The sequence below is a fragment of the Dipodomys ordii genome, unplaced genomic scaffold, assembly GCF_000151885.1.
Source record: "Dipodomys ordii isolate 6190 unplaced genomic scaffold, Dord_2.0 Scaffold12, whole genome shotgun sequence".
Lineage (NCBI taxonomy): Eukaryota > Metazoa > Chordata > Mammalia > Rodentia > Heteromyidae > Dipodomys > Dipodomys ordii.
The window spans coordinates 24520727-24571530 of NW_012267228.1; the positions used below are offsets into that span (position 1 = coordinate 24520727).

The window sequence follows — 50804 nt, forward strand, 5'->3', positions numbered from 1 at the left end:
TTTTGAGTTCCAAGTATATTTTAGATATGAGACCCTTGTCCGTTGTATGGCTAGTGAAGATCTTCTCCCAATCCGTGGGCTTTCTATTGATCTTGCTATCTATAAGGAGTTTTTATAAGGAGTTCTATAAGGGGATTCTGAGATATACAGCTGCCTTTCCCTATTTTGATACTGAGCTTCCTTTGAACATTGTCCAGAGGTACAAATAAACCTAGCACCAAGTGCAACTAGTAACTAGCATTTTTACCCTATAAGAAACTCTTAGACCTCAGAGCTACCAGGAGCCCCAAGGAATAGATATCAGTTTTACCCCCTTGGAAAGGTCACGTGTTCCTTCCATAATCATTTTCTACAAGTCTGAAAAAAGGAAGTTTATTCACTTGTTTTTTTCTAATTAATTAACTAAATGATGCTGGAGATTGAATCTTTGCACATATTAGGAAAGTGATTTAGCATCAAAGTATAGCCCTCGTCCTAATTTTCTTATTCTGTGTAATTTTTTTGAGGGAGGGTAGATTACTGGGATTTGAACTTAGGGCTTGTGCTTGCTAGGCAAGATGCCACTGAGTACTACTCCAGTACATACATAATTTTCTTACTCTCAAGTAACAGTGAATAAAAAATATTTGCAATCACTCATAATCACAACCCAACCTACCAAATATTTTCTTTATTAAAGTGTTCAATTACAAGAAGGGCGACCTGCTGAGAAAGGTTCCTAATATCTCATATTTGATTTTCAGAACTTGTACCTAGATTTTGAGTTGGCAAGAGTTGGAGTCTGTTTCTTACTAATAGCCTGTTAAAAACAAATAGAAATGCCAGGTTCCCTCCTCCCTTCTCCTCCCCTCCTTCACCTTTTCTTTCATAACTGGTATTCTACCACTTGAACCATGCTTTCAGTTTGGGATTTTTGTTGGTGCTCAATGAAGATAATCTGGAGGATTTGTCTGGCTGGGCTAGCTCTGAACAGACATTCTCAGATTTCAGTCTCCGGAGTAGCTAGGATTTTAAGTGCGAGCCACTAGCACTCAGCTTGAGTTTCTTAGAGCTCTAAGCAGTTGTAATTCTCTTTAATTTCCTCAATTCCCACACATTATTTTATTCTTCTTCCTATCTTGTCCTCTTACTTTTTCCCTCCCAAAACCTCTAGAGAGTTTTCATGCCTAATGTTATCAAAACTTTGAAATTAATTCCTGATTTCTAGACTTAGAGTCATGTACCTTATGAAATAAATTTGCCTTCTTTCCCAACAATAACAATATACTCGCTGTAAAAACAAACAAAAAATCCCACACTTTAAAATCTTCAAATATGGGGCTGGGAAGGTAGCTCAGTGGTAGAGCGCTTTCCTTGCATGCATGAGGCCCTGGGTTTGATTCCTCAGCACCACATAAGGAAAAAGAAAAGCCAGAAGTGGTGCTATGGCTCAAGTGGTAGAGCGCTAGCCTTGAGCTGAAGAGCTGAGGGACAGTGCCCAGGCCCAGAGTTCAAGCCACACAAATGACAAAAAAAAATCTAAAATCTTCAAATATGGTAATCAAGATCTTCACTATTTTATTACAAGATAGTTGTTCTAATACTGTACTAGTAGTGGATGTTTTCATCATAGTAAGTGGATATATTTCTCTTTTTTTAAGCTGAAAAATCTAACATTGTGAAGTCAAATGCCTATGTTTGTCCTCTCTACAAGACAAGTGAACGTAAAGGAGTTCTTTCTACCACAGGACACTCTACTAACTTTGTTATTGCAATGTTGCTAAAAACAGACCAACCTCCTCAACATTGGGTTAAGCGTGGTGTTGCTTTGCTTTGTCAGTTGGATGACTAAATTGGGCAAACTTAAAAAACCTTGTTTTCACATAAAAATGTTATAATAAAATCAAGTATCTTAGTGTCATTCTTTGAAATTCTTTGTACTGTTCTCTTCTATAACACTCTTTCTTTTCCTCCCTCCCTCCCTCCCTCCCTCCCTCCCTCCCTCCCTTCCTTCCTCCCTTCCTCCCTTCCTTCCTTCCTTGTCGGTCCTGGGGCTTGAGCTCTGAGCCAGGACGTTGTCCCTGGGTTCTTCAGCTCCAGACAAGCGCTCTACCACTGGAGCCACAGCGCCACTTTCAGTTTTCAGGTGGTTAATTGGAGATAAGAATCTCAAGGCCTGAGCTAGTTTTGAACCAAGATCATTAGATCTCAACCTCCTGAGTATCTAGGATTACAGGTGTGAGCCACCAGCATTTGCCTGCTATATCACTTTTGAGATTATACACTTTGGGGATTAGACCCAAACACCTAAGGAAGAAAATTTGAGAGAGGACGGAATAAGATGACAGAGATGTAGCTGGACTATATGTGAGCTCTCCCCAAGAAACCAATTTTCGCAGTTCAGTGCATTAACTCACCACGGGAAAATCACACCTAGTGAGCCACCATAGTACAGAGATTCTGCCTGGTGAGGAAGTACAAGAAGGCAGATTTGAGCACAAGCGGCTGCTGCAGCCACCAGAGGCTGCTGTGGGACCCGCCAGAGACCAAGGGTGCGCATCTCTTCACCCACCTCCAGTGTGGTCAGTTCAATCAGGACGGGAATTCCACATCCTGCTGGCTACTGTCGGGTGCAGATTGGGACAGGCCGAAAAACCAAAGGAAACTGTGAGTATTCCCAATCCTTCCCACAGAACAGCTCAAGGAAGGCAGCCACACCCTCTCCTCCACCAGAGAAGTACGCCATATTTGATACTGGCATAGACCCTGCCACAAGAGCTAGCAGATACCTCAGGACACAAAAGCAGCAGGCAGCACCATTTTTGTCCAGGGCAACGATTTGGACCAGTGAGAGTCTATTCCGCCCAGGGGAAGGCTGCCGGGCCCAGGGCCCAGGAGGAGGAAACTCCTCCTTGGGCTGATCAACCTTCACTACCAGTTGAGCCCCCAGAGGCAGCCACGCCCACCTACAGGCCAAACCGGCAGCCCAGGCTGCACGGATCTCACTAAAATTCATTTTTAAAAATAAATAAAAACTGGACAGGCTATAAAAGCCAAAAGAGGATCCAGGTTAGAGGCCCAAAAGGGGGTCCCCAATTTGGGAAAGACCACTGACTCCAACGATGCCCAAGCTTAGTCCCAGTAGCAACGAACTACAGTCTCCCGCCACCTCCTCCCAGCAGCACAAAGGAAAAATAAAAGCAGATCATGCTTTTCAGTCGGGGAAGAAGGTCGCAAAGTCCCCAAGCCTGTAAAGCAGAACTATTTCTGCATACCCGAAGAAGCTGGTTTGGGAAACCAACCAAGCAACAGGGAAAACTGACCTCTACAAGCAAATCAAAAACACCATCAAGGGACTGGAAAGCAGATTTAAGGGAGACATCAAAGCCCCCCAAATAAATAGAAGATACTTTTTTTTCTTTCCTTTTCCCCCAATTATAATTTTTTAAATTTTCTTTATTCTTAAGCTCTTGTAAAAAGTTTTTTTTGCTCCTTCTTATTTTTTGCAACTAGTTTAACTCTGCTGCCTTTTTTTCCCTGTCAGTTTTTTTTATGTGTTTTTCTAGTTTTGTTTTCTTGTTTTTTCTTTTTGCAACAATCCTATTTTTTTCCCTTCCTCATTGCTGTTCTGTTCACAACTGGATACACAGCCTATGTTGACCACTAGCCTTCCTCCGTAACTGTGTATAGACTTAATCCAAAGTATAAATTGATCACCCAATTCCCTACTGCACAATATTAGTATTCCTAATTTTAGTATTATTACTTCATACATACATAATGGTTCTAATTATTTTTATGTATATATTTTTTCTTCTTTCCTTTTTGTTTGTTTTAATCTTTCTTCTCTCTTTCTTACTTAGAAGTTAGGTCATAACTTTCTTCTCTCTGTTCCTTTTCTTTCCTACATCCCTCTAATATGATCTTTCTCCTCCTACATTTCATTGTATATATTAATCTTTCCTCTAACTACACCTCAACCCATTTACAATTATTTCTATTCTTCATTCCCTATTCAATTTCTTTACTCTATTGATTCCCAAGTGTGAAACATTGAGCTAGACTATATCAGTAGTCAGTCAGATAGTGCCAAAGTGGCTCAGGGTGTTATCCTTTTAGCCCAAACCATTCTAAACCTCATAAAATAGCTACTCACTGATTACAACTGTTCATAATCCCTACTTCTGAAACACAATACCCCTCCCTGACAAAGATAAGCAGAGATAAATAAGGGAACACTTATCTATGATTGGGAACTTACAAAATCAGTGCAAAGATACTGCCTAGGTATGGATTTTGTCTTAAAACTGCTCAGTGCTGGTATTGGGCCTACTTACATATCCAACGGAGGAGAAATAGAGTGAAATACCTATTTGGATTGTGTACCTCTAAAGCCTGCACAACCTTAGGGCTCTGAGTACTTTCATTCCCCCAAAAGGAAAGATATAGTGAAAACCCTTAACTTGGAGTGAGAACCTCCGAAGTCTGGGCAGCTGTAGATCTTTGGGTTCAGGCTAGCCATAAAATTGTGTTCTGAGATGGGCACTGGTGGCTCATGCCTGCAATCCTAGCTACTCAGGAGGCTGAGATATGAGGATTGTGGTTCAAAGGCAGCCTGGGCAAAAAGTTCGTGAAACTCTTATCTTCAAAAAACCAGAAGTAGCACTGTGGCTCAAGTGGTAAAGCACTTGCCTTGAGCTGAAGAGCTGATGGACAGAGCCCTGGCCCAGAGTTCAAGCCCCAGGACTGACAAAAAAATATTGTGTTCTGGTGGAGAAGTGGAGATATTTTCAATTCCAAAAAGGAGAAATAGAGTAAAATACTCATTTTTGAATGTGAACCTCCAATTCCTGTGTAACTACAGGACTCTGGGTGGGGGCTTGTCTTAGAACTGTGATTTAGTGTGCAATTGATACACTCCCCAAAAGGTGTGGTACTGTGGAAACTCCCATTTTTTTTTTGTCAGTCATGGGGCTTGAACTCTGGGCTTGGGTGCTTTCCCTGCACTCTTCAGCTCAAGGTGAGCACTCTACCACTTAAGCCACAATGCGAATTCTAGTTTTCTAGTGGTTTATTGGAGATAACAGTCTCACGGACTTTCCAGCCTGGGCTGGCTTTGAACCATGATCCTCAGATCTCAGCATCTTGAGTAGCTAGCATTACAGGTGTGAACCACGGGAACCCGGCTGAAACTCCTGTTCTCGATTGTAAAACCCCGAAGTCTGTGCTACTACAGTGCTCTGGGTAAGTGCTAGTCTTAGATGTGTGTTCTTGCATGTAATAGGATATAATCTCAAAGTCTGTGCAGCTACATGGCTTTGGGTAGGTGCTTGTCTTAGAATTCTGTTCTGGTGTGTAATTGGATATACATTCACAAAAAAAGGTGAGATAGAGTGAAAACACCCATTGTTAATTGTAAATCTCCAGAATCTGTGCAATCATGGAGCTCTGGGTTGGTACTTGTGTTCTAGTGAGGAATTGGGTTTGCTTTCATTCCCAAATGGGCAGAAAAAGCCACAAAAACACAAGAAAAATGTCAAGTCAAGGAATTTCAACTCCCACCCAGGACAAACAGGCAACAGAACATTTAATAAAAAATCCAGCAGATACCTCACAAAAGCTTGACAAACACTACTGGTAAACATGCTGAATGAAAAAATTGAAAGCCTACATGAGGCCATGCATGAGCGTGATGAAGCAAAAAAAGATTAATAGAGGAATTCATGGAATCAACAACCAGAAAGCTGAATGAATTCCAACAAAAGGAAAGAGAGTCCAGTGAAAGTATAGCCACTCAACTAAAGGAAATGAGAATGAACACAGAAAGCCAAATCAAGGAGGCAAGGAAATCCATACAAGCTCTAAAACAAAGCTTCAACAAAGAAATTGAAGCCATTAAAACTGAACAACTAAAAAGAAGGGAAATAAAAAGCAAAGTAGAAAGTTTGGACAGTAGGCTAGACCATGCAGAAGACTGTGTCTCTGGGATAGAAGACAGCCTAGACATTATAGAGAAAGAGCATAAAAGTATTCAAAACAAAAAAAATATGATAGATCTATTCAGCATATAAAAAACACCATCAGAAGGCCTAATTTAAGGCTAATGCATGTAGGAGAGGGCCTAGAAACAGACGCCAAAGGTCTAGGAAATTTATTTAACAGAATCCTAGCAGAGAACTTCCCAAACATGCAAAAAGATAGGCCTATTCAGATACAAGAAGCCTTTAGAACAGAACAGAACAGAATATCCCACGGCCACATTGTAATCTGCACAGGATCAATAGAAACCAAGGAAAGGATCCTTAAAGCTGTCAGGGAGAAAAGGTCAAGCACCTATAAAGGAAAACCAATCAGGATAACTACATATTTCTCATCAGAGTCCATGAAAGCAAGAAGAGCCTGGAATGAAGTATGCTACGCCCTAAAGACAAACAATTATAAACCAAGAATAGTGTACCCAGCTAAACGCTCCTTCATAACTGAGGGAAAAATTAAAACCTTTCACAGCAGAGAAAAACAATATGTCTCCATCAAACCAGCACTGCAAAAGATATTTAAATATGTCCTACATGTAGAGAACCAACTAGAACATGATGAAGAGAAGCAGCCCCCAAACAAAGAATTAGAACCAAGGTGACACAGCCCCTAAGAAGGTGAATAACATGACAGGAACTACCAAATACCTCTCAATCCTACCTCTCAATATTAATGGACTTAACTCTTCAATCAAATGACAGAATCTCTAGTTGAATCTACATAATCCATCTATCTGCTGTCTTCAAGAGATGCACCTTCCCTACAAAAACAAACATATTCTGAAAGTGAAAGGCTGGAATACAATCTACCAAGCAAACGGCCCCCACAAACAGGCTGGAGTAACAATTCTAATATCAGATAAAACAGACTTCAAATTAAAATTAGTGAGAAGAGATAAAGACGATACTACATACTAATAAAAGGATCTCTCCTACAAGAGGATATAACAATTCTAAATATCTATTCATCAAATACCAGAGCTCCCAAATTTATCCAAAAAACAGTGCGTTCCCTAAAATCACACATAGATCCAAAGACATTGATTGACTTTAACACACCACTTTCCCCGCTAGATAGGTCAACTCAGCAAAAACTCAACAGAGAAACAGCACATCTAAACAACTGCATAAACCAACTAGACTTAACAGACATCTATAGACTATTTCACCCATCAGCAACAGAATACACATTCTTAGCATCACATGGAACATTCTCCAAAGTAGACCATATTTTAGGCCACAAAGCAAATCTGTCCAAACACAGAAACATTGAAATTATGCCCTGCATTATCTCAGACAACAAGGGAATAAAATTAGAATTCAATACTAAATGCCACCAAAGAAAATCCTGTAACACATGGAGGTTGAACAACACACTGTTGAACCACAAGTGGGTCATGAAAGAGATTAGAAAGGAAATTCAAATGTTCATGATATTTAGCAAAAATGAACATACAAATTACCAGCTTCTCTGGGACAGAGCAAAGGAAGTACTCAGAGGAAAATTCATAACTCTGAGTTCTGAGATCTCAAACCAACAATTTAATGAAAAGCTCCTTGAAAAAGAGCAACAAGCCAAACCCCAATCCAGTAGATGGAAGCAATTAACATTAAATCAGAATTAAATGAATCAGGGTTAAAAAACCATAGAAAGAATCAACAAAACAAACAGTTGGTTCTTCCAAAAAAATCACAAAATTGACAGACCCTTAGCAAATCTTACCAGAAAAAGAAGAGAACGTGCCCAAATAAATAAACTCAGAGATGAGAATGGAAACATCACCACAGAAAAAACTAAGATTCAGAACATTATAAGGGAATACTTCTCAAACCTTTATGCTAACAAGTTTGAGAATCTGAATGAAATGGAAGAATTTCTAACAAATATTGATATGCCCAAATTAAACCAAGATGAGCTAAACTGACTTAATAGACCCATATCAAGCATTGAAATAGAAACAGCAATAAGAGACCTTCCACTCAAGAAAAGCCAGGACCGGATTTACAGCTGAAATCTACAAGGCCCTCAAAGCAGAACTCACACCAATACTCCTCCAACTCTTCAAGGAAATTGAAAATGAAAGTTCACTACCAAACTCCTTCAATGAAGCCATCATAACCCTCATCCCAAAACCAGGCAGGGATCCATTTCTTTGATGAACGTCAATGCAAAATTTCTCAACAAAATTCTGGCCAATCGACTAAAACAAGTCATCAAAAAAATCATACACCCTCTCTGTTCGTTTCTAGCTCTCTGCTCTCTCACTGCTCTATTCTAGCTCTCTCTGCTACCTATCTCCCTCGCTGTTCTTTTCTAGCTCTCTCTCTGCTTTCTCTCTGCTCTAGCTCTTTCCTCTCTTTCCCTTCTCTCTCTCTTTCCCAGGCCTTTCCCAGCCACATGGAGTGCCAGCCTTGCCTGGTCCCAGCAGGTCTACTGAATAAACCTACCCCTTACTTGAATACCACGTGCTGGTGCTGTTCTTACTCTGCTACCTCTTTTTAAAAACCTAACACAAATGGTGCCGTGACTCGGATAAAGGGCTTAAAGTCAGGATAGCTGGGATTTCTCTCTGTTTTTTTCCCCTCTTTTTTCTTTTTTTGTTCTTCCCTTTTTGCTCTGAGGAATACCCACAGTTCTGATGTCCTTTTGCGAACCAGTCTGTCTGCAGCAGAATCAGCCCATCGATACCATTGCTGCCTTCACATCCACGTCCACACCACTTCTCTACTCTGGTGAGTGAAACTACTCTCTACGGCTCTCTGTCACTCAGTCTCTGTCCAGACATGGTGCCATGCCAGAGAGCTCCTACGGCCTTTAGCTGAAAGGCCAGTCACCTCTAAAGCTAAGGACGCTTGGCTTTGGGGGCTTGGCCATTTCTCTCTAGAGGGCTCTGGGGGAAGTCGGGACGCCACTTCTGCCTGGTCAGCTCTCCTTCACTCACCAGACTGACTCTACTCATTTAAAGGGGTGCTACGAATCACGCCTGAGCCATGAAACCCCTTTGAAATGTCTCCTGCGCTCCCTGGAAAGCCTGAGAGCCTCATTTTTATGCCATTCTCAGATGTACACAGTTTTTGTCACTGCAATGGTAAATGGTCGGAAGTCTGTTTACTTTCAGGCTCTCTTTGCTCTCTCTCTCTGCCATTCATGTCCAACTTTCCCTATTCTCCCTTTCTCTTTTCTACATTTTGGCTTGTGCCCTGAAGAGTGCGACGCAGGCTGGGTCCCAGGGACCCCCCCTCTAGGTTCCCTCTCAAAGGCTAGCCAATGTAGGCTTGATCTGTTTGTTCAGGGTTTCTTTGCATTCTTTCAGAAATTCGCCATCTTGAATTCGCCATCTTGGCCACGTGGTGGTGGGTTAAGGGTTTGGCTCCAGCTGATCCTTAACCTTCCACTAAGTTTACTACTCCATCCATCTATTCTAAGGTGCCTTGCTAACAAGTTGCTCTTTTCGCAGGCCCTGGTAACTGAGGCCCAACCATCTGATGTGCTTTGTTAGCAAAGATGTCTAAATGTTGTCAAAATTTTAGGTTTTGAGTTTTTCCTTTTTTGTTTTGTGTTGTGTATTCTACTACTGACTACACGGTTCTAAAATACTGGGCATATCTGTGCTAAAATTCTCATCACATCTAATGAGTTTTGTCATTTCAGAATATTTGTTGGTCAATTCTTGATAAGAACCAGGTAAGCTCTACTTATTCTACTTGATCTCCTTGTTGCTTTAATTGGAAATAATAAAGGGCTTTTGTGGCAAAGATTGCAGTTCAAAGCCAGCCCGGGCTGAAAAATCCCTAAGACTCCATCTCCCAACTAACCTGCAAAGAGCCAGGCTGGAAGCATGGCTCAAGACTCTCATCTCTAACCAGCCAAACTCTGCAAGTGGTACTATAACCCAAAGTGGCCCAGTGCTAGCCTTGAGCAGAATTGCTCAGGGACAATGCCAGGCCTTGAGTTCAAACCTCCTTGAATACCAACTGGGACAAGCCATCCCAGCAATGAGCACCTAGACTCAGCCAGTCTGGGGAACAGGGAACATGGAGAGGAGTAAGAGGAGATGTCACATCAGCTACTTTGTGCCTGCCCTTTCAAAATTAACCAGAGCCAGGAGGTCAGTGGAAGTAAGAAGCCTGCCCATCTAGTGTCCATACCTGTCTACCTATTAACGGAACAGGAATTTATATTCTTGCCTTTGTCACCTGACTTCTCTACTTAGTCGCCAGATGTCAGAAGAGGTCAGTGGAAGTAAGAAGCCTGCTCATCCAATGTCTATACCTGTCTACCTATTAACTGAACAGGAATTTATATTCTTGCCTTTGTCACTTAACTTCTCTACCTCGTCGCCAGATGTCAGAAGTAACTAGGGACATTTCTACCAACATTTTCAGCCCCAGGTCCTTCCTCTTGCCATTTATTTGCTCTATAGTATTTTTTTTCCAGCCCCTCAATGCTCATGAGACTTCTCCAGACTTCATCTAAGGACTCACGCCACCAAGGGAGAGCTGCTGCTCACTGCCTAATCTGGGAGGGGACCAAATTCCAGCCTTTTACCCCTATTGTCCATGCCCCTTGTCAGCAGGAAGTAGCCAGAGAGAATCCTCGCCCTATTTCATGATTATTAAAAGGCTGGGATGTAAGGTCCGCTCCTGGATGGCTAGCAGACTCCACCCTCCTCGCAGCAAAGTCTCCACCCAGTACCTGCATTACCTAGGCAACTGGGACACCTGGAAGAGATCACATCTGCATCCACTGAGGTCACATCTGAATTTGATGTGGCCACACCTTTCCCCGCCCATACCCTAGATAAGGCCTTAGCCCAGGCCCAGAGGCTCTCTCTTGCTCTTCTTTTCTAGCTTTCTCTGCTCTCTCTCTGCTCTAGCTCTTTCCTCTCTCTTTCCCAGCTCTCTCTCATTCCCAGGCTCTCTCTCTCTGTTCTATTCTAGCTCTCTCTCTGTTCATTTCTAGCTCTCTGCTCTCTCACTGCTCTATTCTAGCTTTCTCTGCTACCTATCTCCCTCACTGTTCTTTTCTAGCTCTCTCTGCTTTCTCTCTGCTCTAGCTCTTTCCTCTCTCTCTTTCCTCTCTCTTTCCCTTCTCTCTCTCTTTCCCAGCCACGTGTAGTGCCAACCTTGCCTGGTCCCAGCAGGTCTACTGAATAAACCTACCCCTTACCTGAAAAAAAAATCATACACCATGATCAAACAGGATTCATTCCAGGGATCCAAACCTGGCTCAATATATGCAAATCAATTAATGTAATATGTCACATCCATAAGAGCAAGGGTAAGAACCACATGATTATCTCAATAGATACAGAAAAAGCATTTGACAAGAGCCAACATCTCCTTATGATGAAAGCTCTGGAGAAGCTAGGAATCCAGGAATCATTTCTCAATACAATAAAGGCCACGTATGACAAACCTACGGCCAGCATTATACTTAGTGGCAAAAAACTAAAGCCATTTCCTCGAAACTCAGGAACAAGACAAGAATGCCTACTCTTTCCATTCCTCTTTTTGCTCTAGAGCAATAAGACAAGTTGCAAACATAAAGGGTCTAAATAGGGAAATATGAAATAAAACTCACCCTCTTTGCAGATTACATGATCTTGTATTTAAAGTACCCCATGGACTCCATTCCTAAGTTACTAGAGCTGATTTGAAACTTTGGCAAAGTAGCAGGGTAAAAATTAACCCTCAAAAATCAATGGCTTTTCTGTATGCCAATAATGAGAAGACACAACTGAAATCAGGAAAGCAACTCTGTAATAGCCCCACAAAAAAAATTAACTAAAGAAGTGAAGGACCTCTATGACTTAAAAACCTGAAAAAGGGAATTAAAGCATAACTAAGGAAGTGGAAAAACCTCCCATGTTCCTGGATTGGAAGGATTAACATTGTGAAAAACGGCAATACTTCCAAAGGCTATCTACAAATTCAATGTAATATCCATCAATAACCCAACCTTATTCTTCAATGAAATAGAAGTAATCCAAAAATTCATATGGAACAAATAAAAGACCCTGAATAGCAAAAAATAATCCTTAGCAGAAAGAATAGTGCTGGAGGAATAACAATACCAGGCTTCAAACTCTACTACAAGGCCATAGTAATCAGAATAGCTTGGTAATGGCACAAGAACAGACCTGAAGACCAATGGAATAGAACTGAAGACCCCCAGAAATGAACCGACAGACCTATGGCCACCTAATCTTCGATAAGGGAGCCAAAAAAATAGAATGGAAGAAAGACAGCCTCTTCAGTAAATGGTGCTGGTAAAATTGGTTAAACACCTGTAGAAAACTAAAGCTAGATCTGTATATATCACCCTGTACCAGAATCAACTCCAAATGGATCAAAGACCTCAAAATAAAAGCAGAAACCCTGAACACATTACAGGAAGGAATAGGAGAAACTCTAGGGCTCCTTGGCACAGGCTGAAATTTTCTTAATAAAGACTCAAACACAACAAATTAAAGAAAGGTTGGACAAATGGGATTGCATGAAACTGCAGAGTTTCTGCATGGCAAAGGACATAGCTATTAAGAGCAATAGAAATTCTATGGACTGGAAGAAAATCTTCACTAGCTATATAACAGACAAGGACCTCATATCTAAAATATACTTAGAACTCAAAAAACTAATTCCCTCAACAACAAATCCTCAAAGAAACAACCACCCCATTAATAAGTATGCTAAAGACTTAAAGAGAGACTTCTCTGAAGAGGAAATAAGAATGGCCAATAGACGCATGAAGAAATGCTCAATATCTCTGGCCATAAAAGAAATGCAAATCAAAACAACATTGAGATTCCACCTCACCCCAGTTAGAATGGCTATAATCAAGAAATCTAATAACAACAGATGCTGGAGGGAATGTGGCCAAAAGGGAACCTTACTGCACTGTTGGTGGGAGTGTAAACTTGTTCAACCACTCTGGAAAGCAGTATGGAGGTTCCTCAAAAGACTCCACATAGAGCTCCCCTATGGCCCACTAATCCCACTTTTGGGCATTTACCCAAATGATCGCAAACAAGGCCATATTGAAGCTACTAGCACAAGTATGTTTATCATAGCATTATTCACCATAGCTAAGATATGGAACCAACCCAGATGCCCCTCAGTAGATGAGTGGATCAAGAAAATGTGGTACACACACACACACACACACACACACACACACACAATGGAATTCTATGCTTCAGAAAGAAAGACACCTCCCTAAGACTTGGAAAAATTATATTAAGTGAAGTAAGTCAGTCCCAAAGAAAGTTAGGTTCTACGGTTTTCCTTATTTGCAATAATTAGTATATGTATAGGCTAATCTTATCAGATGAACTGAACAGCTCAAATGCTACATATAAGATGGTTACAGGTGGCTTTACACCTGTAATCCTAGCTACTCAGGAGGCTGAGATTTGAGGATCACAGTTCAAAACCAACCCAGGCGGAAAAGTCTGTTAGACTCTTTAAAAAAAATAGGTTTTTTATTGTGAAAATGCTGTACAGAGGGGTTACAATCACATGAGCAAGGTAATGAGTACATTTCTTATCAAGCATTGTTGCCTCTTATTTCCGATAAACCACCAGAAAACCAGAAATGGCGCTGTGGCTCAAGCAATAGACGGCTCACCTTGAGCTGAAGAGTACAGGGACAGTGCCAAGGCCCAGACTCAAGCCCCATGACCAACCAAAAAAAAAAAAAAAAGAAAGAAAAAAAATGATGCTACGTGAAAGGAATCCCAAGATATGGACACAAGAGGTCTGTCTTTGTTGTTATTGTTTTAAATGTGCTATGTGATTTGTTTTTTGTTTCCTTTGTATGTTCTTCCTCCTATTATATATCTCCTGTTGTCACTGTACTTGATTTTGGTACCCTGAATCTTGTATATACATTTGTCTAATCTGGGGAGGGGAAGGGGAATAACAAAACAGTGAAACAAGGACACAAGATGACCCATTGCAACAATGATACCCACAGGACAGTATATTGGAAATGAACTGTAAAACTGCAGGCAGGTTGGGGGGATGTGGTGGGGAGGAGTGTGGGAGGTGGGGGAAGGATAATGGGACAACAACAAGGGAAGGGGTAACAATGATCAGCAAGTAATGTATTCATTGCCTTACTCATGTAACTGTATCCCCTCTGTACAGCATCTTTACAATAAAATTTAAAAAATATATTGTTTGATGTGTATGTGGAACATGGATTAGGGAAATTAAATGAATCGAATTTAACAGAGAATATTTTTCTCAGTATTGCTATAATTTCTTCAGCTTCAATAGTAGTTTGCTTTCTGTTCACTTTCCTGAAATCATTATGCATAAACATTTTAATGCTTAGATATTTGAAGTAAGGAAATTTTGATAAACAATATTGAACAATTAAAGTGCCTAACTTTTTGCTGTATACATTAAAAATATTTGGCTTATTACTCAAAATAGCTCAAAGAAGTGAAGTTAATATGTAAAGGCACTAACATGGCTGGCAGGCAGCCCCAGATCTCCTACTTCAAGTGGCTTTTTTACCGTTTGGTGTCTGCTTTATATTTAACTAGACATATCAAGTATTCCTTTTGTTATTTTTGAATTCTTATTACCTAATGCACACCAATTATGTAATATATATGAGTCAGCAACTCACAACAAAAATCTCAAAATTTTACTACTTTTTGTGGAGTTAACTCCTTCTTTAGGATTCCAAGGGTGTTTAAGGCTGCAGTTCTGTAACCTAAGGAAATATGGGTATAGCTACCCAGTGACTCTGGACCATTGGGACAGCCAACTTGATAATTTAGGCAGAGCAAAATGTTTGGCCTCTTTTAAATAGGTCATACTTGTTTTCATTGCTTGTGTTTAGGTTTCTTAAGAAAATATATTAGCTGCATGAACAATCCCCTGCAAAGGTTTTTTATTCCAGTAACAAAATGGAATCCTTTGAATCTGATGAATATAGCAGTGAAGAGAAGAGATCATATTTGCAAACAGAACTAAATCACATGTGAAAAACAAGGAGAACATGCCAGACTGTCTTATGATCAAGTATTTATAGTAAAGCTATTTATATCATTCACTACAGGGAAAAGGGGATCCTAAATATAAATGAAAATTCTGAGGTTAGCATACTAATCCTTAACAGTGAAAACTCCAGGCTGTCCTACAGGTAGAACAAAAGGTAAGAAAGTTTAGTAAGTGATCAAACCTATATTAAAACAGTAATGTTCTTTTAAACCTATTTAGATATTGCCTAATGAAACACATAGTTAATACTATTCCTACCGTATATTAAGAAAATACATCTGCTTCTGTAACATGCTTATTTCAATGCTTACTAATAAAATATTTAGTAAAGTAAAACAATAAACATAAAATTATATATCCTTTTATTATAATACTGTGTAATAGGAAAGATTTTTTGGGGGGTGTACCAAAGCAACTCAAAACTTAAAAGGTAAGTCCAAAATAGTTCAATATAAATATGCATTTTACTTAAGTCTTATGTGAAAAGTTACTTTCCTGAATAAGCTTTAATTAAATGGTTACTCATTTAAGCTTCTATTTTATATTTAATTTGCAGCAGTCTAGAAAACTTTTAAATTTATTGGGAAAAATGAAATGAGTATTTTTATGGAACATTAACTTGTCTTATGCAAATAAAAATTTGTATTTTCAATTCTCAGTAGTATCACCTTTGCAATTACCTGAATTTCATAATTTTAAGAAGTTGATCATCTTTTCACAGGAAAAATATTTTGAATTTATTACCATCTTAAAGTAAACCTGCCAGTGATTTACATGGATAATTACGACAGTGATGAAGACACAGACACTGACTTTGACACCCAGCTGGTAATTCATCAGAGTTTACTTAGGGATATTTACAAGTTGGGAGCAACAGAACATGCACCTGATGATAACAGGTAATGGCTTTCTCCTTATCAATTTAGTATTAAGTATTCAACTGTTGAGACTCATTGTTAGCCTAACTCTAGAGTCCTGACAAAAACAAGAGAGAAGGTCAGAATAGAGGAAGTTGTCCCTCCTCCCTACCTTCCCCTCCCACCTTCTACTGCCACTGTTGTAGATAGAACGCAGGGCCTTGTGTATTTCAGCAGAACTCAGGTCCTCGTGTATTTCATGCATACTAGATGAGTGCTGTGCCACTGAGCTACACCCCAAGCCAGGAACTGTCATATGTAAATGTGTATAAGATGTCTCACTAGGCTGGGGATGTGGCTTAGTGGTAGAGTGCTTGCCTAGCATGCATGAAGCCCTGGGTTTGATTCCTTAGTACCACACAAACAGAAAAAGCCAGAAATCATGCTGGCTCAAGTGGTAGAGTGCTAGCCTTGAGCAAAAGAAGCTCAGGGACAGTACCCAAGCCCTGAGTTCAAGTATCAGGATTGAAAAAAAAGATGCCTCACTGGAAAGAAAACACTTGGAAAGACTTCATTTAATCAGTAAAGAAAATAATTGAAGGAAGTTAGTGGCAAATATGGGTGAGAGATGCAAACTAGAAATCAGAAGGAAAAGAATAAAGGAGGTTTATGAGTGGCTAGAGGAAAATAGCGAACACACCTTGTCTTTATGGAGATAAAAACATAAAGACACATAAAAAGTTACTGAGGTAGGTGAGGAGAGGGTCCAGTCTTTTATCTAATCAAGTCAAGGGGAGGAATTATGTAAATTTAATCACAGAAGACGCTAACTAGATTCTGAAGGTGTGAATTCAGAAAAATCACCCTGAATGTGAGCAGTATAGTTAGGCTTAGCAGCAACCTCAGTTCCATAAAGTAGGAGCCATTGTTTTCTTCACATGGAGTTTGTCTCTGTTACCTACTATTTTACTATTTCCTTTTGGTTCATATCAGATACTGTAGTTTTCTCTCCCTTTTGGAATTACCTATTTTTTTTCTATGCAGCTTCCATTCCTTTTTGAGCGCTGACTATAAGAAGATACTTAAAGCAATAGAGGCAGTTAAGTACTCTTCCTATTCTCCCTACAACTTGTGGTAAGATGTCCTGGTGACAGCTGGCAGAGGATGGAGGGCACAGTTTCTCATCAAGAGTCTAATTGGCCTTTTCTGGGAATACTTAGATGCAATTCAGAAAAGAGCTCCTGAATTCCTCTGTAGGCAGAACTATTCTTTTCTGTATGAGAGAAGACACTATGGGTATTTGTTCTCAGGCCAAAGTGGTATGGAAGGTTAGAGGACCAGACTTATTGCTTGTCCTATGCCATTTAACAGTTGCATTTCATCTAAGGTGATGCTCTCCTTCTGTTGTCTGTGTACTAACTTTGGTGGCAGAATTCAGCAGCAGTATGGGCTGCCTTGTATTTGTGCCAAATGTGATTTGGTTCTCGTTTTCCTTGCTAATAGGTGAGGAAGAGGCATTGTCACACTTAACCACGTGCCATTCTGCTTTTGATGAAGCAGATGGGATAGGCTGGATTCCTCTTCATAAGGCTGCAGTGCAGTTAAATAAGAACATTTTAGAAATGACACTGAGAGGTAAACTCCCTTTTATTCCTCTTGAAGCTTAGAAAGGAAATCTAAAATGTATTTGTACACCTTAACTTGTGTGGTATGATGAATTTATTACAGCTTCAAAACCCAGTATGTGGGAGCAAACAACCCACAATGGAGAAACACCACTGTTTTTGGCTGTCAGCAATTGCCTCTTGGAAAATGCCAGTTTTCTTCTTCTCAATGGTTGCAATCCAAATGCTAAGAATGTTGAAGGCAATTCTCCTCTTCTAACAGGTAAAGAAGCATCTTGTCTCTGGAGGAGAGTCTGTAGCTCTGATTCCTTCATATTCACAGGTTTCAAAAGCAGGTTTTGGTGCATAGCTGTAGCCCTGTCCCTTTGGTCCTAATTGGTCAGCTATAGGAAGCTTAGGCATAGTGGGACACACCAGTCATGCCAATATCTGGAGTCTGAATGAGGAGGCTTGTTAGTAAGAGGCCATAGGGCTGTATAGTAAGATCCCATTGCCTCTCCTACAGCCCTCCAAAGAAGACGTTTGCTATAGATTGTTTTGTGAGTTAGCTTGATGCAAAAATCTCTGCCCAATAAGAAGCAGCTATTTTGCATGGTGCCTCAACCATTGGATTCTAGAGTAAAACTTGTAAGAGAGAAGCAGAGTCTTAAGAGCACAGGTGAAGTCAGGCAGCCGAAATATTTAAGAAGTGGGCAGGCAGATCTCTATATTGCTTTTCCCTTTTTTTGGGGGGGGGTCCGGTAGTGGGGCCTGAACTCTGGGCCTAGGCGCTGTCCCTCAGCTTTTCAGCTCAAGGCTAGCATCTACCACTTGAGCCACAGCGCCACTTCCAGCTTTTTTCTTTTTGCTTATGTGGTGCTGAGGAATCGAACCCAGGGCCTCGAGCATGCAAGACAAGCACTCTATCACTGAGCCACCTTCCCAGCCCCATCCCACCTACTGGGACAAATTCTTCCCCAACCCCAGGAATTTTGTGGAGATTTATTCTCTAGATAGCTTACACAGAAGGTCTCTGGAAAGAAGTTTGTTTTTGTTGTTGTTGGTTTTGTTGTTCGTTTTTTGTCAGTCATGGGGCTTGAACTCAGTGCCTAGGCAAAGATCCTGAGCTTTTTTGTTTAGGGCCAGCACTCTATCACTTTGAGCCACAGCTGCACTTCCAGTTTTGGGGTGGTTAATTGAAGATAAGAATCTCATGGACAGCCAGATGCCGGTGGTTTATAGGCTCATGCCTGTAATCCTAGCTACTCAGGAGGCTGAGATCTGAGGATCCAGCCAGGCAGGAAAGTCCCTGAGACTCTTATCTCCAATAAACCACCAGAAAACCACAAGTGGCTCTGTGGCTCAAGTGATAGAATGCTAGCCTAGAGCTGAATAGCTGAGGGACAATACCCTGGCCCAGAATTCAAGACCCACAACCGACTAAATAAATAAATAAATATCACATGAACTTTTCTGCCCAGGCTGGCTTTGAACCATAAGTCTCTGAGTAGCTAGGATTACAGGTGTGAACCATGAGTGCCCAGCCGGATAGAGAGTTCGGACTACTAGCTTGAAAACAGTGGAGACATTATGAAACATAGACTGAGACCACCCAGGATCTCAGAAAGCTGATAGCCAGACCTTTATTCTCCAGAAAGAGGCTTCTCTGGAGAATCTGACTAGTAAGGAGAAAGTTCTAAAGGTACTGACGCTTCCCCCAAAATAGCCTAAACACACCATCCTATAGCCAAACTCATATAAGTCCCAATCACTGTTTAGAATTTCAGCCAGCTTTGTAGTCCGCAGATCCTATTTATGAGTAGACAGATAGCAAGGTATTATCTCAGGAAAATCTTCAATGGAAACAAATAACTTGGAGGAAACAGATTATTTAAGGGGAAGTAATGTAAAAGGAAGTTATCATTAATTACCCCCAGAGAAATTAGTGAAATAAGAATAGGATAGTAGGCTGAACACTCATGGCTCATGCCTTTCATCCTAGCTGAGATCTGAGGATCATGATTTGAAGCCATCCCAGGGAAGGAAAGTCCATGAGACTTTCCAATTAACCACTAAAAAGCCAAAAGTGGATATATGGTTCAAGTGGTTGAGCACTAGCCTTGAGCAAAAAAGTTCAGGACCAGACTTCAAGCCTCAGGACTGGTGCGTGCATGCACACACACACACACACACACACACACACACACACACACACACCCCTATTCTACAAATTGAAACATTTGGGAAGTTGGGAAAACCCAAGATTAAACCCCAAATCACAATTTTCAGAAGTGTTTTGTACTGTTTTCTTTTTTATCTTTCATTTTTTACTGTTTTACACATACAGGTTTTAAAGAGCCAGTTATTTTCCCAGCCTTCTTCCAAAGAGGCATCTGTTAGTTGATTATTTGCCATTAATGATTATATTTCTAAATAACCTGGAGCATTGCTGCTTTTTTTTAAACTTTTTGGTTTTGGTATAATGACATCCATAATGAAAATGAAGATTTAATTTTTTCTCCTCCAGTGCCTACCACACATTTCTATCATCCTCCAATACTTTTACCACATTTTGCTAGATGGATATCCAGTGTTTATCTTATTTTATGTTTGCTATTTAAAACAGGATCATAGCTATACTTCCTTGCCTAGCATCTTTTTATTTTTCCTTGGCTTTAATTTACTTGGCTTTCAATCTACTGATCATGAATTTAACCCCACCCTCTTTCCAAGTGCTCAAATCTCAAGACATTCCTTCCAATCTTATTTTTAAATTATCTTTAAGTAGTTGCACAAAGGGGTTTCAATATAACATGTCAGCTTGTGAGAGCAATGCATTTTGATTAATGTCTCTCATGATTTTCTCCTATCTCTTCTAAACCTACTCATTCAAATCTTAAAGAAGCTTTAACCTGGGGCTTCCTATCCTGTTCCAGTTTGGAACTCATAACATGTTCCAGTCTGGACCTAGTAACCTGTTGTCATCCTAAGATTGTGATTCCCCATCATTTGGGGCTCTTATTTAACTATCAACTGGTTGCCGGGCACCCGTGGCTCATGCCTGTAATCCTAGCTACTTAGGAGGATCTCGGTTCAAAGCCAGCCTGAGCAGGAAAGGCTGGGAGACTCATCTCCAATAAACCACTCAGAAAACCAGAAGTGGCACTGTGGCACAAGTGGTAGAGTGCTAACCTTAAGCTGAAGAGCTGAGGGACAGCCCCAAGGCCCAGAATTCAAACCTCATGACCGATAACCAAAAACAAAACAAAAAGAATCACTATCACCTGGTTGAATATCATGTTTCTTGGATCCCTACCATGTATACTTCTAATTTACTGCCTCATTGGTACAACATTTGCTCTATCAGCTAGATAGATAAAGTTTTTGAGGTCTTCCAAGTCTGAAAATAAATATCATATGTCTTCAGATTTAATAGTTTGGCTAAATATAGAATGTTAAGTTGAAAATAATTTGTAAAACTATTCTTCAGCATTTCATCAAGCATCTAGTTACTGGTGAGAAGTCTGAACCCTTTTGATTGGTCATCTTTTGTATGCGTTTCCCTTTTTCCTCTCACAGAAAATGTATGGAAGCTTCTGCTCCCTGGCAACTCTCTCTCTCTCTCTCTCTTTAAATAATTTCATTTATTACAGAAGAGTTTGTGCTTAGTGAATTTAAACTATATGATTAAAATATAAACATATGACTCATAACCCCAATTCTTTGAGATGCTCTTTGTTAACATTTTCATATCTATCCTTGCATTACTTAGAGATACAAGATTGAATCTTCATTGTAAGATTTCTAGAGGGTTTAATATACCAATATGCGGAGTAGATTTTGAAGAGAGTGATAGAATGTATAGCTTTCCCAAGCATTCTTATAGTGCATGTGTACATTCATGTATATGTGTGTGTCTGTTTTGTTGGATATTGGATTACAACCCAGGTTCTTGCACATGCTAAGCAAGCACTGTACCAGAGCTATACCCCAAAGTCTTGTTTCTGTTGTTTTTGTTTGTTTGTCTGTTTGCCATTTTTATTAGTTTGTTAGTTGTACAGGGAATATTTCAGTGTTTATTTCTGTAATTGTTGTTAACTAACTATAGAATTGTTTTCTAAACAAAGAACCTCAAGATGTTGCCTGCACAGCACATTTTGGAAACATAAGCCAAAATTATCATTTTCTTCAAGCTCAGTCATTTACCCAAACATACATACTTAAATTGCATTTTAGGCATTTATTTGCTGAGGTAGTTCCATTGCTATTGTGTTTTTTCTTCTTTTAAAACAACTACAAACATTTCTAAGAATGCATAGAGCTCCTAGGTTCTCATTTTCTTGAGAAAATAAACATAGTGCAGATTTTTTTCAACTATGTAATCTTGGCCAATAGATGATGAATAATTGGTTGTGGCTTGCAGAAAAACAAATAGCCATTTATAGAAAACACTACTAATACTATTTGCAATATGCCTTATTTTATAATGTGTTTCCCAAACACAGAATGGTAGGGTATGGGAGTCGGTGGGAAGAGCTCCTTATAAGCCTGAAGGACACTAGCCAACAAGACAACACTTTGGTCCCCTGCTGAACATAATGCTAACCTCACTTATAATTTTCCAGCTGTTCTGCGTGACTCCTATGACATGGCCGCTTTGCTGATCAGCCGTGGAGCAGATGTCAATCTGCGGTGTGCCAACGAGAGGACAGCTCTCCATGAAGCAGCCAAGTTAGGCAGACAGGACATGGTGAAGCTTATGCTGCTTTCTGGGGCACAGCCTGACCCACAGAGCTCCTATGGATTCACTCCTCTTGCTCTTGCTGCCCAAGGCGGACACACTGAAATTATGGAACTATTACTACAGAAAGGCAAGATTTTCTATAGTCAGCACACTATCAGGGGTATGGAACTATTACTACAGAAAGGCAAGATTTTCTATACAGTCAGCACACTATCAAGGGTAATGTAACCCAGGTATTTTCCTCTTGGTGATGATTCAAAATAACACAAAATAACATTTCATTTAAGACCAATATAAATGTTTGATAAAATGAGGTGTTGGCTACTAAAACACTAAAACACAGATTTAATTTACTTGGTCTGAAAAAATTTCCCTAAAATTATTAAGGTTGTCCAGGTAACTCCTTTATTTAATATTTCCACATTGTGCTAAGAGAATAGTTACACACACACACACACACACACACACACACACACACACACACTTTTTTTTTGGTGTTTTACTTTTCTAGAATAAAAATTGAAGTCCCAGCAACAATCTTCCCATCTCTCTTGTGCTATTATGAGACAGCTTAATCTTTTATCCAATGGCTTTAGGGAAATCACCCCAATTTCTTTTCTTTAGGTCCTATTTCTTTTCTTTAGTAATAATCAAAACTTTAAGAGGAGGGATGCAACTTATATTTATTGAATGCTTTCTATATACCAAGACTTAAGCTACTTGTGATGCCTGATGTAATACTTTAAAATTTCTGTGAGACATGTATTGAGATCATTTTGTACTGGAAAGATGTCAGGGAACATATTCATTACAAGACTTCTTTATAAAGACACTCCTCTTCCCAGCCCTACATGGTAGCTGTGGCCACTTTAGATTCTGGATAAACAGGTAGGGACTTTTGGTTCAGAATATGTTGGCACTGTCAGTTGAAGCAGTCCATCTATAAATTTTTTCAAACAGGAAAATTTTTACCAAGATTTAACAAATTCCAGAAACTAGAATTATTTTTCTCTCCCCTATCTCCAGAAGCCTTTCTTTTTACATGGTCATGGTCTCCTATATTCAAGAACAGTTCTGCATTTTGTAGACTTACCTAGACCTTTCCAATAATATAGAGGAAAGTATGAATAATATATTAATAAAGCATTTTAAATAAGATGTTTGAAGTAAGCAATATGAAGGATGCCTAAAGTAACAAAAGTAAATACTAGTTCTTTCATACTTGAGAGGAAAGAGTAATTTAGTTAATTAATTAGCTAATTCATTTTTATGGAATCCAGGGCTTTGTAGATGCTAGGCAAGTGTTTTACTTTTGAACTATACTTCTAGGTCTAGAGTAATATTTGTTTAGATCACTGATAAAAATCTAGCGAAGAGAGGCAACAGAGTTTAATTCTTTTACCCTTGAAAGAAACCAGCATTGGTTGATCACTATGAATCCAGTGATTGAGCATTTCCCTAAAGTAAGCCCTTAAAAAATAATTTGCACAATATTAAATGGCAGAATAGGCATTTGAAACTACATCTACTGATTCCAAATCATATTAGTTTAATAATCTGCGTCATTTATAGCATCAACAAAAAGGAGCCTTCAGCTTAGAAGATCTCTGTACACATCTTAATCACCTTGTTTACTAGATGTGCATCTTTAGAGAAGTCATTTAAGTTCACTAAGTCTTACTTTCTTCATCTTTAAAATGAGAGGTATTGGCTTGGTACCTATTTGGGGGCTTATTGTGAAGTTTAGAAGTTATTATACACATAAAAGAACCAGAACATAATTGAGGCCTGATTCTTAAATGCATTCTGGGAATGGGCTCTTGGTCAGCCACTGTACCTTGATGATTCTTATGGAATATGTACTAAATTCAAATTACTGTATCTTTTTTTATGAGTTGTAAATGTTCCTAGAATGTTGTTCTCAACTTTTGTCCATTCAGATGCTACTCTTTCTTCAGAGCCTATTTTATAGACGTGCAGATATGACCCAACTCCTTTCTCTTTACATTTCCAATTCCTTTCATAACCTCAGTCCTAGATATTCTGGAAGATACTTTGCCCATACTCAATTTCCACACCACTCCTAGAACACTTAGAATACAGTTCTACAGTTTATCTGCCTAGTTATCAGCAGTTCCCAACTTCAATTAAAAACTATGAATGTGAGGCTGGGAAGGTGGCTCAGTGGTAGAGTGCTTGCCTTGCATGCATGAGGCCCTGGGTTCGATTCCTCAGCACCACATAAGCAGAAAAAATAAAAAACAAAGCTGGAAGTGGCACCGTGGCTCAAGTGGTAGAGTGCTAGCCTTAAACTGAAGAGCTGAGGGACAGCACCCAGGCCCAGAGTTCAGGCCCCATGACCGGACCCAAGAAAAACTATGAATGTGTCTTTCTATGAGTGAGTTAAAACAGAACAAATACTCTTTTCTACCAAAACAACATTAGACAACATGGTGATATAGTCCAATCAATGTATTAGCCCCATACGTAGTGATCATGTTGTGATATATATATTACTACAGTAATAGTAATAATATAGTAATATTAACTATTGAGTTAAGCAGCTTCTTTTGTAGGCCATTATTGAAAAAAGTTTTCTTGTTATAAAAATATTTCTACTGAAATTTTCAAGTTTCACACAAATAATTTATAATATTAACATGAAAGTCAACCTAACTATAATTTACAAACTGCATCATTATTTTTTCTCCCTAACTAGATTATAAACTAGCTTATAAATAGGAAGTGTATATTTCATTTCTTTGATTCTAAGTGGTTTGCTAGAGTAGTTATTCACTAATTATTTTTTGGTGGTACTGATCTATTTTTAAGATTGCTTAAATAATACAATGGAAAAGAAACTTTGCATAATGAGATTCTTTCTCCTCTTAGGCGCTAATGCTCATGTTCAGGCCTCTGATGCTTCTTCCATCTTACTTGAAGCTGCTAGAGGAGGAAATCCAGACTCTGTGACTCTCTTGCTAGAATATGGAGCTGATGCCAATATCCCTAAGAATTCAGGCCACCTACCCATTCATGTAGCAGCTGACAGAGGCCACTTATTGTAAGCTTCATTGCATTATTCTAAATAATAGAAATAGCAATAGCTGAAAGTGGTGCTGTGGCTCAAAGTGGTAGAGCACTAGCCTTGAGCAAAAGAGGTCAAGGGCAGTGCTCAGGCCCTGAGTTCAAGCCCCACAAATGACAAAAAAAAGCAATAGCTAACTTTTGTTTTGGAGCAGTTTCTAGGAACCATACATGCTTCTAGGAACTTTATAAAATTCTTAGAATTTTATAAACTTTAAAAACTTTTTTCTCTGATCCAACAATAAAAACTCCCTTTAAAGAATCTCTTGATCAACTAGAAAGTAGTAAGGCACTTATTACTAAAGATAATAATTCTTATTATTAGGTACTTAGGCACCATAGAAAGTTTTCATTTCAACTGCCTGGGTTTATTCTAGACAATAGTTCTATTAAATTTTACTTTGCATCTAAAGGAATTAGCATTTCTATTGGGGAGTCTAAATACCATCAGATACAAACTAATATGATCCATTGTGAGTATGAAAGAATTACAAACATGTCAACTCTGTATCTTAACAAAATCTGTTCATGGGCTGGGAAGGTGGCTCAGTGGTAGAGTGCTTGACACACATGCATGAGGCCCTGGGTTCGATTCCTCAGCACCACATAAGCAGAAAAAGCTGGAAGTGATGCTGTGGCTCAAGTGGCAGAGCGTTAGCCTTAAGCTGAAGAGCTGAGGGACAGTGCCCAGGCCCTGAGTTCAAAAAAAAAAATCTGTTCACAAATGCACTTCTTCCCCCTCAGAGCTCTGAAGATGTTGGTTCCAGTTACAGATATTGCTGCCATCAAGCAGAGTGGGATAAGTCCAGTTCACTGTGCAGCAGCAGGAGCTCATTCTCAGTGCCTGGAACTTCTCATACAGGCGGGATTTGATGTGAATTTCATGTTAGATCAGAGAATTCGAAAACACTATGATGACCAAAGGAAATCAGCTTTGTATTTTGCTGTATCAAATGGTGACCTCTCTTCAGTTAAGCTGCTTCTGAGTGCTGGAGCTCTACCCAATCAAGACCCAGTTAACTGCCTACAGATAGCCCTCAGGATGGGCAACTATGAGCTAATAAATCTTTTGCTGAGGCATGGGGCCAATGTCAATTACTTCTGCAGAGTCAACCCTTTACATTTCCCATCAGCACTGCAATACACATTGAAAGATGAAGTCATGCTCAGAATGCTGCTGAATTATGGATATGACACAGAGCGATGTTTTGATTGTCCTCATGGGGACAAAGTTCATCGTTCCCATACTTTTGAAGGCTGGACACCTACAGTTATTAAAGATACTATGGTAAGTTCACAGTATCGATGGCATTGTCCTTAATATAGTCATTAGCTGAAGCCTTAGAATACTTAGCATTATCAGTCTACTCTATAAGCTCATGGTTGGAAAAACTCTGATATGATAAACATACCTATAATATGATTAAAAACATAATAGAAAAATATGGGACATACAGAAATAATTCAGAGGAAAAAGTAACGTTACCTGAACCTGTCAAGGAATTTCACAAACGAGACCACACCTGAACAAGGTTATAAAGAATAAATACAACTCGCACCAGTGGCTCATGCCTGTACTCTTGGCTACTTAAGAGGCTAAGATCAGAGAATTGCATTCAAAGCTAGCCCTGGCAGGAAAGTCATGAAACTCTTATCTCCAATTAACCAACAAAAAGCTGGAAATGGAACTGTGGCTCAAATGGTCGAGTACTAGCCTTGAGCAAAAAAAGTGCAGGGACAGCACCCAGGTTCTAAGTTCAAACCGCAGGAGCAGCACCAAAAAAAAAAAAAAAAAAAGATGAATACAGTCTTACATTCTTGCTACATAAACCTTTTTTTTTGAAAGAATTATCTAGCAGCTAAAATGTCTCAGGGTCCCAATATCTGTACCCTTTAGTTTCTAGCTGTCTCTTTTAGCTTTAATATTTGATTAAATGACTTCTTTTGGTAACTTTTCTGATGAAAATGAATCATGGTAAGCAGCTGGTCCCAACCTTCTATTTGAGATCGTTTCCTCACATCAGTTTCCTAGTTTGCCCTTATCTGGCCACTCCTAGCTGCAAGTGAAGCTGGAAAGGTAATATTCATTGCAGACATCCAGGTGACCAACAAAGGGATTAAAAGATACCATGGAAGTCTCTGTTTCACCCACATAACATCTGGGTGAAAAGATAAAATGAAAAATGTAAGACTTTGGTTCTTAACATTGAGTTCAGTATTTCTTTTGTCAGTGTGGGGCTTGAACTCAGGACCTAAGAGCTGTCCCTGAGTCAAGGCTAGTACTCTACCACTTTGAGCCACAGCTCCACTTCTGATTTTTGAGTGGTTAATTGAAGATAAGAGTCTCACAGGAACTTTTCTGCCCTGGCTAGCTCTGAACTGTGATCTTCAGATCTTAGCCTACTGAGTAGCGAGGATTACAAGCATGTGCCACGAGCACCCAGCTAATTTAGTATTATTTTGATTATTATTTTGAGCTACAAGTACTTAGTGCTTTTCACTTACTTTCTGTTTTTTCCCCCTGTCAGTTCTGTGAAGTAATAACTTTGTCATGGCTGCAACACCTCTCTGGGAAAGTTGTTCGAGTGATGCTTGATTATGTTGATCAAGTTCAGATCTGTTCAAAGTTGAAAGATGTGCTCCAAAAACAGAGGCTCTGGTCAGAAATACATTTTATCATGAGTGAGTTTCTTGTAGGAAATTTTTACTAAAATACAAATTATATTATTATTTTTTAGAACACTCTTCTGTTATGATCAAAAGCTTGATCTAAGAAACAACAAAAAAAACCCACCCCTAATCCTTTCTTTAACTGATAGTGTTTATAACTGTATTTTATGTTTATTACCATTTTTCAGTAGATAAAATCTGTTAGTATATTACTTATTATATAGGTAGGTAATACCTTTTTCTTAACTCAAACCATTGTCTTGAAGAAACACTATACAGATAAGAATTAAAACAGGCCTGACAGCAGTAGCTCATGCCTATAATCTTAGCTACTCAGGAGGCTGAGATCTGAGGATCTCAGTTCAAAGCCAGCCCAGGTAGGAAAGTCTGTGAGACTCTTATCTCCAATTAGCCACCAGAAAACCGGAAGTGGTACTGTAGTTCAAGTGGTAGAGTGCTCACCTTGAGCTGAATAGCTCAGGGACAGCAGCATCCTGGCCCAGAGTTCAAGCCCCATGACTGACCAAAAAAGAAGCCGTGAAGCAGCAATTTAAATAAAAGAGAGGGATGACGTTGTGTGTGGTGGCTCATGCCTATAATACTAGTTACATAGGAAGGCTGATATCGTAAGTATCATGGTTTGAAGCCAGTCTAGGCAAAAAAAGCTCACAAGACCCTATCTCAGTTGATAAAAAATTGGGTGTGGTAGTATAACTTATGTCATCTCATCTATACATGAAGCATAAATAGGAAGATGGCAGTGTAGGCAGGCTTCAGGAAAAAGTGAGACTCTATCCAAAAAATAACTAAGGCAAAAATGGCTAGAAGTATGGCTCAAGTGGTAGAAAAATCATATGCCAGTTTCAGAAAGACTAAGGGTGCATATTTTCTCCCATGTGTGGATATTCAACCTAATATAAATATATGTGAAAACACATAAGGAGCCATATGTAAGTATGTATATATGTATACATATACATACAATCAAATTGACTGGAGTATGGTATACTCAGGAGTGATTCATGGTGTAACCACTTTGAACAATTAACAGTCTAAGAAAATGAGTGTCAAGTTGCTGATACATGCTTAGAGTGAGAGGGAGGCGAGGGGCTAAAAGGAGGGGTGATGAATGGAAAGAGGAATAGTTGGTGAATGTAGTCATAATACTCAATGTGCATACGTGAAAATGGAACCAGGAAACTCGATGAGGTGGAGGGGGATGGAATAGATGGGAAGGGAGAGAATGAGGGAAGGAATAACTGATCAAGATGCATTGCACACAGAACTGGACATGTCACTTCGAAACCCCTTGTATTAGGTGATGAAGGAATTAAAATGTTCCTTCATCTTGTTTTTCCTTGAGTTCTCTTCAGCTTTAAGCCTGTCCCTGAGGGCCAAGATTGGGCAGAGAAACTGAAAGAGATTAAAGGATTGGGGAGTCATACAGGTCAGACCCACAATTGATATGCCTTCAGGCTCCGACTTGTTGTGGTCCTGAAACCCTATGTACCTGAAGAGTTGCAGTAAAAACTGAAAAGCTGAGTAGACATGTTGAATTGAAATCCTGTGTATAGCTACTTAAAGATTAAAAAAAAAAAACCAAAAACTCAGAAAGGTTGGTTTCCTATTGACCTTTCCATTTAGTCATAGTGAACAGAAAAATCCCAGTATCAAATATATTGCTAAAATATATATATTGCTAGCTAAATGCTGAAATGTACGGCAGTCATTTTATCTTTTGGATAATGTATGTATTTCTTTCATTTTAGCAAACCCTCGCTCTCTGAAACACTTATGTCGCCTTAAGATCCGGAAGTGTATGGGGCGTTTACATTTGCGCTGCCCAGTCTTCATGTCATTTCTTCCATTACCCAATCGTCTAAAAGCATACATCCTTTACAAAGAATATGACCTTTATGGGCAAGGAACTTTTACTGGGACCTGGTAATCGGGCTATTCTAAAGGAAAAGGTATAACTCTGCAGCTGTTTTTCTTAATATTTGACTTGTTGCATATGACTCATTTCTTTTTTATTTACCCAGCAATTAAAAGGTAAGTATAGCCTACCTTCTTTAAAAAGGTGTTTTCAATGTAGTCCCCTCACACACAATTGGCTAGAATTATAAAGGCAGCTTAAGAAAAACAAAAGTCAGTAGGCATTGTGGCACATACAATCCCAGACACTTGGGAGGCTGAGTAAGAGGATGGTGAGTTCAAAGCCAGCCTGGGTTTAATTAATTAATTGAAATAAAAATTTAATAAATAAAAAATAACTGAAATATACAAGTTTTAATTCTACATTGATCTTATAATACGTGTATGAGCCTGTTCTTTGTCTTCAAAATAATGGATACCATCTCTGACAATTAAAGATGATTTTTAACAGTAATCTTTTTATGGAGAATATGTGTCTTAGGGATTATTAATATATATTGATTACATTATTACATGACCTAGAAACTAGCTTTCCATGTACATAAATCAGTGCCAGGTTAGTTTCTGAAAGTTTCTTTGTAGCCAAATACAATGATGAGATAATTTGCTGAATTGAAATAGAACCTTCATCATCAATGGAAAAATGTCTCTTCATTAAAAAAAACAGACCCTTGTTTTTGGTAAATATGATCCATGGAATGGGGATTAATTGTGTTTTCAGGACTGGAGATATGGATCACTGATAAACCACAGAGCCTGTAAGAAAAAAGAGAACAGGCACTTTGCAGATCAAGGATCCCTCCTATGCATCACCCAGAGCCAGGGCCAGAGCTCAACTCAAAGTTTGGGGCAGACCCAAAGTCTTATTTAGGCTGAGTCTGGGTACTGAGCTGAGCAGATCACCTCAGCACACAGCTGGTTTTCTCCAGGCCTCTCTTGGTGATTGTACAAATTTACTCCTCCCCTAGGGCAAGTGAGCTAGGGATAGAACCGGACACTGAGGGGGAGAGGTGGAACCTCAACTTCCTCAAGCTGCTTCTCTATTCAAGATCAACCTTGGCTTCCAAGGCCCTTCATTAATCACCTGCCAAGGGTTAATCTTGTGACCACTGGCCCAAACCTATTGAGCTATGAGTATGTCCTGAGCCCAGCTGCCCTTCCACAGCTTGACTGTGACTGAGCTGGCCCTCCTGAGAGACTATGTATGACTTCTGACTCAGAAGAAGGTGGACTAGGATCCTCGTCCTTTCATCCTCCTCCTCCTTTCTGCACCCTCCTGCACTTTTGTTTTTGGTTTTGTCCCTTCCTTACTCCCTTCATTCTTCCCTCCCTCCTTCCCTCCTTTCCCCCTTCCCTTCCCTTCCCTTCCCTTCCCTTCCCTCCCCTTCCCTCCCCTTCCCTTCCCTTCTTTCTTGTTTCTATTGGATCTTGAACTCAGGATCTTGTTCTCTAATTTGAGCCACATCTCCAGCCCCTTCATCTTGTGTTTTTGTCTGAGGCCAGCCTTTAACCATGATCTTCTACTCATGCCTTTTATGTACCTGGAACCACAGGGTCATGGCACCAATCCTGGCTTATTTTGGTTGAGATGAATATCTCAATAACTGAGCTCCTGAGCCGGCCTTGAACGCCCTCCACAGTAGCTAAGATGTGAGCCACCTTAGCCACCCAACTCCCAGGTGTGCTTTTGTCCCATCATTTTCATTTTGTTAGAATGATGTCCTATTTCTTGTTAAATCCCTACCTGCTTTTGTGGATTCGTCACAACTTCAAGTCTCAATTAACGTCTGGTGCTTAATTCAGTCAATAACATCCACTGGAAATTCATTATTCTCGCTTCAATTTTTTTGCATCAGTGTTTGATGAGATTGTGTTAAAAGACCCCAAAGATAACTGAGAATCATACTTCAAGCCCCGTGTGGTCTTTGTGAAGCTTCTCAGAATCACCAGGGCCCAGGACAAAACTTTCCATGTTGATTGGTCATAGGTGGCTCCAGCCAAGACAGTGCCTCCAGTCACTTAACCAAAGGTGGTGCCACAGTCACTTCTATGACGAGACAAGTGAGAGTACAGGTCACCCCGCAGCTTCCTCCAGACTTTCAGGGATGAGGCCTGAGTGTCATTACCCTGCCCTTTCTGTACCACTGAGCTGAGTCTATGCTGCAACTGGAAGGCAGATTTCTATGGAAGTGAGAGGAGTGAACAAGCATTTCTGAAGTTTTCAGGAGAGAGAGATATTGGTCCATGATCGCTGCTGGACAATGGAAGTCATTGCTCTGACAAGGGACCCAGACAGCTGTCCAGGAAGAAGAGCATAGGTCCTCTCCTATTGTGCTGCTTCATACAGCACCTACCTGAACCTCAGTATCATCATCTTCCTAGTGACTAGCAGCTCTGTAGGAGCTGTACAGGTCGACACCTATGACAGTGTTCCTCAAGGATATTTCCTTACTCTGCCTGAACTCTTTCAAGTCTCCTGGGTGACTATATGAGTCTGACTCTCAGACAGAGGTGGCTAATGCCCAAATACAAAGGATGTACTAGTCTGTTTTCTAGTATAGTGACTAACCTTTGGACACCTGTTAACTTCCTAGGACTGGCTTCCCTCTTGGGCTTGCTTATCTGCTCTTGGCTGCAGCTCTGCTGTCCCCTGCTGGTGGAGTAGAATCATAGCAGGAGCTTCCCTCCCCAGGTGATCTCAAAGGCCCTGTCACCTGAAAGGATGTAGACAAGAATTCCAGCCACATCGCGGCTCCTTTGCCCTACATTGTCCATTGCCCCACAGATGGTGGGAAGTGATGTGGGAGGAGGCACAACTATACAGTTTATGTAACCATGTGCTTCATTTTGTTAAAAGAGACCATACCTCCCGTTTTCAGATAACCTCATGTGAGGCAACTTAAAAGGTATTTTTGCTGGGTGTGTAAATTAACTAAACACTGGACATTTGGCCTTCCTGCCCCACTTTGAATCAGTGCTTTTTTGAGCTGAGATATTCCCTCCTGCAGTCACTTTACTATAGTCACATTGGGCTCCAGGAAGAACAGAATTCATCAGTAAATATCTTCTGACAAAAGGCAAACTGTCCCTCAGACAGAAAATGTCATCTTCATATCATCTTATCAAAATCAGCCCAAAACTAAGAGCTACCTTTCAGGCCTCTAGCATCGAAGATTGAACCTAATGGTCAACCAGGCCATACCTATGACTTGAGACTATTTTAACTATACAGAATTTTCCCACCTACTTCCCCTACCCTCAATTTTCCCTATTTAACCTAAGGCCATGTACCTCTAAAGATGGCTGAAGATGTACTGAAGTACTGCCTTTCCATGGCTTCTATGTAATAAATCCTTCTCTGCCCTTTACCATGTCTCTTTATTTTGCTACAAGGGCAAGTGGCCAGACATAATGTGGGACTCCTGCACTTTGAGCCTGGGATCTAAAAACTTGGTTTTAATATGAGGATTGAGGCTTCCTATGCGTTTCAGAGGTACATTGAAGAGTGTGGAGACCAATGATGGAGAAAGTGTGTCTGATCAAGTACGTGAGCATGTCAAAACGCAACCCCCTATACAGCTAAAATACACTAATAAAAATTCGATTAATGGGAAAATGAATTGAGCAGATGGTTTTGAAAAGAAATATAACTGAGCAAGAAATACATGAAGAAATGTTCAACATCCTTGGCTAGAAAGGAAATGCAAACCAAATTGACACTGAGATTCCATCTCACCCCAGTCAGAATGAATATACTCAAACTCACAGGCCTCTCCTGGAAGGCCTTGATACATTAGATAGAATGGCTGTGAATTTCCTATTCCCAATCCTTTGACATGTCTTCAAATTCCATTGTCTTCCCCTGGCATCTCACATATGACTCTCTTGGTATGAAGTCCTTTTATCCCAGGCAGTAGACTCAAGACCACATGTCATTGAGTCTGGGTTGTCAGTCTCATCATCATGCTTTGACCTCCCCAGCACCAGCCCCACTTTCCATCTTTTGTTGTTGTTATTGTTTAAAGCCTAATTTGTTTGTCAAGTGCAGTTAGGGATGAACTCTAACCTACGTATCTAACAGAAATTCCTGGAACCAAGCTACTCTGTAAGGGTGTCTTGGGGAGTTTAGGACCTAGTCATACCATTTCTCCAGACTGAGCCTCCTATTTGACCACATCCTTTTAATTTTATCTGCCCATTTGCTTCTATCCCTATATTATACCCCGTGGATACCCTAGAGGTACTTTTCTATGTCACTTCTGTGTCATAGAAATACATCAGATTTCACCATGTCTTCATTGCAACTCACATATGATTATCTTGGTGAAGAAGTCCTTCTTCCCCAAGCTGTGCTTTGCACAGGCCATGAGAAGAAGACCACATAACTTTGAATCTGTCAGACATATGCATAGGCAATGCCTATGCCTGAACAGAATTACCATTGCTCAGTAAATGAAAGCAAGAATGGATAAATGGGACTATATTGCATGTAAAAGTTTCAGCATATCAAAAGAAACTATTTTCTCACTAGGTTAGAGCAACTTGCATAGATATGTCTGTGGACCCATATTTTGCATGAAAGTGCTTATGGAATTTGTCTTATTTCTGGTCAAGCAGTATTGGTCAGGACAAACTCCAGGCAAGTCTGCTTGTCAGAAAGGTACTGAACAGTCAACCAATGACAATGCTTCCATGCATCAAACTGTGCATATGTGAATATATTTTAATTTTTAGAATATAAAAAAGAAACAATGACTGAGATGAAGGTATGGCTCAAGTGGTAAAACACTACCCAGAAAATAAAAAGCTCTAAGTTAAAACCCCATTATCACCATTAAAAAATAGAAATTAAAAGGAATAATCCCAAAGGTGGTTATAATATTCAATATACATTATGTAAAAATTGAACTATGTAACTTGTGGGGGGAAATGGAAGTAATGATGGAAGATGGCATTGATCAAGATGAACTGTACTCAACTTATAGACTTGTGACCTCTTTGTACAACTAATTAATAATGAAAACTTTTAAAAGAGGGGTTGGAGGCATGGCTCTAGTGGTAGAGAACCAATTAATGAGTGAAAGAATCAGATACCAAATTTGAGTCCCAGTCAAATTTGGGACAGAAATAGCAAACAACAACAACAAACAATTCTCACAACAGAGACAGTCCACTCCTTCATAACCAAAGAACAAATAAAACTTATCATAATAAATAAAAGTTGAAACAATTCATCTCCACCAAACCTGCACTACAGAAGATACAAAGACATCCTACACAGAGAAAACCAATAAGAACACGATATTGGCAGAGAAAACACCCCCTTACCAGGTAACTATATAAATATAGTCAGAAGAGACAGGCATAGCCCCTAAGAAGGTAAATAACATGGTAAGAATTGCCAATCACTTCTCAGTCCCAACTCTCAATATTAATAGATTCAACTGTTCAATTAAATGACATAGATTGACTCATTGGATCAAAAAGCAAGACCTATCCATCTGCTGTCTACAGGAGACACAACTTACCAACAAAAACAAACATATTCTCAAAGTGAAAGGCTGGAATAAAATCTTCCAAGCAAACAGCCCCACAACCCACAAACAGGCCATAGTTGCAATACTAATATTAGATAAAATAGACTTCAAATTAAAATTAGAAAAAACAAAGAAGGACATTACATACTAACAAAGGGAACACTCTTATAGGAGGATAACAATTCTAAATATCTATGCACCAAATGCTGAAGCACCCAACTTTATCAAATGAAGACTACTTAACCTAAAAACACACATAAATCCAAACATATTGATTGTTGGTGTCTTCAACACATCATTGTTGCCCCTGTATAGATCATCCATGCAAAAACTCATCAAATAAACCTCAGACATAAATAACTACATTGACTAACTAGACTTAACAAACATCTACAGAATATTTCACCCAGTAATATCAGAATATATATTCTTCTTAGCAGTACGTGGAACACTCTCCAAAACAGGTCATATTTTAGGTCACAAAGCAAATCTGTGAAAATTCAAAAACATTGACATTATTCTCTGCATCCTGTCAGACCACAACCGAATAAAATTACAGCTCAACACCAAAAGCCATCACAGAAAATTCTCTAAATCATAGAGACTGAACAACACATTGCTGAATGAGCAGTGTGTCATTGAAGAGATTAGACCAGAAATTCAGACATTTATGAAATTCAACAAAATGAACACACAAAATACCAGCTTTGCTGGGACATAGCAAAGGCAGTACTCAGAGGAAAATTTATAGTCTGAATACCTATAACAACAAATTGGAGAAATCTCAAATCAACATTTTATTGATGCACCTCAAGCTTCTTGAAAAACAGCAACAAACCAAACCTTAAGCCAGGAAATGGAAATAAAAACTTAAAAGAAAATTAAATAAATGAATTAGAGACTAAAAAGCCCATAGAATCAACAAAACAGAGTCAGTTCTTTGAAAAAATTAACAAAATTGACAGACCCTTAGCAAATATGACCAAAAAAAAAGAAGAGAACACACCCAAATAACTAAAATTAGAGATGAAAATGAGAACATCATGACAGAAATGAGCAAGATTCAGAACATTATAAGGGAATACTTTGCAAACCTTTATGCCAAGAAATTGAAGAATTCCTAGAAAATATTGATATGCCCAAATGGAACCAAGAAGATTTAAGCCAACTAAATAGATCTGTAACAAGCAATGAAATTAAAATGGCAATAAAAGACCTCCCATCCAAGAAAAGCTCAGGAATCACACCTGAATTCTGTAAGACCTTCAAAGGAGAACTCACTCCAATGCTCCTCAAACTCTTCAATGAATTTTAAAGGGGAAGATCACTACCAAACTCATTCCGAGAAGCCAGCATAATACTCATCCCCGAACCAGATAGGAACTTATCAAAGAATTAAAACTATAGACTCACCACTTTGATGAGCATCAACACAAAATTTCTCGATATAATTCTGGCCAACTGAATTCAACAATTAACAAAAAAGTATACAATATGATCAAATGGGAGTCATTTCAGGGATGCAAAGTTGGTTCAATATACATAAGCCAATAAATGTAATTCAACACATCAACAGAAGCAAGGACAAGAACCATATGATCATCTCAATAGATGCAGAAAGAACATTTGACAATATTAAATCCCTTTTATGATAAAAGCTCTGGAGAAGCTAAGAATCTATGGAGCACTCCTCAATATAATAAAAGCTATATATAAGCCTGGTGCTGGTGGCTCATACCTATAATCCTAGCTACTCAGGAGGCTCAGATCTGAGTAACATGGTTTGAAGCCAGTCTGAGCAGGAAAGAATCCATGAGGCTCTTATCTCCAATAAACTACTCAGAAAAAGCCAGAAGTGGCATTGTGGTTCAAGTAGTAGAGAGCTAGCTTTGAGCACAGAAGGGCTCAGGGACAGAGCCCTGGTCCTGAATTCAAGCCCCAGAACCTGCAAAAAATATTTTTAAAAAAGGCTATGTGACAAACCTACAGCCAAAATTATACTTAATGGTGAAAACTTAAGCCATTTCCTCTAAGATCAGTAATGAGACAATGATGTCCATTCTCTCCGTTCCTCTTCAATATAGTTAATACTGGCATTCCTAGCATGAGCAATAAGGCATGAGAAAACATAAAGGGAATACAAATAGGGAAAGAAGTAAAACTATCTCTCTTTACAGATTGCATGATCCTGCATTTAAACTCTATATATTCCTTCCCCAAGTACCTTGAACTGAACCAAAACTTAGGCAAACTAGCAGGGTATAAAATTAACCCACACAAATCAGTAGCTTTTCTGTATGCCAACAATGAGAAGAGCAAGACTGAAATCAGGAAAGCAACTCCATTTGTAACTGCCTCATAACAAAATAAAACAAACAAAAAAGACTGAAAATTAACCAAAGATGTAAAGAACCTCTACTATGAAAACTTATAAAAATCTGAAAAAAGAAATGGAAGCAGATTTAAGGAAATGGAAAAACCTTCCATGATCCTGGATTGGAAGGATTAACATCCTGAAAATGGCAATACTACTTAAAGCAACTTACAAATTTAATGCAATATCCATGAAAATTACAACAAAAATCTTCAATTCATGAGGAAATGGACAGACTTGGAAAAAATTATATTAAACAAAATAAGTAAGACCCAAAGAAACATAGGTTGCATGGTTTCCTTCATTTGTTTTTAACTAAAAGTTCCTATAAACCCACAAGAAAACTCACTGGATGATGATAAAAGACAAAAAAAACTACACTTGGACATAATAAATTATACAGGACTCTATACATTCACACAGTGAGACCAAACGAGGATGTTCTTAGGAGAGTTCGATGTTATCACAAGAGTTTGATAGCAATGGGCATAGGATCATATAGAATGAACTCCAAGAAATGGAAACAAGGATTTATGTTATTTTGCTTCTTGTTTATTTTTTCCTCCTTTGTGGCTGTTTCTGATTTTTGTACCTCTTGTCTTGTATGTAAGTTTATCTGTTTTGTGGAGGGTAAGGGGGAGCACTGAAATGGTAGGACAAAGGGTGAACAGATACAGCAGTGATGCTCACTAGACACTACATTGAAAATGAGCTATACAACTGTGGAGGTGGGGGGTCAGGAGGAGAAAAGGAAGAGGGGACACTGTGCAAAAAGAAATGTACTCATTACCTGATTTAGTTATTGAAACAACAAAAAGGAGACAGTGCCCAGAATGAGAGAAATAAGGAACTACATAGAAAATGCTCCTAAATTTTGAAAACATTACTAGCAGCTGGTTGCCTGTGGCTCATGCCTGTAATCCTAGCTACTCAGGAGGCTGAGTACTGAGGACTGCAGTTCGAAGCCAGCCTGTGCAGAAAAGTCCCCATGAGACTCTTATCTCCAAATAACTGCTCAAAAACTGAAGTGGTGTGTGGCTTAAAATGGTAGAGCACTAGCCTTGAGCAAAAAGAGCTCAGGGACAGCACCCAGGCCCTGAATTCAAGCCCCACAACTGACAAAAAACAAACAAGCAAACAAAAAACTTTACTATAATTCCTCAGCTCTGTGTTTCTAACCCTTTACTGAAGAATTAGTAGGTACACCATACACTTAAGTTTGACTGGGATCTGATGAACATTTGCCGTGTGCCAGATATTGATCTGTTTTGAAATTATTGATAAAAGTATTGCTCATAATGGCCCTGTGAGGTAGATAATGAGGGAGGAAGCTGAAGCACACAGGGTAGGAAATCACACCTTGCATCACATATATAGTAAATAAAGCTGGATTTTAACCCAGGTGCTGAGACTGCTGAATCTAGATTCTTAAACTCTATGTCATGTGTTCAATGTCAAAGAGAAGTCAGCAAAAGTAATGTATTAAAAAATGTCTTTGCTGGGCACTGTAGCTCACTCCTGTGATCCTTGCTACTCAGGAGGCTGAGGATCATGGTTTGAAGCTAACCCTAGCAGGAAAGCTCATGAGATTCCTATCTCCAATTACTTAAACCTTCCCCTCCCCCCACAAAACCCAGAATTGGAGCTGTGCTAGCCTTCAGCAAAGAAACTCAGGGACAGAGCTCGGGCCCTGAGTTCAAGCTCCAGGACACCTCTTCTCCCCTCTCCCCCTCCCTGTTTCCTCCCCCCACCCCCCAACACACAGTCTTTGCTTCTGGCCACAATCCTATCATGCAGACACCATTACCCCAAATTGATACACAAGAGAGCTAATGAGCAGAGCACCCCACAGCTGACTCCAAACCCAGTACGATTTCCCCACTTTTTGATGTTGCTTTTCTTTCACCAATCAAGAAAAAAGTTTAGTCTAAGCAATATCAGCAAAATTTCAGTCTATTCATCAGTTATAGGAAATCCAACAATCTCTGGTTTCTGTGAGCTTTCCCATGGTTTAAATTCTCTTTATTGCCCACTAGGGGGCAGATATGGGTTACTACTTTGTTCTTAGGGAGAGGGGAGAGGGACTCTCATTCACAAGAGGATGCCAGAGGCATTAGAATTCTTCATCCACTGTTGATCATACTCGTTTCTGTAACAGAGAGGGAAATGATGATTCAAAGTTTCCTTTGCCTTTTCTTTTTCCTTTTCTTTTCCCTTCCTCCCTCCCCCCTCCCTCCCTCCCTTTCTCCCTTCCTTCCTTCCTACCTTCCTTCCTTCCTTCCTTCCTTCCTTCCTTCCTTCCTTCCTTCCTTCCTTCTTCTTTGTTTTTTTTGCTAGTCCCATGGCTTGAACTTAGGGCCTAGGCACTGTCCCTGAGCCTCTTTGTGCTCAAGGCTAGTGCTCTTCTACCTGAGCCACAGTGCCACTTCTGACTTTTGGGGAGGTTATTGGAGAGAAGAATCTCATGTTTTGTTGTTGTTTGTTTGTTTCTGTCTGGGTAGGCTTCGAATGACAATCCTTAGATCTTAGCCTCCCGAGTAGCTAGAATTACAGGCAGGAAACACAGGCACCCAGTCTCCTTTGCCCTTTCTGAGACATGTAGCACCTTAATTTAAGGGCCGTAAAATATGGGAGTCAGATCTGCCAAGAAGACTTGGGAACACATGAGTTCTTTTCTTGGCTTGGCATTCTCAAGCATAATGCTGTAATTGAGCCTCTGTGTTCAGGCCTTCACACATAGATCAATCTGCTTATAAGACCGTTCCTAAGAGAAGTGTGGGACAGTTGTCCATGGCCTGGCTTACTGAGCATGATCAACAGGTGTCTGATAACCCCTGATGAGTTCAAAAAAGTGAAGTGAGTGCCCATTCCAGCCTGACATACCCTGTTTAGGATTAAAAACTACTTAGAGTTGACAGCGAGGAATGACCTCTAGGAGGTGAGCTTCATTTTTGAACATGCTGGAAGCTTAGAGCTTCTAGCTTTCATAATTCTAATTGAACAAGGTCTTCAGCTCAGTTGAAGGCATCATTCTCCTTTCCAAAACTACAAGTACAGATACCTTAAGCAAAACAAAATTAAAAGAGAAACAAAAAATTCTCGGGGGCTGAATGTCTGTATGGGTGGAAGGAACAGGTCCTTCTTGGCGGGCCCCATGTGGACCCGAGACACCTGTCTGTCACTTGCATTTATGTGATATTTGATATATTGATTCTTTTTCATCCAATCTCCTTCTTCTCAGAGCTCAGTTCTTTGTGTCTGATGATCTCCACTTTTCATCTGTTTAATAATAATTTTTTTAAATAGTAGTAAAAATAAGCTGCTCAGAGTGAATTCCACACAAAGCAAGGAGGGCCCAAGAATGGATGAGCACTAAAAGCTGGAATTTAACCAGCTTAAGTTACTTGAAGCCATTTACTTGCACTTTGGGAAGTATGGGTTGTTAGCAACTAGAAACTTTAGCTTTTTGTTTTTTTCTTATGGTGCGGCCTTAACCTCCCGTAAGGTTTTCTGCCCAAAGAGAAGAAAAGTTCTTTGTTTTTTATTTCACAGACAGTAAGCATTATGGAGTTCAAAAGAAGGAGTGGGAAGATCCTGAGTATGGGAACTGTTTTCACTGCACACTAGCTATGTATAAGAACAGACACTTGCCCTGTGTATACCTATTTCCCCTCTAAAAGCAGAATGATGATACAATCTAGCATGCAGGTCAGGAGAGGGTTGAGTGAGGGCATGCATGTAAAGTGCTATTATGTCCTGTCCAGTAAAGTTAGTATTTGTGAAATCTTGCCAAAAAAGAAAAGCCACTTTGACTGTTATGGGCAGCAGCTTCTCAAACACTACCCCTTTAGTTACTACTAGAGCCAGTGTTTCTCCTCGGATTATTTTCTCTACTTTGTTTTTTTAGTAGTGGAGATGACACTGGGGAACTCACACCTAGTAGGTAGGCTGAGCATGACCATGTACCCCTGCAGTCAGCCCTTCCCAAATTGCTCAGATGATCCTCAAACTTGAAATCTTACTGTTTCAGTCCCTCAATTTCTTCTTTTTTTAATAAGTTTTTTTATTGTGAAAATACTGTACAGAGCGGTTACAGTTGCATGAGCAAGGTAATGAGTACATTTCTTTTCAAGCATTGTTGCCTCCTCCTATGTTTTTCCCCTACCATCCCTTCCCTCCCCACCTCCACAACTACACTCCCTGACCTTCCCACCCCCCCTCTTTTACATCTCATTGTTGCAATGGGCCAACTTGTATCCCTATTTAAATGTCCTCAACTTCTGAGATTATAGGTGTGCATACATCTGGCTATAAAGCTTTTTTCAAACTTATTTTTAATTTTGATGAAGGGTTCTTTCCTCTGTCTATCTCTGTCTCTCTGTCTCTGTTTCTATGTCTCTGTCTCTGTCTCTCTGTCTCTGTCTCTGTCTCTCTCTCTCTCTCTCTCTCATCTGTGTTGATACTGGGGGTTAAACTTAGAGCCTGGGCTCTATACCTTAACTTGTTCACTCAGGGCTAGCACTCTACCACTTGAACCATAGCTCCACTTTTGACATTTTTTTTAATGTGGTTAATTGGAGATAAGATTCTCATTAATTTTCTTGCCCTGGCTGTCTTTGAACGTCAATCCTCAGATCTCAGTCCCCTGAATAGCTAGGAGTATAAGCACAAGTTACTGACACCCAGTTAGTTTTATTTTATTTTAGTCCGTTGTAGGGCCTGAACTCTGGGCCTGGGCACTGTCCCTCAGCTCTTCAGCTCAAGGCTAGCACTCTACCACTTGAGCCATGGTGCCACTTCTGGCTTTTTCTGCTTATGAGATGCTAAGGAATCGAACCCAGGGCCTCATGCATGCAAGGCAAGCACTCTACCACTGAGCCACCTTCCCAGCCCCTAGTTTTTATTGTTAAATTTGGAAGATGTTACTTTATGCAATTGTCTACCCTACTAAACAAAAGAAGCTGGAAAGAAAGGAAGAGTAAATACTTTGTTCCATGGGTCTCCATTTACTCTGCCTAGAAAATAAGTGATGATGAAACTGGGACCAAAGAGTCAGAGACACCTGAGAAGATCCCAGGTCTGAGTCATATTTTCATTACTATTAAAGTTCTCATTGGCCTGGATTCTGTACCCTCAAGCTTCTGTATAACATACCTGAGGGCCTCTGCCTGGTTGATCTTGTTTCTGCTCTAACATGTATTGATCCTGCAAGCAGAAATTCATTTTGCTCTTTTTATTTCAGAGCTAGTTAAAGCACTGGTTTCTATTTAATGTTCATACTATTCAGGTTCTCCTTTCTCTATGGCCTGGGTTCCTTCCTGATCATTTTTTGTTTTGTTTTCATTGTAGGTACAATGGAGTGATCAAAAACCCCAAACTTCTATTCCTGTAGTTCAGTTATCCCTGCATTGAAGGCACTTGGTTACTAGAATTGTCTTCTCCCAAGTGGACACTTGAGTGCAACACAGGAAGGGTACTCAGTCAGTTCCAGTGACTTCAGCAGATGTGAGTGTATGTGTCATATACACGTTTGGTTGAGGGTATATGCTGTGTATATATATGTTAGGCAAGTGTTGGGGGATAGTTGAGACAGAACAAAACTGAATTTCAGATGCTGTAGCCCTTTAAATACATCATCAGCAAAAACTTAAGGAAAGCCCAATCTTCTCAAAGCACTGGGATAAAGGGATGTATTATGTGTGGTCCTTATCCTGAGATAATAATTAACAGTTAATAAATATTTCAAGAATTCAGATGAAGAAGGATTTACAAAGGTCCTCTGGGATTCTAAAAGGCTGTAAGGATAAAATAACCTTTTAACCAGACTTTGACAAAAATGAGGATAGCTACTGTGGGGGCATAACATCTCAGTGTGCTGTAATTACTGTTATATAAGTCAAAATTCTTTTGATTGATCATGGCCAAAACATCACTCAAAGATCAAATGACACTAAAATGACTCATATAACACAAATCCAAGAAGACCGGGTGCCAACTTCAGCTCTCAAGTGATGCCATCCTGGGGGCCTAGAAAAATAACAGCCATTAGATCTCCAAAAGAAAGCAAGGAGACAGACCTCCATGTGGATTTGCTCCATGCAGTTGCTTTTTATTTTTTTTTCCTTCTGGGAAGAGGCACCCAGCTGAGATACCCTTTGAACACAATAAGGTTATGTGTGGCCTAGCAAGCCTTGTCTGGACAGCAGGTCAGCTTCTCACTCGTATCTGTGACCCACCACCACTAAAAGAAAAATGCTGTCAGGAAAGAAAACCAGTGGGATTGTAATACTTCCAGCTTTGAAAGCTAAGCACAGTCTTGCCCAGCATGGGGAGACAAGTATATGTCCCTTGAGATATCTTCTCCCACCCTGCCCCCAACCAACAAGTGGGAATAGCCACATGAACTCTGCTATAGCCAGTGTTAGCCCCTGAGGACTGCTATCCAACCAAGCCCAGCACAAGACACAAATAAATCTGAATCCTGAGAAAACATTTTGCTACGTGGGATTATTAAAGGTCCCACATGTATCTATGGACCAGCGGATGAAGCCACTCCTCACTCTGGGACATCTGGGTCTCTAACCCAAGACCCAAGAAGACAGACAGGAAGCTTCTGACTATAGTACAGCCTCTGGGGTCTTTCTTTTTATCCCAACTCAAAAGGAAGAGTGTGTGACCCATCTTCCTTACACACTCTAAAGGAAATATTAAATTGGTAGCTTACGTGGAAAAAGGGAAAGACCACCACAGAAATGTCAGAGCAGACACTGAATCCCTTAGCAGGACCAAGTAAAGGTTTCAGGAGTGGCAGAGTGATTCAGACCCAGTAGCTGGACTCAGAGACCTTGCTATCTCCCACCCCCTAACTGCTAGTTGACATCATGGGAAACACCACATTGATTCCCCAGCATCATAGACCAGCTCCAGGAATTTCTGCTACTGAAGAGGATCTGCTGTGCCTCACCCCACCAATTGCCCCTGATCCCTGACCGCAGATTACCACACCCAGCTGTCCCTGGCCAAGCCAGCACTCTGAGAGGACAGAGATTAGAAGAGTATACCTGGTTCCCTGACAAGAGCCCAACAGGTATTCTTTCTCAACAAGGAAGGAAATCTGACCTTTTTAAACTTCAAACTCTCACCTTCTTATTTTTTTATACTTCCAGTTTTTCTGTTTATTTCTTCTTTTTAGTATATGTATTTCTCATTTACCAACTATCCTATTTGTGGTTTATTCCACCTCCCTGTGTGTGTATGTGTGTGTGTGTGAGAGAGAGAGAGAGAGAGAGAGAGAGAGAGAGAAAGAGAGAGAGAGATAAACAGAAAGACAGAGAGACAGAGACAGACAGAGACAGACAGAGACAGAGAGAGTGAAAGTGTGTGTGTGTGTGTGAGCGTGTATGTGTGTGAGAGACAGAGAGACAGGGAGAGTGAAAGTGTATGTGTGTGCATGTGCGTGTGTGTGTGTGTGTGTGTGTGTGTGTGTGTATGCAGGCATGCTCATGCAACTGGTACTGGAGCTTGAACTCAGGTTCTCACACATTTGCTTGGATTTTTTACTCTACCACTTGAGCCACAGCTCTACATCCTGCTTTATGCCAATTAATTGGAGATGAGAGTCTTATAGATTTGTCTACTGGGGTTGGATTTGAAACTTTATCCTCAGAGTCAGTCACCTGAGTAGCTGGAATTACAGGCATGAGCCACCAGTACCCAGTTTACCTCCTTTTCCTATTCTCAACTTTCCTATCCCTTTACAGTTGTGAAAATATCTCTTTATCCACAACTGAACTCTATTCCCACACACTAGTATTTCGTAAACTTTCAGTTCTCACACCCCACAAAAGTTATCTTTATCTTCTTTTTTCCTTATTTCATCTCTCTCAACCTCCTTATTTTTCCCACCAAAATTTCAACTCCTACACCCTGATGAACCATGTAAAAATGCCAATCTACCCCATATAAAATATGATTAGTTGTCAGATAATGTTGCCAGTGGTATTTCAGTTTTTGAAAATATCTTCTTTGGTATTGAATCATGGATTTGTAGATGCTGAGTTATACCCCCCAGGCCAGTGGTGAGAAACAACATGTCAATCCAGCCAATAGCTAGACATGCCAGATACAATTCAAATGACTAAAACCCCAAACCACAAACTGAATTCATCTGAGCAATTCTCATTGTAGGAACATTAAAAATATGAAAAAATGGCAACATGACACATTAAAAACTCAATGATCAACCACCAAGGATCAAAATGATATTAAAGTAGAAAAATTCCAAATGTTGAACTGAAAGTAATGCTGATAAGAATGATCAGTGAAATGAAAGAGAACATGTACAAACTCCAGTGTATCTAGTGCATAGTGCCTAGAATATAACAAGTAATTGAGTGTGTGTATGTATACATGGATGGATAGATGAAGAGATGGATGGATGAATTTTCGGTAGGAAATAGGTAGGACCTACATATAGATCCACCCCCCCATCTCCCACCTTTTCCAGAAACTACCAATAGTGAAACACATCTTACCTACACTTCAAACTATTTGTTGGGCTCTTACTCCCCCCACCCACTTTCTCCCTCTCCCTTTTCCTTTCCCTCTCCCTCTCCCTCCATCTCTCTCTCTCTCTCTCTCTCTCTCTCTCTCTCTCTCTCTCACTCTCTCTCTCTCTCTCCTTCTCTCATTGGTCATGGGGGCTGAACTCTGGGCCTGGGCACTGTCCCTCAGCTCTTCAGCTCAAGGCTAGCACCCTATCACTTGAGCCACCGCACCACTTCTGTTTTTTTTCTGCTTATGTGGTGCTGAGGAATCAAACGCAGGGCCTCATGCATGCGAGGCAAGCACTCTACCACTGAGCCACCTTCCCAGCTCCCCACTTTCTTTTTAAGACTTTCCTGTGGGTCAGGAAAACAAAAAGTTGTAGTTGCTGAAAGATGCTCAGAAGCCTTTGATCTGAGAAGCAGGTTTCCATGGCAACCTTACCCAAATAGCATGACAGTAGGTGCTACTATTTCTCTTCGGATTTTGGCTCTCTGCCTGGTCTTGGCTAATGGAAGAGAGCAAAGAGACACTCACTCAGCAGCCTTACAGTGTGACAGCTTGTGCTGTTCCTGTTGCCTCCTCGTTTCATGCTGTTGTGAGTTGTGTGGCTTGCTTTTCTGTTGTCTTCAGATCTGTGGTGGTGGGAGTGGGTGGAAAGTGAACACAGTGTACCCAAGCCATCTTTTTTTTTTTGAGGTATTATAATTTGAATTCAAGACCTTGCTCCACTCTTAGTTTTCAGACCAGAACATGTGTGTGTGTGTGTGTGTGTGTGTGTGTGTGAGCCTTCTATCTGTTGTAGCTGGATGATAGCTGTGTACCACCACCTCAGGCTTGTGTTGTTGAGAGGGAATTTCAGTAACTTTTTCTCTGAGTTGGCCTCAAACCATAATCTTCCCAACCTCTGGAATTATAGGTGAAAGCCACATGCCATCCCCAATTCAACTTTCCTTACTCCTAGTCCAAAATGTGTTTGGGGGATTAATGATAGAAAGTCCTGCTTAGTGCTTATAAACGTTTTTAAAAACAAAACATTATTAGCATTGAGCCAGAACAAGCCAGAGGTGTGTTGTACATAGTCTTGGAGGATTGGGTCAAAAAGGACTTGTTTCAGCACTTTCTAGGCTGTTGTTTACTGGGTCATTCATCAATGTCATATGGGAAGTATCTTTACATTTTCTATTTTTTTTTAAAGCTGCTGTGGGAAGCCCTTACTTCAATAAGCAAGAGAACTTAGAACCTGGAAAAAGTTTCTTTTTTTCATGAACTTTTTTTTGTTGGTTGTGGAGCCTGAACTCTGGGCGCTGTCCCTTCAGCTCTTCAGCTCAAGGCTAACATGCTACCACTGGAGCCACAGCACCACCTCTGGCTTTTTTTGCTTATGTGGTACTGAGGAATCGAACCCAGGGCCTCATGCATGCAAGGCAAGCACTCTTCTACTGAGCCACCTTCCCAGCCCTCTTCATGAACTCTTGATTATTTTTTTTTCCTATGAAAGGACAGAGGACTTCAGATGGCTTTTGGAAGCTTTTAGCTACATATTATATCCTAAATGGTGTTTTCTCTTTCAATAGTTCTTTTTTTTTGGGGGGGGGTTCCGGTCGTGAGGCCTGAACTCTGGGCCTGGGCGCTGTCCCTCAGCTCTTCAGCTCAAGGCTAGCACTCTACCACTTGAGCCACAGCACAACTTCTGGCTTTTTTCTTTTTGTTTATGTGGTACTGAGGAATCGAACCCAGGGCCCCAGGCATGCAAGGCAAGCGCTCTACCACTGAGCCACCTTCCCAGCCTTCAATAGTTCTTGCAATGTATTTTTTGACATTCTTTTCTATGGCTTTTATTGAAACTTGATTTTATTAGAAATTATCTTCTCTTTTTAGTAACTGAGGATGGGACAAGAATAATAAAGTCTGTTTAGTATATGGAAGAATCTCGTTAATCACATATTGTCCTCATAATTTCAACTAATTGGGACAGGCTGTGTCCGCCCACTTAACAATATGGCCTTCCTTCTCATTTGTGAAATGTCTCCCTTGGATTTTTAAATTGTGGCCTATTTATTTAAAATTCAGTTTCATTCCCCCCCCCCCAATGATTCCTCCTCCTCTTCAAGTATCCTAATTTCTCACCATCTCTAATAGGCTACACTTCCTTACCTGTAGGTCTACTAGCCAGGAGTGAACGGAGAAAGTGGGAGATGGAGAGATGGCAACTTTCCATAGCCAGGTGTTATCTTGAGATCTAGTTCTTACTAGTAAGCTCCACTGATCCCTGATGAAAAGGAGACACCCCAAGCAACAATCCAAGGCATAAATAATCACTGTGGAAATCTAAGCACTACCCCACAGCGCCTCCCTTTCCCCCTGGCAGTACCTCTAACCCATGTGATGGTGGTGTTGAGACACAGTTCTCATCTTCTTACCCTAGCTAAGTTGGAAAAGAGAATCTAGAAATTGTTCTTTACAAGTAGTTCTGTAGCTTGTCTGCAATTTGTCCAATGGAGCCATGTAACCACGGTAACTTCTTGGGCCATCAGTTGGGTGATACGAAGTATTTCATAATAATGATGTACAAATGATGAAAATTACCTTTGTCAGTATTGTTTTTAAATTTATATACTTTTGCATAAGGTTTTTTGTTTGTTTGTTTTGGCCAGTCCTGGGGCTTGAACTCTGGGCCTAGGCACTGTCCTTGAGCATCTTTTGCTCAAGGCTAGCACTCCACCACTTGAGCCACAGCACCACTTCCAGCTTTTTTGAGTAGTTTATTAGAAATAAGACTCTCACAGACTTTCCTGCCTCGGCTGGTCCCATGATCCTCAGATCTCAGCCTCCTGAGTAGCTAGGATTATAGGAAGGAGCTATCAGCGCTGCCACATAAGAGATTTCTAGGCAATGATTGATCTACTATCTTGATTATGATACACATAGTAAACAAATGTTAAAATTCTCAGAACTATACAATCCTTCCAGTCAATTTTATTGGAGAGAAAATTCCTATACCTATTAAGAAAAACATAAAAACGTTTACTTCCTCGCTTTGCTTGCTCCATTTTGTGGTATTGCAGCTCCAACCCCTGGCCTCATACATGCTAACAGCCCTCTATCACTTAGCCACACTCCAGGACTTCCTCATCATTTTTTAAGGAAGTACGCTGCATATTATTTTAACTCTTTTGTAGGATTTGGGACACCACTGGAAGAGCGGGACTGCCACTGCCTCCCAGGGCAGAAGCTGCAAGCTGATTACCTGTAGGTACTGGTACCTCTCATTTGCCAATACAGCCTGGTACTGGATGCTGGTGGAAGTTGAGTGTCACACATTCTAGATGGGAAGGGGAAACAAGGCTGAAATAACTAACTCTTCTATTTTTGTACTTTCTTTGTAAATTGCAGAGTTCTCAGAAGAAAAGGAACTTAAAGTTCTAGAATTCTCATAATTTGGTGTGTCTTTCTGTTTCAAATAAATATCCATTTTAGAACATAATTGTATATGCATGTCTTTCTGCTCTTTTTTGTATAGAGGACCCCTTAAATTATAAGAGCTTCAACTCAATAAGAAATAAAGTTTTTGTTGGTACAGCAGTACCTAGGGCATTGTATAACTCAATATTGCTGTACTCTACTTATTAGGTTCATTTTTAAGAATATTTTTGTCATTTGCCTTTTTCAGTGGCTATATACTTAACTCTAGTAATATTTGCTAATTCTCTTCTTCTGATCTGTTGGATATTTAGAAAATCATATAGTGAAACTTCTTTGGATCACTTAAATCTTGGGTAAGAGTTTAACAATGTATCCAGTGTTTAAATGTACTGTCTAGAGATTTGTCCTGCTCACTTCCCAGCTCTCTCATCTGTTCAGACATGCAGTGCTCCTGTATAAGTTAATACAAAGTCAATTTTTATTATATTTGGCTTGTATATTTTTTGTTAAACCAAGAAAATAATGAAAGATGTTAGGAATTGACACATCTGAGGACATATTGTCCATCTTTTTTGTTGTTGGTGGTGGTCAGGGGGCTTGAACTCTGGACCTGAACGCTGTTCCTCAGCTCTTCAGCTCAAGGCTAGCACTCTACCACTTGAGCCACTGCACCACTTCTAGTTTTCTGAGTGGTTTATTGGAAGTAAGAGTCTCACAGACTTTCCTGTCTGGGCTGGCTTTGAACTGCAATCCTCAGATCTCAGCTTCCTGAGTAGCTAGGATTACAGGCATGAGCCACTGGAGCCCAATTTGTCTGTCTGTCTGTCTATCTATCTATCTATTAAAGATACTGTGTACAGGATGGAATAGGAGAAACCCTAGGTCTCCTTGGCTCAGGCCGAAATTTTTTGAATAGAGACCCGGAAACACAACAAATCAAAGAAAGGTTGGACAAATGGGATTGCATAAAGTTGCAGAGCTTCTGCAGGGCAAA

At 40.0% G+C, this 50804-nt stretch overlaps 2 protein-coding genes across 2 annotated transcripts in view; both read left to right on the top strand.

Moving 5' to 3' along the window:
• The window catches only part of Dnah12 (dynein, axonemal, heavy chain 12), a 173264-nt gene extending 171433 nt beyond the window's left edge, over positions 1–1831 (top strand). The window contains exon 74 of the mRNA XM_013010371.1: positions 1641–1831. Within this exon, the coding sequence (XP_012865825.1) occupies positions 1641–1831 (191 nt within the window). The remainder of the gene's footprint in view (positions 1–1640) is intronic.
• A 13975-nt stretch (positions 1832–15806) lies between these two features.
• On the top strand, positions 15807–29965 carry Asb14 (ankyrin repeat and SOCS box containing 14). Its single transcript, XM_013010372.1, has 10 exons — positions 15807–15931; positions 16934–17023; positions 17261–17346; positions 17393–17524; positions 17618–17776; positions 22119–22364; positions 25130–25301; positions 26069–26612; positions 27853–28006; positions 29764–29965. The coding sequence occupies exons 1-10, from the start codon at positions 15807–15809 to the stop codon at positions 29940–29942; spliced, it is 1887 nt and encodes a 628-aa protein (XP_012865826.1). The 3' UTR covers positions 29943–29965.
• Positions 29966–50804: the final 20839 nt, after the last annotated feature.

Coding starts and splice junctions, on each gene's coding strand:
- Asb14 (XM_013010372.1), top strand. CDS start 15,807: ATGGATAATTACGACAGTGATGAAGACACAGACACTGACTTTGACACC. Junction 17,777..22,118: donor CAATTCTCCTCTTCTAACAG/GTAAAGAAGCAT, acceptor ATAATTTTCCAG/CTGTTCTGCGTGACTCCTAT. Junction 22,365..25,129: donor GGAACTATTACTACAGAAAG/GCAAGATTTTCT, acceptor TTCTCCTCTTAG/GCGCTAATGCTCATGTTCAG.